Source organism: Cupressus sempervirens, chromosome 11, assembly GCF_028749045.1.
Source record: "Cupressus sempervirens isolate cs-2001-9-10 chromosome 11, ASM2874904v1, whole genome shotgun sequence".
NCBI lineage: Eukaryota > Viridiplantae > Streptophyta > Pinopsida > Cupressales > Cupressaceae > Cupressus > Cupressus sempervirens.
The window spans coordinates 386,768,809-386,840,897 of NC_143128.1; positions in this window are offsets into that span (position 1 = coordinate 386,768,809).

Consider the following 72,089-nt stretch of genomic DNA (forward strand, 5'->3'; position numbering starts at 1 on the left):
TTCTTTTTTAAATTAGTCAACTCAAGTCAACCATGGTTAAATCTGGCCAACTTTTGGTAAAACTTGATCTTTGCGTATGTGAATATGAGCAAATGTGTGTATGAATTTCAGCAACAATTCAATGCAAATTCTCATTCAACCTTTAAAAATGAAGAGATGAAGGTCTCTTAAATAGACTTTCCTGAAATTCATCAACGGTTGAGATCAATTTTAATCAACGGTCAAGATTAAAGGCAAAGTTCAGTCCGAAAGGGAGATTTTCAAATTAAATGGAGTTAACAGATTTAATTGGAGTAAAATAAGGAGTTAACTGATTCAATTTGAGTAGAAATAAGTGTTAACTGATTTAACTCATTTTTTATCAATAGAGAACTGAAAATTTCCCTTTTTGAACTGAAGAGAGATTTTGTTGAGATATTTAATTTAATAAAATGAGATATGCTCTCATAATTACTTTTTCTATTTAATTAAATAATCTTTAATCAATTAGAGACTCTTTTCTTATTTAATTAGATAATTTTATTTAATTAATTAGGAATGGCTCCTTATTTAATTAAATAACTTTATTTAATTAATTCGAAGTAAGTACTCCATTTAATTAAATAATTTTGTTTAATTATTTCAAAAAAAAAAATGAAACTAGTCAACTCAAGTCAACTGTGGTTAAATCTGGTCAACTTTAGGTCAAACTTGATCTTTGTGTATGTGAATATGAGCAAATGTGAGTATGAATTTCAACAACAATTCGATGCAAATTCTCATTCAACTTTTCAAAATGAAAAGATGAGGGTCTCTTAAATAGACTTTCCTAAAATTCATCAACGGTTGAGATCGATTTCAATCAATGGTCAGGATTAAAGGTGAAGTTCAGTCATAAAGGGTGATTTCCAAATTAAAGGGAGTTAACAGATTTAATTTTAGTAAAATAAGGAGTTAGCTGATTCAATTTGAGTAGAAAAAAGTGTTAACTGATTTAACTCATTTTTTATCAATAGTGAACAGAAAATCTCCCTTTTTGAACTGAAGAGAGATTTTGTTGCGATATTTAATTTAATAAAATGAGATATGCTCTCATAATTACTTTTTCTATTTAATTAAATAATCTTTAATTAATTTGAGACACTTTTCTTATTTAATAAAATAACTTCATTTAATTAATTAGAAATGGCTTCTCATTTAATTAAATGACTTTGTTTAATTAATTAGAAGTAAGTACTTCATTTAATTAAATAATTTTGTTTAATTATTTCAAAATTCTTTTCGAAACTAGTCAACTCAAGTCAACTGTGGTTAAATTTAGTCAACTTTTTGACAAACTTGATCTTTGTGTATGTGAAAATGAGCAAATGTGAGTATGAATTCCAACAACAATTTGATGCAAATTTTCATTCAACCTTTCAAAATGACGAGAAGAGCATCTCTTAAATAGACTTTCCCGAAATTCATCAACGGGTGAGATCGATTTCAACCAATGGTCAGGATTAAAGGTGAAGTTTAGTCATAAAGGGAGATTTCCAAATTAGAGGGAGTTAATAGATTTAATTTGAGTAAAATAAGGAGTTAACTGATTCAATTTGAGTAGAAAAAGGACATAACTGATTTAACTTATTTTTTATCAATAGTGAACTAGAAATTTCTCTTTTTGAACTGTAGAGAGATTTTGTTGAGAAATTTATTTTAATAAAATGAGATATGCTCTCATAATTACTTTTTCTATTTAATAAAATAATCTTTAATTAATTAGAGACACTTTTCTTATTTAATTAAATAACTACATTTAAATAATTAGGAATGGCTTCTCAATTAATTAAATAACTTTGTTTAATTAATTAGAAGTAAGTACTCCATTTAATTAAATAATTTTATTTAATTAGTTCAAAATTTATTTCGAAAGTAGTCAACTCAAGTCAACCGTAGTTAAATCTGGTCAACTTTTGGTCAAACTTGATCTTTGTGTATGTGAATATGAGCAAATGTGAGTATGAATTTCTAGCAACAATTCGATGTGAATTCTCATTCAACCTTTCAAAATGAAGAGATGAGGGTCTCTTAAATAGACTTTCGTAGAATTAATCAACAGTCATGATTAAAGGTGAAGTTCATTCATAAAGGGAGATTTCCAAATTAAAGGGAGTTAACAGATTTAATTTGAGTAAAATAAGGAGTTAACTGATTCAATTTGAGTAGAAAAATGAGTTAACTCATTTAACTCATTTTTGATCAATAGTGAATTGGAAATTTCTCTTTTTGAACTGAAGAGAGATTTTGTTGAGATATTTAATTTAATAAAATAAGATATGCTCTCATAAATAATTATGAATGGCTTCTCATTTAATTAAATAACTTTGTTTAATTAATTAGAAGTAAGTACTCCATTTTATTAAATAATTTTGTTTAATTATTTCAAAATTCTTTTCAAAACTAGTCAACTCAAGTCAACCGTGGTTAAATCTGGTCAAGTTTTGGTCAAATTTGATCTCTGCGTATGTGAATATGAGCAAATGTGAGTATGAATTAAAGCAACAATTCAATGCAAATTCTCATTCAACCTTTCAAAATGAAGAGATAAGGGTCTCTTAAATAGACTTTTTTGAAATTCATCAATGGTTGAGATCAATTTCAATCAATGGTTAGGATTAAAGGTGAAGTTCAGTCATAAAGGGAGATTTCTAAATTAAAGGGAGTTCACAGATTTAATTTGAGTAAAATAAGGAGTTAAATGATTTAATTTGAGTAGAAAAAGGAGTTAACTCATTTAACTCATTTTTGATCAATAGTGAACTGGAAATTTCCCTTTTTGAACTGTAAAGAGATTTTGTTGAGATATTTAATTTAATAAAATGAGATATGCTCTCATAATTAATTTTTCTATTTAATTAAATAATCTTTAATTAATTACAGACGCTTTTCTTATTTAATTAAATAACTTCATTTTGTTAATTAAGAATGGCTACTGATTTAATTAAATAACTTCGTTTAATTAATTAGAAGTATGTACTCTATTTAATTAAATAATTTTTTTTAATTATTTCAAAAAAAATTTCGAAGCTAGTCAACTCAAGTCAACTGTGGTTAAATTTGGTCAACTTTTGGTCAAACTTGATCTTTGCATATGTGAGTATGAGCAAATGTGACAATGAATTCCAGCAGCAATTCGATGCAAATTCTCATTAATCCTTTCAAAATGAAGAGATGGGGGTCTCTTAAATAGACTTTAATGGAATTCATCAACGGTTGAGATCGATTTCAATCAACGGTCAGGATTAAAGCTGAAGTTCAGTTATAAAAGAAGATTTCTAAATTAAAGGGAGTTAACAGATTTAATTTGAGTAAAATAAGGAGTTAACTGATTCAGTTTGAGTAGAAAAAGTAGTTAACTAATTTAACTCATTTTTTATCAATAGTGAGCTGGAAATTTTCATTTTTGAACTGAAGAGAGATTTTGTTGAGATATTTAATTTAATAAAATGAAATATGCTCTCATAATTAATTTTCTTATTTATACAAATAATCTTTAATTAATTAGAGAAACTTTTGTTATTTAATTAAATAACTTCATTTAATTAATTAGGAATGGTTTCTCATTTAATTAAATAACTTTGTTTAAATAATTATAAGTAAGTACTCCATTTAATTAAATAATTTCGTTTAATCATTTCAAAATTATTTTTGAAACTAGTCAACTCAAGTCAACCGTGGTTAAATCTGATCAACTTTTGGTCAAACTTGATCTTTGCGTATGTGAATATGAGCAAATGTGAGTATGAATTCCAGCAACAATTCGATGCAAATTCTCATTCAACCTTTCAAAATGAAGAGATGAGGGTCTCTTAAATAGACTTTCCTGAAATTCATCAATAGTTGAGATCAATTTCAATCAATGGTCAGGATTAAAGGTGAAGTTTAGTCATAAAGGGAGATTTCCAAATTAAAGGGAGTTAACATATTTAATTTGAGTAAAATAAGGAGTTAACTGATTCAATTTCAGTAGAAATAAGTGTTAATTGATTTAACTCATTTTTGATCAATAGTGAACTGAAAATTTCCCTTTTTGAACTGAAGAGAGATTTTGTTGAGATATTTAATTTAATAAAATGAGATATGCTCTAATAATTACTTTTTCTATTTAATTAAATAATCTTTAATTAATTAGAGCCGCTTTTCTTATTTAATTAAATAACTTCATTTAATTAATTAGGAATGGCTTCTCATTTAATTAAATAACCTTTTTTAATTAATTAGAAGTAAGTACTCCATTTAATTAAATAATTTCGTTTAATTATTTCAAAATTCTTTTCGAAACTAGTCAACTCAAGTCAACCGTGGTTAAATCTGGTCAACTTTTGGTCAAACTTGATTTTTGCGTATGTGAATATGAGCAAATTTGAGTATGAATTCCAGCAACAATTCGATGCAAATTCTCATTCAACCTTTCAAAATGAAGAGATGAGGGTCTCTTAAATAGACTTTCCTGGAATTCATCAATGGTTGAGATCGATTTCAATCAATAGTCAGGATTAAAGGTGAAGTCCAGTCATAAAGGGAGATTTCCAAATTAAAGGGAGTTAACAGATTTAATTTGAGTAAAATAAAGAGTTAACTGATTCAATTTGAGTAGAAAAAAGAGTTAACTAATTTAACTCATTTTTGTTCAATAGTGAACTGAAAATTTCCTTTTTTGAACTGAAGAGAGATTTTGTTGAGATATTTAATTTAATAAAATGAGATATGCTCTCATAATTACTTTTTCTATAGTGAATTTTCTATTAATTAAGTCTTAATAAAAAGATTTAATTAATAAATTAATTATTTGAGAAAATTAATATAAAATATCATGTTATTTGATATTTTGATTGTAATTATTTAAATGTGAATTATTGAGAAAAAGTCAATTAAATAAAAAAAAATTAGAAATTAAAATTAATAATAATAATAAAATTATAATAAAGTAATAAATAAATAATAATAATAAAAGTTATAAAAGTTAAAATGAAAGTTATAAATATTTAAATAGAAATTATATAAAAAGTGAATTGGAGTTATAAGCTTGCATGGGAGTTAGCGCACTTCTCTATTTCTCAAGTGTCAACAACACGGAGGTTAGTGCATCAATTAAGCACATGGTGTCTACAACCTTATGGCTTATCTTGAAGGTTGGAAAAGACCCATGCTTAGTTGGTGACACCTTCCAGCTATTTCTAGAAGCATTCTAGATGTTTCCTTAAAGCTCTTTATATTCAGGTATTCATAGAAGCTTAGACATGGCGTTGGGAGAGCAATTGGAGCATTGGAGGATTCGAGAATTTTGAAGAAGGGAGGACCTTGCTCTGCGGATTTTCTGAGAAAGAGCGAACTTTTATCTCCAAATTTAATTCTTTTATTTAATTAATTTCTTAATTAATTAAATATAATTAAATATGAAAATGTCATAATAATTTTTCCTTAAATTAAATCATAAATTAATCTTTTTAATTAGACCTAATTAATAAAAAATACACCAAGGACTCATAAAGCAACATACGAAAACCCTTCATAGAAAAACACATACTAAATCAAACTAAAAGGGTTATAATCACAAAATTGCATCATTTAATGCGTTCGGAGGGTACTTGACTAAGATAATTGTCCTAATTTTTTAATTAGGACAATGGCTTAAAGGTTTAGGATCTAGACTTAAGAATTTATCTCCCCTCTCTTACCATTGAGATAATGCGATAGGGTACGCTCATCCTGGCAATTCAAGGAAGTCGATACCCGGTACCTGCAACCTGCATAAAATCCATGCATGTACAGACACAATATTCTAAGCTAAACAAACAATGGCAGGCAGTGGTGCATCGTGTAGATCCCGACTAGCAGGTGACTACGACTCCCTTCCTTAACCACATCAGAAACATCATACATAAAGAAAACAAACACGCACACCATATACATGCAGTATGGGGTAAGTATCCATAAAAAGACACATGTGATAATAAACCATCTAACTAATCATCATTGATAATTGAAAACACTGAATAATCATCATACATACATGAAATATAGAGTACCAAGTAATCTCACTATATAGTAAACTGAATATAAAGCAATATCTGATAATCTAAAAGTAATGCTACTGAACATCAAGTATAAAACTGGCCTAAAAGAGTTTGGCAATAAAAACAAAAAATGTGAACTAGGGGCAGGCACTACATCCACCCCCCCTAGACTTAAGCTTACTCTTGGAAGCGTACATGAACGATAAAACTAAGGGTATCACTATGTGGGCCCCATGGGATCCTTTCCCCTGCAGGAGGATATGTCTCCACTGAGAATACTCTTTCAGATCTACCCATATCACAAACCGCAGGTTCTGAAGCTGCGGGTCTCTTATCCAAGGGTTGAGGTTTCCTTTGAGGACAATGAGACACCTTGTGTCCACGTTGTCCACATATGAAACACTCTCCATCAAAGCTCCTCCAAACTTTAGGTGCATTAGATTGCAAGAAACTACCCCCATTAGGATAAGGTGGGACATTCTAAGACGGTCGATCATACTAGTTTGGCTTGTTGCGATGAACCTTGTGATAGTTCCTAGCATTGGAACCATCGCCACCACTCTGTGCTGGAGGATAAGTTTCTTCCTACCACTGATTACCCTCAAAAGGAGATTTCATATTGCCACTTACACCTTGATTACCCATAGATGGCTGGTAATGCTGGTGGCACTTATTACGCCGTGCATTATGAGCTTGACGAGAGTTCATGCTCTTAGGTCTATGCTCAAGTCCTGCCCGAGGTACTCTATCATGGTCATGAACAGGAGGTAGGCGATCAATGATGGTCTGCAACATTTGCCTCAGATCAACCTCCTCAGAGACAACTTGTTGCTCTCTACAGTACTCTTTGTGATGCTCACTAACATGCTCTCCCCTATTCCCATCTTGGATAGGTTCTTCATGGATAGACTCATGGAAATTGATAGCTCTATCTCATCCATGGCCTTCACCATGGTTTGGGTTATGGCTTATAGCTGAAGATCTCGCCCCAGATATCATCCTACAATAATATCCAAATACAAGATGGTATTATAAACATACACATACTACTTTAAATCACTTAGAGCAATATAATTCTTGTTTAATAGTAAACCGAAAACCATATTGATCCAGCATGCATCCTTCCTAACAATTATTGAAATAGATCACCTAAACTCCCTAAACAAGAATAACATAATACTCCCAAGGACAATCAAAAGCACACTACCTTAAAACATAGATAACAGATACATGTTTTACAAACAAGCTAGTTTCAATTTTTAGTCTGCCTATAATTTTGGTTTAAGTATAATTTTTCAATTTTGAAGTTCTAAGTGTTGAAGTATGAAAAATACACAAATAACAGTTTAAGTTCTTTTTTTTTAGTTCAACTAGTTTAACACTAGTGGCGTTCTAATATACCCAGAGCTCCCAATGTAGAAACTTGGGCTCTGATACCATATGTAATGCCCCGCCAAGAGATCCAAAAGAACTAACCTAAAGTTTTACTAAGTTTGCTAAACATTTTTTTTTTTTGAAGTAAGAACGTATAGCATACACATCAAACACGTAGTAGCGGAAGCAATAACATGTAATCACCAACAAACATACATAACAGGTTACATTTCCTAAGGATCCCAAGACATTGAGTCACATTTAAAATTAATTAATTCTAAGTCTAACAACTACCACATCCACGTGAAAGAATAATAAGAAAGTCCAATGTCCATTTAATATACATTTGTTCCGAATGCCTCTTGGCAAGTTAATTCGGAATGCTTAATCATCCACTGTACATGTCACAGGGTATGAAAGGCTAAAATAATATACATAAGTAGAAATAAAGATACATCATCCTCCAAAAATCCATGATACAAAGTACAGTAAAATAAATGAAACCATATACCATACTTGATACATCCATCCATCATAAAAGATATAAACATCCAACATGAAATACAACTATCCATCTATCATAAAACACAACTAATCTAAGTGTGTGGTTCCTCCCAACCATCAATAGAATCCTTAGACCATTGTGGGCCCTAGCCATCCCCCACACGTAACATCCCAAGCCATCAAAGAGATCATCAGTACTATAGTAATAGGGACATCACTCCTAAAACATACTACATCATATGCATAAAGAAATCCAACATGCTACCACATACGCATAAAAAAATCTAACATACAAGAATAAAGCATAAGATGATCCTCCAAAGTAGATAACATCACCTAAACATTATGAACAAGCATCCCAAAAAGCTCCAGCCATGGTAGGAATGGACGGATCTCAAATGGTAAGAGTGAAAAGCACTACCACCCGACCGTGTGAAACCTAAATGGTCCACTCCCACCGTGCTGAGGAGATAATGTCTAGTCCCAAACAGGATATCAGATCACATAATAGAAATACTCTCTATGTCCAGGAAATCCTAAAAGTATACTAACTCAAAGGGTTTCAACACATAGATCGACATCTAGACCCAGAGGCACCACAAAGACACACGTAGGAAACCTACTATGCAAGCGGAAAAGTGTCATCGCAAAAGTCACGTAGAAGTTACCCGAGCAATCCCTTAGGAATCCTGAGTCCCTATCCCTGCGGCCACTAGTATCCTCTCATATTGATGAGGCATACTACGGAATGCAAGGTCGTAACCAAGAGTTCTCTCTACCCCATCCTAGCCTATACTAGCACTCAAGGCATGGGGGAGAACATACAATTATCTTGTTAGGTTCATTTTCTCTCATTTAGTGTAAATGTTTTCACTTATTAAAACAACTTACAATGAGTTTCTCCATGCAGCCTCTTAGGGCCCTGATCCCCATTGCAAGCCACTTCTTGACTCTACACACAGATAACCTACCCTAGGCTCATGAAATCACAAATCAAAGAATCATAATAAAATCACCTTAGTCCTATACAAGCGACTGGAAAACATCATAAAATATAAGCCACAATAAATACATCAGTTCTTCATGAGCAACTGATAAGCATCAAATAATAATCATATGATCACAACAGTTCTCTATTAGCAATTGAAGGCATCAATGATAAATCACGATATCCAATAGTTCTCCAATGACCAACTAGAAAGTATCCCAATAGTAAATCACAATACTGATTGAAGACTCTAAAATGGTCAAGTCAAAACATGTCACAACATGACATCATCAAGATCAAAACAAACACTTCAGTCCTCTCAAAGTGACTAGAAGGTAATCCAAGTATAACTGATCGAGACTCAAAAATGGTTAAGTCAGGTATCTCAATACATACACCTCAGCTTCACACAAGGAACTGGAAAGCAAAAGAAAATAGTAAAAACATCCATCATAGAGCACTCTGATCACATCACCTTGGTTGGCTTTAGAAAAATTGAGAATATATCATCATAATATCACAATCGCATAACCCCCAAGCCTCTGTTAGCAACCTAAATGGGTCAACACTCTAGGAACACCCACACCCCAGACATAACTAGTACATAGAAGACATCATAGTTTCACGGTAGATTTGATTTGAAAGTATATTATCGAGTTAAAAGTAAAGGTTTTAGTTTGTAGATTAACGTATGTTTCAAATAACTAAGTTTCGTAGTTTACCCCAACAAATTAACCCGTTCTTATAATTTAATCATAGCACAATTTAAAAATCATAATAATAATTTCTTAAATTATTAAAATAATAGCAATAACTGATTATTAAATAAAAATAAATAAATTCAAACTCATTAAAAATCAAATTTCTAAATGATAAATATACTTAACATTATTAATTACTATTTATCATTAGCTCAAATCGGTTCCAATATTCATTTACATTTTCGAATTAATAATTAATAATTATCTAATCAATAATCATTAACAAATTCCTTAATAAATAATATATATATTTATATTGTTAATTAACTTAATTAATTAACAACTAAAAATTTGAGTTTAATCCTTTAATAATTATTATAAAACTTATTATTTAAATAATAATAAAGTTATTATAATAAAATTTATTAATAAAGTTATAATTTATATTAAAATTTATATAAAATAAATATAAAATTTATATTATAAAAAAAAACTTATAACAAAAATCGAATTGAACAATTTTAAGAAGGGCATGATATCTTTAAAGTTTTTTATAAAAAAAATTGCAAGCGATATTAATATATCGCTGCCTACAGACTCTTATTAACTGCAGCGCTCGACTTATAATATACGATGACAGTAATACTGCAAAATCGCAGTACAGTACTGCGGATGCCACCAGATTAAAGGTAAGGGTTTTTTTTCAATTCATTACTTTATTTTTTTTGTTTATAAATTTAGTATATATAAAACTCACACCCCCTATAAACCTATTTTAATAAATTTGGTTTTATTTAAAAATTTATAAAATCTATTCAAACAAATTCTCATTATATATATATAATTTTCAATTATAGTATGATAGAGAAAACACTATCAACTATTCTAATTTTTTTAAATCTAAAATTTTCATTTTCAAAATCAAACTCTTCTCGTTTAAATCCTATGTATATAGAAGTTAATTGATAAGCATCTGATAAATTCTAATATTGAAATGTTTAAACATTCATCATAGAGAATTCAGGTCTACAATCCACAGACACGAAGAAGACAAGAAATAGGAAAATTGTGTAAATAACCAATGATCAAAACACAAGGCCCTACCTGATCTGGATGCTAATACGAAATCCTTGAAAACCTATGAGAGAATTTGCTCCCCTTCAATACTTTCCTCTGAAAAACTTTCTTAAAATTCTCCTTTTGAAATTCTCTATCAAAAGATGTCTCCCAAAATTCTTCCCAAATTCGCTATCCCCTCAAAAATGAACCCCCTAATTGTGATATAGAGTTCTCTCCTTAAATCAAGGCATTGATTGTGGGTTCACCGGGGAGAACTCCTTGCTCACAACCCTTAACTCCATATTAACTTTTTATTAATCTTTGTTTTATCTTTTCATGCACATTAAATGGATTATCAAATGACTTTATTCAATTTTTACTTAACTTCTATTTTTAATTAACTTATTACTTTAATCTCATGCACACTTTATGAAATTAAAATAACATTATTATATTCAATTATGTTATCTTTTAATTAATTTTCTTTTATTTTAAACTTATGCACACATCATGCAATGTAGAATCTTTTTAATAATTTAATATCTTTTCACTTTTTAATTTATTTTAGAAACTTAATTGATAGAATATTTAATTAACTTAAATAACAATAATATTGAGCATTTATTTAAAAATGAACTCTAAATCTATTATTATTAAATTAAATAAATATTATCACGTTCTAAATTTTATTTTTAAACTTTTATCTCCAAATTTAATTCTTTTATTTAATTAATTTCTCAATTAATTAAATATAATTAAATAAGAAAATGTCATAATAATTTTTCCTTCAATTAAATCATTAATTAATCTTTTTAATTAGACTTAATTAATAGAAAATACACCAAGGACTCATAAAGCAACATACAAAAATCCATCATAGAAAAACACATACTAAATCAAACTAAAAGGGTTATAATCATGAAATTACATCATTTGATGTGTTCGGAGGGTACTTGACTAAGATAATTGTCCTAATTTTTTAATTAGGACAATGGCTTAAAGGTTTAGGATCTGGACTTAAGAATTTATCTCCCCTCTCTTACCATTGAGATAATGCGATAGGGTACGCTCATCTTGGCAATTCAGAGAAGTCGATACCTGGTACCTGCAACCTGCATAAAATCCACACATGTGCAGACACAATATTCTAAGCTAAACAAACAATGGCAAGAAGTGGTGCATCGTGTAGATCTCGACTAGCAGGTGACTATGACTCCCTTAACCACATCAGAAACATCATACATAAAGAAAACAAACACGTACACCATACACATGTAGTATGGGATAAGTATCCATAAAAAGACACATGTGATAATAAACCATCTAACTAATCATCATCGATAATTGAAAACACTGAATAATCATCATACATACATGAAATATAGAGTACCAAGTAATCTCACTATATATTAAATTGAATATAAAGAAATATCTGATAATCTGAAAGTAATGCTAGTAAACATCAAGTATAAAATTGGCCTAAAATAGTTTGGCAATAAAAACAAAAACTGTGAACTAGGGGCAGGCACTACATGATACATATATATATACCTATGTATATAATGCACCGAATTGAGCGATTGATAAAATCGTAGCAAAAAATATATTAAATCACATCGCGATTCATATCGCATGAAACAAGTATATATATTATATACCATGGGCACGATTCATACTTACGCATCAGCCACGATGTTTTAATGAATCTCAAAATGATAAGAGTGGAAAATACACTACCACCCTACCACGTGGTACCTAAGTGGTCCACTCCCACCATGCTAAGGAGATAATCTCAAGTCTCAAATAGGCTATCAAAATCACATAGCACATATCTCTATAAGTCAAGTTATCCTAAAAGTATACTAACTCAAAGGTTCCAAACATAAAATCTGACATCTAATCCCAGAGGCACACAATGACATGTAGGAACCTACTATGCAAGCAGAAAAGTGTCATTGCAATTATCACGTACAAGTTACCCTGGCAGTTAGCTAAACTCCACGGGTTCATACTGATTTCACGTGGCCACTAGTATCCTCTCATACTGACAAGGCATACTACAGAATGTAAGGTCGCAACCATGCATCTCACTACTCCCATCCTAGTCTGTACAAGCACTCAAGGCATGGGAGAGAACAAAACACTTATCTTTTTAGGTTCATTCAGTTAGTATTAGGTGTGAATGTTATCGCTTATTAATCCAACTTACAATGAGTTACCCTGACAGCCTCTTAGGGCCCCGGCCCCCATTGCAAGCCACTTCCTGTCACTACATGCAGATATCCTACCCTAATGCTCATGGAATCATAAATCTCAAAATCACAAAAGATAATCTATAAAATCATCAAATATGCATAAAAGCATCAAATCTGCATGAGCTAACATCTATAGAAAATCATGAACACAATAGCTCTCTATTGGCAACTAAAGTATCACTTATAATCAAATATCCAATGGTTCTCAATAACCAAAAAATATATATATCAATCATACTGATCGAAGACTCCAAAAATGGTTTAGTCAAACATGTCACAACATGACATCATCAAAAATAAATCCACATTTCAGTCCCATCATGGCGACTAGAAAATAAACCAATACATAGAGCATTCCATCACATAACCATGGTTGGGTTTATAAAGATTGAGATTAAAACATCACCATGTCTCCACAATCACATAACCCCCAAGCCTCTGGTAGACATCCTATACTGGTCAACACTAGTTAACCCAAAACTCAAAACAATAGCATAAAGAATACACAATGCAAACACATGTTTTGATTTTACAACTTGAGTTTAAATGTAGAGATCTCAGTTTAAGTTTCCAAGTCTGAAGAATGAGAAATCGATTGTTTATAAACATTTTAACATAAACATTTTTTCCTTACATCACATTAACATTAATAAACATTAATAACCCCCAAAACACTTGCTGCAGTGCGCAGTACCTGCAGTCGCAGGCACTATGCCGACAGGGGGTACGTAGTACCCCTATTGCCGCAGACCTGCGACGGCAGGTCTCTGCCTTCCGCCAGTGCAGGGTACGAATCATGCCCACGGCATATAATATATATACTTATTTCATGCGATATGAATCGCGATGCGATTTAATAAATTTTTCACTACGATTTTATCAATCGCTCAATTTGATGCATTATATACATAGGTATATATATATATATATATATATATATATATGTATGTATATATATCTTTGTATGTATATATATATATATGTATGTATGTATGTATGTATGTATGTATGTATGTATGTATGTATGTATGTATAAATTTGAATTTTATAATTGAATCCATAACATAATGTCTGATAGTATCAAAACAATACCACTAATCCATCAACATAACACTAGTCTATCATAGTCTGATAATAATAACAATGTCAAGAAAAGATGTGGACCAGGGTAGGCACTACATTTGCATCGAATTGTTGCTGGAATTCATTCTCACATTTGCTCATATTCACATATGCAAAGATCAAGTTTGACCAAAAGTTGACCAGATTTAACCATGGTTGACTTGAGTTGACTAATTTCGAAAAGAATTTTGAAATAATTAAATAAATTATTTAATTAAATGGAGTACTTACTTCTTATTAATTAAACAAAGTTATTTAATTAAATGAGAAGCCATTCCTAATTAATTAAATGAAGTTATTTAATTAAATAAGAAAAGTGTCTCTAATTAATTAAAAGTTATTTAATTAAATAGAAAAATTAATTATGAGAGCCTATCTCATTTTATTAAATTAAATATCTCGACAAAATCTCTATTTAGTTCAAAAAGAAAAATTTCCAATTCACTATTGATCAAAAATGAGTTAAATGAGTTAACTCCTTTTTCTACTCAAATTGAATTAGTTAACTCCTTATTTTACTCAAATTAAATTTGTTAAATCCCTTTCATTTGGAAATCTCCCTTTATGACTGAACTTCACCTTTAATACTAACCGTTGATTGAAATCGATCTCAACCGTTGATGAATTCCAGGAAAGTCTATTTAAGACACCCTCATCTCTTCATTTTGAAAAGTTGAATGAGAATTTGCATTGAATTGTTGCTGGAATTCATACTCACATTTGCACATATTCACATACGCAAAGATCAAGTTTGAACAAAAGTTGACAAGATTTAACCACGGTTGACTTGAGTTGACTAGTTTCGAAAAGAATTTTGAAATAATTAAACGAAATTATTTAATTAAATGGAGTACTTACTTCTAATTAATTAAACAAATTTATTTAATTAAATGAGAAGCCATTCCTAATTTATTAAATGAAATTATTTAATTAAATAAGAAAAGTGTCTTTAATTAATTAAAGATTATTTAATTACATAGAAAAAGTAATTATCAGAGCATATCTCATTTTATTAAATTAAATATCTCAACAAAATTTCTCTTTTGTTCAAAAAGGGAAATTTCCAATTCCCTATTGATAAAAAATGAGTTAACTCCTTTTTCTACTCAAATTGAATCAATTAACTCCTTATTATACTCAAATTAAATCTGTTAACTCCCTTTAATTTGGAAATCTCCCTTTATGACTGAACTTCACCGTTAATCCTGACCATTGATTAAAATCGATCTCAACCGTTGATGAATTCCAAGAAAGTCTATTTAAGAGACCCTCATCTCTTCATTTTGAAAGGTTGAATGAGAATTTGCATCGAATTGTTGCTAGAATTAATACTCACATTTGCTAATATTCACATACACAAACATCATGTTTGACCAAAAGCTGAACAGATTTAACCACAGTTGACTTGAGCTAACTAGTTTCGAAAATAATTTTGAAATAATTAAACAAAATTATTTAATTAAATGGAGTACTTACTTCTAATTAATTAAGCAAAGTTATTTAAATAAATGAGAAGCCATTCCTAATTAATTAAATAAAGTTATTTAATTAAATAAGAAAAGTTTCTCTAATTAATTAATGATTATTTAATTAAATAGAAAATGTAATTATGAGAGCATATCTCATTTTATTAAATTAAATATATCTCAAAAAAATCTCTCTTTAGTTCAAAAAGAGAAATTTCTAGTTCACTATTGATAAAAAATGAGTTAAATCAGTTAACTCCTTTTTCTACTCAAATTGAATCAGTTAAATCCTTATTTTACTCAAATTAAATCAGTTAACTCTCTTTAATTTTAAAATCTCCCTTTATGATTGGACTTTAGCTTTAATCCTGACCGTTGATTGAAATCAATCTCAACCATTGATGAATTCCAAGAAAGTCTATTTAAGAGACCCTCATCTCTTCATTTTGAAAGGTTGAATGAGAATTTGTATCGAATTGTTGCTTGAATTCATACTCATATTTTCTCATATTCACATATGCAAAGATCAAGTTTGACCAAAAGTTGACCAGATTTAACCACAATTGACTATTTTCGAAATTATTTTTGAAATAATTAAAGAAAATTATTTAATTAAATGGAGTACTTACTTATAATTAATTAAACAAATTTATTTAATTAAATGAGACGCCATTCATAATTAATGAAATGAAGTTATTTAATTAAATAAGAAAAGTGTCTCTAATTAATTAAAAATTATTTAATTAAATAGAAAAAGTAATTATAAGAGCATATCTCATTTTATTAAATTAAATATCTCAACAAAATCTCTTTTCAGTTCAAAAAGGGAAATTTCTAGTTCACTATTGATAAAAAATAAGTTAAATGAGTTAACTCCTTTTTCTACTCAAATTGAATCAGTTAGCTCCTTATTTTACTCAAATTAAATCTGTTAACTCCCTTTAATTGGGAAATCTTCCTTTATGACTGAACTTCACTTTTAATCCTGACCGTTGATTGAAATCGATCTCAACCGTTGATGAATTTTAAGAAAGCCTATTTAAGAGACCCTCATCTCTTCATTTTAAAAAGTTGAATGAGAATTTGCATCGAATTGTTTCTGAAATTCATACTCACATTTGCTCATATTCACATATGCAAAGCTCAATTTTGACCAAAAGTTGACTAGATTTAACCACGGTTGACTTGAGTTGACTAGTTTCGAAAAGAATTTTGAAATAACTAAATAAAATTATTTAATTAAATGGAGTACTTACTTCCAATTAATTAAATAAAGTTATTTAATTAAATGAGAAGCCATTCCTAATTAATTAAATGAAGTTATTTAATTAAATAAAAAAAGTGTCTCTAATTAATTAAAGATTATTTAATTAAATAGACAAAGTAATTTTGAGAGCATATCTCATTTTATTAAATTAAATATCTCAACAAAATCTCTCTTTAGTTCAAAACGGTAAATTTCCAATTCACTATTGATAAAAAATGAGTTAAATCAGTTAACTCCTTTTTCTACTCAAATTGAATCAGTTAACTCCTTATTTTACTCAAATTAAATCTGTTAACTCCCTTTAATTCGGAAATCTCCCTTTATGAGTGAAATTCACCTTTAATCCTGACCGTTGATTGAAATCGATCTCAACCATTGATGAATTCCAGGAAAGTTTATTTAAGAGACCCTCATCTCTTTATTTTGAAAGGTTGAATGAGAATTTGCATCAAATTCTTACTGGAATTCATACTCACATTTGCTCATATTCAAATACGCAAAGATCGAGTTTGACCAAAAGTTGACCAGATTTAACCACGATTGACTTGAGTTGACTAGTTTCGAAAAGAATTTCTAAATAATAAAATAAAATTATTTAATTAAATGGAGTACTTACTTCTAATTAATTAAACAAAGTTATTTAATTAAATGAGAAGCCATTCCTAATTAATTAAATGAAGTTATTTAATTAAATAAGAAAAGTGTCTCTAATTAATTAAAGATTATTTAATTAAATAGAAAAAGTAATTATGATAGCATATCTCATTTTATTAAATTAAATATCTCAACAAAATCTCTCTTCAGTTCAAAAAGAGAAATTTCCAGTTCACTATTGATGAAAAATGAGTTAAATCAGTTAACTCCTTTCTCTACTCAAATTGAATCAGTTAACTCCCTATTTTACTCAAATTAAATCTGTTAACTCCCTTTAATTTGGAAATCTCCATTTATGATTGAACTTCACCTTTAATCTTGACCGTTAATTGAAATCAATCTCAACCATTGATCAATTCCAGGAAAGTCTATTTAAGAAACCCTCATCTCTTCATTTTGAAAGGTTGAATGAGAATTTGCATCGAATTGTTCCTGGAATTCATACTCACATTTACTCATAATCACATTTGCAAAGATCAAGCTTCAGCAAAAGTTGAGTAGATTTAACCACAGTTGACTAGTTTCAAGAAGAATTTTGCAATAATTAAAAGAAATTATTTAATTAAATGGAGTGCTTACTTCTAATTAATTAAACGAATTTATTTAATTAAATGAGAAGCCATTCCTAATTAATTAAATGAAGTTATTTAATTAAATAAGAAAAGTGTCTTTAATTAATTAAAGATTATTTAATTAAATAGAAAAAGAAATTATGAGAGCATATCTCATTTTATTAAATTAAATATCTTAACAAAATCTCTCTTTACTTCAAAACGAGAAATCTTCAGTTCACTATTGATTAAAAATGAGTTAAATCAATTAACTGCTTTTTCTACTCAAATTGAATCAGTTAACTCCTTATTTTACTCAAATTAAATCTGTTAACTCCCTTTAATTTGGAAATCTCTCTTTATGACTGAACTTCACCTTTAATCCTGACCGTTGATGGAAATCGATCTCAACCGTTGATGAATTTCAGGAAAGTCTATTTAAGAGACCCTCATCTCTTCATTTTGAAAGGTTGAATGAGAATTTGCATCAAATTGTTGCTGGAATTTATACTGACATTTGCTCATATTGACATACGCAAAGATTAAGTTTGACCCAAATTTGACCAAATTTAACTACAGTTGACTTGAGTTCACTAGTTTCGAAAAGAATTTCTAAATAATAAAACAAAATTATTTAATTAAATGGAGTACATAATTCTAATTAATTAAACAAATTTATTTAATTAAATGAGAAGCCATTCCTAATTAATTAAATGAAGTTATTTAATTAAATAAGAAAAGTGTCTCTAATTAATTAAAGATTATTTAATTAAATAGAAAAAGTAAATATGAGAGCATATCTCATTTTATTAAATTAAGTATCTCAAAAAAATCTCTCTTCAGTTCAAAAAGTAAAATTTTCAGTTCACTATTGATCAAAAATGAGTTAAATTAGTTAACTCCTTTTTCTACTCAAGTTGAATTAGTTAACTCCTTATTTTACTCAAATTAAATCTGTTAACTCTCTTTAATTTGGAAATCTCCCTTGATGACTGAACTTTACCTTTAATCCTGACCGTTGATTGAAATCGATCTCAACCATTGATGAATTCCAGAAAAGTCTATTTAAGAGACCCTCATCTCTTCATTTTGAAAAGTTGAATAAGAATTTGCATCGAATTGTTGCTGGAATTCATACTCACATTTGCTCATACTCACATACGCAGAGATCAAGTTTGACCAAAAGTTGACAAGATTTAAGCACGGTTGACTTGCGTTAACTAATTTTGGAAAAAAATTTGAAATAAATAAATGAAATTATTTAATTAAATTTAGTACTTAATTTTAATTAATTAAACAAAGTTATTTAATTAAATAAGAAGCCATTCCTAATTAATTATATTAAGTTATTTAATTAAATAAGAAAAGTGTCTCTAATTAATTAAAGATTATTTAATTAAATAGAAAAAGTAATTATGAGAGCATATCTCATTTTATGAAATTAAATATCTCAACAAAATCTCTCTTTAGTACAAAAGGGGAAATTTCCAGTTCACTATTGATGAAAAATGAGTTAACTGAGTTAACTCCTTTTTTCGCTCAAATTGAATCAGTTAACTCCTTAGTTTACTCAAATTAAATCTGTTAACTCCCTTTAATTTGGAAATCTTCCTTTATGACTAAAATTCACCTTTAATCCTGACCGTTGATTGAAATCGATCTCAATTGTTGATGAATTCCAGGAGAGTCTATTTAAGAGACCCTCATCTCTTCATTTTGAAAGGTTGAATGAGAATTTGCATAGAATTGTTGCTGGAATTCATACTCACATTTGCTCATATTAACATATGCAGAGATTAAGTTTGACCAAAAGTTGACTAGATTTAACCATGGTTGATTTTAGTTGACTAGTTTTGAAAAGAATTTTGAAATAATTAAATGAAATTATTTAAATAAATGGAGTACTTACTTCTAATTAATTAAACAAAGTTATTTAATTAAATGAGAAGCCATTCATAATTAATTAAATGAAGTTATTTAATTAAATAAGAAAAGTGTCTATAATTAATTAAAGATTATTTAATTAATTAAAAAAAAGTAATTATTAGAGCATATCTCATTTTATTAAATTAAATATCTCAACAAAATCTCGCTTCAGTTCAAAAAGGAAAATTTTCAGTTAGCTATTGATCAAAAATGAGTTAAATCAGTTAACTCCTTTTTCTACTCAAATTGAATCAGTTAACTCCTTATTTTATTCAAATTAAATATTTTAACTCCCTTTAATTTGGAAATCTCCCTTTATGACTGAACTTCAGCTTTAATACTGACCATTCATTGAAATCGATCTCAACTGTTGATGAATTCCAGGAAAGACTATTTAAGAGACCGACATCTCTTCAGTTTGAAATATTGAATGAGAATTTGCATCAAATTGTTCCTGGAATTCATAGTCACATTTGCTTATATTTACATACGCAAAAATCAAGTTTGACCAAAAGTTGACCAAATTTAACCACAGTTGACTTGAGTTGACTAGTTTCGAAAAGAATTTCTAAATAATTAAACGAAATTATTTAATTAAATGGAGTACTTACTTCTAATTAATTAAACAAAGTTATTTAATTAAATGAGAAGCCATTCCTAATTAATTAAATGAAGTTATTTAATTAAATAAGAATAGTTTCTCTAATTAATTAAAGATTATTTAATTAAATAGAAAAAGTAATTATGAGAGCATATCTAATTTTATTAAATTAAATATCTCAACAAAATCTCTCTTCAGTTCAAAAAGGGAAATTTCTAGTTCACTATAGATCAAAAATGAATTAAATCAGTTGACTACTTTTTCTACTCAAATTAAATTACTTAACTTCTTATTTTACTCAAATTAAATTTGTTAACCCATTTTAATTTGGAAATCTCCCTTTATGACTGAACTTCACCTTTAATCCTGACTGTTGATTGAAATCGATCTCAACCATTGATGAATTCTAGGAAAGTCTATTTAAGAGACCCTCATTTCTTCAGTTTGAAAGGTTGAAAAAGAATTTTCATTGAATTGTTGCTGAAATTCATACTCACATTTGCTCATATTCACATACGCAGAGATCAAGTTTGACCAAAACTTGACCAGATTTAACTACGGTTGACTTGAGTTGACTAGTTTCAAAAAGAATTTTGAAATAATTAAATGGAGTAATTATTTCTAATTAATTAAAAAAATTTATTTAAATAAATGAGAAGCCATTCCTAATTAATTAAATATCTCAACAAAATCTCTCTTCAGTTCAAAAAGAGATATTTTCAGTTCACTATTGATTAAAAATGAATTAAATCAGTTAACTCATTTTTCTACTCAAATTGAATCAGTTGTCTCTTTATTTTACTCAAATTAAATGTGTTAACTCCCTTTAATTTGGAAATCTCCCTTTATGACTGAACTTCACCTTTAATCCTGATCGTTGATTGAAATCAGTCTCAACCGTTGATGAATTCTCATAAAGTCTATTTAAGAGAACCTAATCTCTTTATTTTGAAAGGTTGAATGAGAATTTGCATCGAATTGTTGCTGGAATTCATACTCACATTTGCTCATATTCACATACGCAAAGATCAAGTTTAACCAAAAGTTGACCAGATTTAACCACGTTTGACTTGAGTTGACTAGTTTCGAAAAGAATTTTGAAATAATTAAACGAAATTATTTAATTAAATGGAGTACCTACTTATAATTAATTAAACAATGTTATTTAATTAAATGAGAAGTCATTCCTAATTAAATAAATGAAGTTATTTAATTAAATAAGAAAAGTGCCTCTAATTAATTAAAGATTATTTAATTAAATAGAAAAAGTAATTATAAGAGCATATCTCATTTCATTAAATTAAATATCTCAACAAAATTTCTCTTCAGTTCAAAAAAGGAAATTTTTAGTTCACTATTAATCAAAAATGAGTTAAATCAGTTAACTCTTTTTTTTACTCAAACTGAGTCAGTTAACTCCTTATTTTACTCAAAATAAATCATTTAACTCCCTTTAATTTGGAAATCTCTCTTTATGACTGAACTTCACCTTTAATCCTGTCAGTTGATTGAAATCGATCTCAACCGTTGATGAATTCCAGAAAAGTCTATTTAAGAGACTCTCATCTCTTCATTTTGAAAGGTTGAATGAGAATTTGCATCGAATTGTTGCTTGAATTCATACTCACATTTGCTCATATTCACATACGCAAAGATAAAGTTTGACCAAAAGTTAACCAGATTTAACCACGGTTGACTTGAGTTGACTAGTTTCGAAAAGAATTTTGAAATAATTAAATGAAATTATTTAATTAAATGGAGTGCTTACTTCTAGTTAATTGAAGAAAGTTATTTAATTAAATGAGAAGCCATTCCTAATTAATTAAATGAAGTTATTTAATTAAATAAGAAAAGTGTCTCTAATTAATTAAATATTATTTAATTAAATAGAACAAGTAATTATGAGAGCATATCTCATTTTATTAAATTAAATATTTCAACAAAATCTCGCTTCAGTTCAAAAAGGGAAATTTTCAGTTCACTATTGATAAAAAATGAGTTAAATTAGAACTTAACTCTTTTTTCTACTCAAATTGAATCAGTTAACTCCTTATTTTACTCAAATTAAATTTTTTAACTCCCTTTAATTTGGAAATATCCCTTTATGACTGAACTTCACCTTTAATCCTGACCGTTGATTGAAATCAATCTCAACCGTTGATAAATTCCAAGAAAGTATATTTAAGAGACCCTCATCTCTTCATTTTGAAAGGTTGAATGAGAATTTGCATCGAATTGTTGCTGGAATTCATATTCATGTTTGCTCATATTCACATACACAAAGATCAAGTTCGACCAAAAGTTGACCAAATTTAACCACGGTTGACTTGAGTTGACTAGTTTTGAAAAAAATTTTGAAATAAATAAACAAAATTATTTATTCAAATAGAGTACTTACTTCTAATTAATTAAAAAAATTTATTTAATTAAATGAGAAGCCATTCCTAATTAATTAAATGAAGTTATTTAATTAAATAAGAAAAGTGTCTCTAATTAATTAAAGATTATTTAATTAAATAGAAAAATTAATTAGGAGAGCATATCTCATTTTATTAAATTAAATATCTCAACAAAATCTCGCTTCAGTTCAAAAAAGAAAATTTTCAGTTCACTATTGATAAAAAATGAGTTAATTCAGTTAACTCCTTTTTATACTCAAATTGAATCAGTTAACTCCTTATTTTACTCAAATTAAATCTGTTAACTCCCTTTAATTTGGAAATATCCCTTTATGACTGAACTTCACCTTTAATCCTAACCGTTGATTGAAATTGATCTCAACCGTTGATAAAGTCCAAGAAAGTCTATTTAACAGACCCTCATCTCTTCATTTTGAAAGGTTGAATGAAAATTTGCATCGAATTGTTGCTGGAATTCATACTTACATTTGCTCATATTCACATACGCAGAGATCAAGTTTGACCAAAAGTTGACCAGATTTAACCATGGTTGATTTGAGTTGACTAGTTTCGAAAAGAATTTTGAAATAATTAAACAAAATTATTTAATTAAATGTAGTACTTACTTCTAATTAATTAAAAAAAAGTTATTTAATTAAATGAGAAGCCATTCATAATTAATTAAATGAAGTTATTTAATTAAATAAGAAAAGTGTCTCTAATTAATTAAAGATTATTTAATTAAATAGAAAAAGTAATTATCAGAGCATATCTCATTTTATTAAATTAAATATCTCAACAAAATCTCGCTTTAGTTCAAAAAGGAAAATTTTCAGTTAGCTATTGATCAAAAATGAGTTTAATCAGTTAACTCCTTTTTCTACTCAAATTCAATTAGTTAACTCTTTATTTTATTTAAATTAAATCTGTTAACTCCCTTTAATTTGGAAATCTCCCTTTATGACTGAACTTCACCTTTAATACTGACCGTTGATTGAAATCGATCTCAACCGTTGATGAATTTCAGGAAAGTCTATTTAAGAGACCCTCGTCTCTTCATTTTGAAAGGTTGAATGAGAATTTGCATCGAATTGTTGCTGGAATTCATACTCACATTTGCTTATATTTACATACGCAAAAATTAGGTTTGACTAAAAGTTGACCAAATTTAACCACGGTTGACTTGAGTTGACTAGTTTCGAAAAGAATTTTTAAATAATTACATGATATTATTTAATAAAATGGAGTACTTACTTCTAATTAGTTAAACAAAGTTATTTAATTAAATGAGAAGCTATTCCTAATTAATTAAATGAAGTTATTTAATTAAATAAGAAAAGTGTCTCTAATTAATTAAAGATTATTTAATTAAATAGAAAAAGTAATTATGAGAGCATATCTCATTTTATTAAACTAAATATCTCAACAAAATCTCTATTCAGTTCAAAAAGGAAAATTTCCATTTCACTATTGATCAAAACTGAGTTAAATCAGCCAACTCCTTTTTCTACTCAAATTGAATCAGTTACCTCCTTATTTTACTCAAATTAAATCTATTAACTCCCTTTAATTTGGAAATCTCCCTTTATGACTGAACTTCACCTTTAATCCTGACCGTTGATTGAAATCGATCTCAACTGTTGATGAATTCCAGGAAATTCTTTTTAAGAGACTCTCATCTCTTCATTTTGAAAGGTTGAATGAGAATTTGCATCAAATTGTTGCTAGAATTCATACTCACATTTGCTCATATTCACATACGCAAAGATCAAATTTGACCAAAAGTTGACCAGATTTAAGTACAGTTGACTTGAGTTGACTAATTTTGAAAAGAATTTTGAAATAATTAAAAAAAATTATTTAATTAAATGGAGTACTTCTAATTAATTAAACAAAGTTATTTAATTAAATCCAAAGTCATTCCTAATTAATTAAATGAAGTTATTTAATTAAATGAAGTTATTTAATTAAATAAGAAAAGTGTCTCTAATTAATTAAAGATTACTTAATTAATTAGAAAAAGTAAATATGACAGCATATCTCATTTTATTAAATTAAATATCTCAACAAAATCAATCTTCAGTTGAAAAAGGAAAATTTTTAGTTCACTATTGATCAAAAATGATTTAAATCAGTTAACTCCTTTTTCTACTCGAATTGAATCAGTTAACTCTTTAATTTACTCAAATTAAATCTGTTAACTCCCTTTAATTTGGAAATCTCCCTTTATGGCTAAACTTCAACTTTAATTTTGACCGTTGATTGAAATTGATCTCAACCGTTGATGAATTCTATGAAAGTCTATTTAAGAGACCTTCATCTCTTCATTTTGAAAGGTTGAATGAGAATTTGCATCGAATTGTTGCTAGAATTCATACTCACATTTGCTCATATTCACATACGCAGAGATCAAGTTTGACCAAAATTTGACTAGATTTAACCACAGTTGACTTGAGTTGACTAGTTTTGAATTTTTTTTAAATAATTAAACCAAATTATTTAATTAAATGGAGTACTTACTTCTAATTAATTAAACAAAGTTATTTAATTAAATGAGAAGCCATTCCTAATTAATTAAATGCAGTTATTTAATTAAATAAGAAAAGTGTCTCTAATTAATTAAAGATTATTTAATTAAATAGAAAAAGTAATTATAAGAGCATATCTCATTTTATTAAATTAAATATCTCAACATAATCTCTCTTCAGTTCAAAAAGGGAAATTTCCAGTTCACTATTGATAAAAAATGAGTTAAATCAGTTAACTCCTTTTTCTACTTAAATTGAATCAGTTAACTCCTTATATTATTCAAGTTAAATCTGTTAACTCCCTTTAATTTGGAAATCTTCCTTTATGACTGAATTTCACCTTTAATCCTGACCGTTGATTGAAATCGATCTCAACCGTTGATGAATTTCAGGAAAGTCTATTTAAGAGACTCTCATCTCTTCATTTCGAAAGGTTGAATGAGAATTTGCATCGAATTGTTCTTGAAATTCATACTCACATTTGCTCATATTCACATACGCAAAGCTCAAGTTTGACCAAAAGTTGACCAGATTTAACCACGGTTGAGTTGAGTTGACTAGTTTCGAAATTTTTTTTGAAATAATTAAACCAAATTACTTAATTAAATGGAGTACTTCTAATTAATTAAACAAAGTTATTTAATTAAATGAGAAGCCATTCCTAATTAACTAAATGAAGTTATTTAATTAAATAAAAAAAGTCTCTATAATTAATTAAAGATTACTTAATTAAATAAAAAAAGTAATTATGAGAGCATATCTCATTTTATTAAATTAAATATCTCAACAAAATCTCTCTTCAGTTCAAAAAGGGAAATTTCCAATTCACTATTGATAAAAAATGAGTTAAATCAGTTAACTCCTTTTTCTACTCAAATTGAATCAGTTAACTCCTTATTTTACTCAAATTAAATTAGTTAACTCCCTTTAATTTGGAAATATCCCTTTATGACTGAACTTCACCTTTAATCCTGACCGCTGATTAAAATCGATCTGAACCGTTGATGAATTGCAGGAAAGTCTATTTAAGAGACCCTCATCTCTTCATTTTGAAAGGTTGAATGAGAATTTGCATCGAATTGTTACTGGAATTCATACTCACATTTTCTCATATTCACATACGCAAAGATCATGTTTGACCAAAAGTTGACAAGATTTAACCACGGTTGACTTGAGTTGACTAGTTTCGAAATGAATTTTGATATAATTAAACGAAATTACTTAATTAAATGGAGTACTTACTTCTAATTAATTATACAAAGTTATTTAATTAAATGAGAAGCCATTCCTAATTAACTAAATGAAGTTATTTAATTAAATAAGAAAAGTGTCTCTAATTAATTAAAGATTACTTAATTAAATAGAAAAAGTAATTATGAGAGCATATCTCATTTTATTAAATTAAATATCTCAACAAAATATCTCTTCAGTTCAAAAAGGAAAATTTCCATTTCACTATTGATAAAAAATGAGTTAAATCAGTTAACTCCTTTTTCTACTCAAATTGAATCAGTTAACTCTTTATTTTACTCAAATTAAATCTGTTAACTCCCTTTAATTTGAAAATCTCCTTTTATGACTGAACTTCACCTTTAATCTTGATCGCTGATTGAAATCGATCTCAACCGTTGATGAATTTTAGGAAAGTCTATTTAAGAGACCCTCATTTCTATTAGAATCTGATAATATTAATAACCCAGAAAACTAGTGCAAAGAATAAATATCTAAACTATGAATACAAATGATACAAAATGAAAATAGCATCATAGTGTTAGTCTCCAAGAGAGTAATGCAAATGCTGGAAGAAAAATAGCATTAAGAGGATGCAATAATAGGAGATGCAAATACAAGCCAGGTAGGATGCTTATATAGGCTAGGAAGAGGGAGGAGGTGGCAACACTAACCAATGAGGAGCAACCATCTATCAGACTAAAGATAGCAAAGTATCTTTCCAAGATAGTTAATGGATGCTCACATGTAGGAAGGTGATACCTCACAACCATTCACCTAATAATACATGCTTTATTAACCTAAGCAAGATTATTAAAAGTGTAGCAAAAACCTAGCAAATTAAAAAACTACTCTAACACCCTCCCATAAGAGAAGCTTAGGTGGATGTAGAAATGGGTCCCGACAAGTCAAGCCTGATGAGGTACCCATGTACATAAGATTTCCCAAAAGAGATAAAAGAGACCCCCCCCACACAAAAAATTCAGGACTCTGAGTGAGAGGAGGAGGCCCCCCCAAAAGATGAAGCATCCCTCACTCCCAGCAAAGCTCACAAATGAAGGAACTTGCTCTCAGTGAAGGGTTTGGTGAAGATATCAGCAACTTTCTCAGAAGTCAGAGAATAGCGTAGGTCAATGACATGACCATGGATGAGCTCCCGGATGTAGTGCATGTGGACCTCTATGTGTTTGATCTGTTGATGATGAACTAGATTTCGTGAGATCTGAATGGCACTCTGGTTGTCACAAAATATGACTTATGGCCATCTGATCTGGATACCAAACTCAGTGAGAAGATGTTGAAGCCAAATGGCCTCAGTGGCGACATTTACAGCCCCTCCATACGCAGCCTTAGTAGAAGATAGAGCAATAACAGACTGCTTTTTTCTCGACCAACAAACAGGACCTGACCCAAGTGAGAAGCTATACCGTAAAGTAGACTTGCAATCCTCAGAATCACCTGTCCAATCTGAATCTATGTAGCCCACCAAATCAAGCTCAATACATGATGCATAGTGAATCCCACAACTATGAGAACCCTGAATGTAGTGAAGGATCTACTTGGCTGCTTTCCAGTGTAGAGAAGCCTCAATTTTGACTCCAGAAAGGAAGGGAGTCAGAGCAGGCTTACAGTCAGCCATATGAAACCTCAAGAGTAAATCTAAAGCATACTTGGATTGTGTGATGGTGATCCCAGAAGGAGACTGAAGGGTCTGAATCCTAAGAAAGTAATGCAACAGGTCCAAGTTAGTCATCAAAAAACTGTCTTGAAGGGCCACTTTGACAGCCTTAATGGTGGGTGAAGAACTTCCTGTGATCAGCAAGTCATCAACATACAAAACCAAAAATAGAAGTGAATCACCCTGTTGCAAAATGTAGACATTAGGATCAGAATGGCACCGAGTGAACCCAACTGATAGAAGGAAGGAGTCCATCTTGGCATACCAGGCCCAAGGAGCCTGTTTGAGTCCATAGAGAGACTTTCAAAGATGACACATAAGTGAAGAATCTTGAAGGAAGCCCTGTGGTTGTTCCATGTAGATCTCCTCATGAAGGTCACCATGAAGAAAAGCACTCTTCACATCCATCTGATGTACTTCCCAACGATTAGCTATAGCAATGGCAAGAACAATTCAAATGGAATTCATTCGGGCAACTGGCGCAAAAGTCTTAGAGTAGTCAATCCAAGAAACTTGGGAGAATCCTTTGGCGACCAAGTGAGCCTTGTGTTTGTCAACTGACCCATTTGCTGCAAATTTTTTTCGATAAATCCACTTACATCGAACAAGTTTTCTTCCTTTAGGAAGAGGGACAAGATCCCAAGTGTGGTTCCTCATCAAGGAACTATATTCTTCTTGCATAGCTTTATCCCACTCAGAAATACCAGAAGCCTCATGAAAGGACTGTGGATCCAAGGCAGTAGCAATGAGGACATGTGGAGCATCCTGAAATTGTGAACAAGTTTGCCTGGTGTCTGATGGATCCCCAACCCAATCACCTACAGACTGCAAGGTTTGTCTAGCCCAAAGTGGACAAGAAGATGGAGAATTTTGAGGGGAATCATTAACCTCTGAATGATGACTAGGAGAGGAAGGAGGTGAGTTCTTTGAATCACTTTCTACATCAGAAGTAGAGGTAGAAGACTATTCAGGTGAATTTGACTCATCAGAAGATCTGTCATGTATTCCAAGTGACTCTAATGTCAAGGTAGAAGGAGTTGGAGAAGTGATAGAAAGTGAGCTTGAAGATCCTTCCTCAAACTGAACACTCCTCTCAATGAATAACTCATGTGTAATAGGGTGGAGCAATCGATAACCCTTCACACCATCAGGATAAGCTACAAATATGCAAGGTCTGCTTTGCGGATCCAAGGCCTTACGTTTCTCTGTAGGAATGTGGGCCCATGCAGGGGAGCCAAAAAATTGAATATGCTTAACTGATGATTTCCAACCACTCCAAGCTTCAAAAGGAGTAACTCCCTTCAAGGCTTGCTGAGGAACATGGTTCTGGATATAACAATCATAGTTAATGGCTTCTGCCCAATACTGTGGTGCAAGAGATCTAGAGTGAATCATACAATTTGCCATTTCCTTCAAGGATCTATTCTTCCGTTCTGCAACACCATTTTGCTGAGGATTGTATGGAACTAAATGTTGTAAATCAATCCCCTTTGAAGTGCAAAATCTTTCAAACTGATGGTTGACATACTCACCACCATTGTCTATATGCAAAACCTTGATGGCTTTCCCAGATTGCTTTTCTACAAAATTTTTGAAGTCTTGAAAATGATCAAATACGTCTGACTTCTATTTGAGAAAGTACACCCATGTATATTGAGAAAGGTCATCAATGAATGTGAGGACATATCAGGCCCTGCTGAAAGAAGGATGTTGAAACAGACCAGCTAGATCACTGTGAACTAACTCTAGTATCTGTGAAGCTCTCCATGCCTTACTTTTGTCAAACTTTTCCTTAGGATGCTTACCAAGAATGCAACCTTGGCAAACACCTCCTGAGAATTGAACTGAAGGCAACCTTGTGACCATGCTCTGTTGGTTGAGCTGATGCAAATAGCGGAAGTTAAGATGGACAAACCGCTCATGCCATAATTCACTCACATCATTAGAGTGAGTGAGAAAAATAGATGAAGGAGGATCAGGAAAAAAGTGAGAAAATAGATAGAGCCATGACTGATGATCTGCTCTCCCAACTACAACTACAGAATCACTATGCAACTCACGTATTTGCACTGAATCAGAAGTGAACTCAACCTGCTTGCCTAAACCTGTGTGAGTGATTTGGTATATTGATAGGAGATTAGTTGATAATGAGGGTACACAAAGAACATCATGGAATGTGCCATCCCCCACATCAACAGACCCTCTCCCACACACCTCAATAGGAGTGTCATCACCAATCATAATAGAAGGCATAGTACATGGCTCCAAGGATGCAAGTTCTTCCTTAGATGAAGCCATGTGGTGCGAAGCACCTGAATTAAGAACCCAAGTGGATGGTGAGGAAGCAACTACAACAAGAGCCTTGCCCTTTCCTTTCCCCTTGTTGTTTTCTTTTGCCTTGTTAGACTCTTCATTAGAACTTTGTTTGATAGACTCAGGAACACTAATATTATTCTTCTCAAGAATGTATGTCAAGTGATCAATTTGTTTCTTCAAACATTTATGTTCATCATGACTAGGTCTTTTACAATAGGCACATTTAACCTTTTCTTTCTTAAGCTTATCGCCCTTAGAGGATGAGGTAGCAATAGTTGCTTTTGAATCAATTGGTATCTGATCCTTCTTTTTCTCACTATTATTTTGTTTCTCATCCTTACTATTGTTGTTACTACTTTGTCCTTTCTGTTCTTTTGTGCCTTGGTTGGTTGCTAAGGCATGTGACTTAGAGGACTTAAGAGTGCCCATCTGGATTAGCTTGTCCTATTCTCGAGTGAGATTGATAGCAAAATCATCTAGAGATGGCATGGTGAATTGAGTATCAAGTGCACCCTTAGTAGCATAGAAGGTAGAGACAAACACAGAATATTCTGAACTTAGCTTAGAGAGAATATTGAGAATCAATTGTTCATCTTTCTTTTCAATTCCACATTGTTTTAACTACAGCCTTAGTGATTTCAATTTGGTGAAGAAATCTTGGATTGTGTTGAAATTGCCTGGACTCAAACTAATTAATTCATTTTCCAACATATGACCCCTCATTGAATCTTGTGTGCCAAATAGTGTTTCTAGCTTTGCCCATACTTCATTTAGTGTATCCAAAGACTCAATGTGAAATAGCAAGTTAGGATAAATAGACAAACACAATGTTCCATATGCCTCATCACATTTGTTAAACCACTTAGGCTTGTCTTCATCTTTAGCAGGTTCAGTTTCAAGTCCCATAGTTATCCTATTTAATCCAGCTTTCCTTAAGTGAATTCTCATATGTGATTTCCACTCAAAGTAATTGTATGGAGTTAGGATGGGATTATTTGTTTGATCCATGATGAAGAAATGCAAAGAAATGCTAAAAAGAAGAGAACCTAGACACCACAACCCCCCCCCCCCCCCCCCCTTTTACTCAATCAAAGAACCCTCCCAAAGAAATATGATTTGGCACTTTATTTTAGTGCGTTTACAACTACCACTAGAAAGAAATACTTAGTGGTCTTGATTTCAATGCATTACAAACCCTTAAGAAGAGCATATGCTAAAAGTAAAACTTGGGCATAATAATCAAGGAAAAAAATAACACCACTGCGATCTAATCAAAAAATTATGCACTTTCAAAAAAAGAATCACCTTGATACGAGGTCGTATGAGAAAGTTATGATCTTTCAAAGTTTCCAAAACGAGAACTGTGCACACTCACGGCTGAGAATCTGATTTTTTTGAAGAATTCATGCATGAAAATCAAAAAACAACTCCACTAGTGGATAGAGCACAAAAAAATAGCCAAGTTCATAATAAGAATCATCAAAATCGGAGTCCGTATGAGCAAGAATGAGACATTTGAAAACTGCATTCAAATCTGTGACTGCCAATGGAGAGAGGTATGGTTGTAGCCTTTCATGCTCGATTCTACAAAATATACAGCTTGCATGTAAAATCTAAAAGATACCCAGATGGTTTTTCAGGGCTGCGAACAAAATCCAGAAAGTGTTTTTCTTTTTGATGTATAAAAGATGTTGCTATAGTGTAAATTAGACGCCTTTAACAGTAAATAACAGCTCCAGAAATCAAAAAATGACCCGAACAACCAAAATATGACATGCAAATGCTGGATCAGCTTCCTAAGTCCATCAATGGCATGCTAGAACCTGTAATACTGATTGAAAACTCCAAATATGCAAGTTGGTTGTCAGATTTGAGATTGAAACCCCAGAGAAAAATCATTTTTGTCAAAACTTTTCTGATTCCCAAGATCATCCAACGATGCAAGAGAAGAGCATACTTCATTTTTCAAAAAACTACAATAAAGTTTATTAGTCTCCTCCGAATCTCTCAAATAAGGAAACTAAAATATACTCTTGCACATAGAAAAGCTCTGATACCATGTTAGAATCTGATAAGATTAATAAGCCAGAAAACTAGTGCAAAAAATAAATATCTAAACTATGAATGCAAATGATACAAAATCAAAATAACATCATAGAGTTAGTCTCCAAGAGAGTAATGCAAATGTTGGAAGCAAAATAGCATTAAGAGGATGCAAAAACAAGAGATGCAAATACAAGCCAGGTAGCATGCTTATATACGTTAGGAAGAGGGAGGAGGTGGCAACACCAACCAATGAGGAGCAACCATCTATCGGACTAAAGATAGCAAAGTATCTTCCCAAGAAAGCTAATGGATGCTCACATGTAGGAAGGTGACACCTCACAACCATTCATCTAATAAGACATGCTTTATTAACCTAAGCAAGATTATTAAAAGTGTAGCAAAAACCTATCAAAATAAAAAACTACCGTAACAATTTCTTCATTTTGAAAGGTTGAATGAGAATTTGCATCGAATTGTTGGTGGAATTCATACTCACATTTGCTCATATTCACATATGCAAACACCAAGTTTGATAAAATGTTGACCAGATTTAACCACGGTTGACTTGAGTTGACTAGTTTCAAAAATAATTATGAAATAATTAAACGAAATTACTTAATTAAATGGAGTACTTACTTCTAATTAATTAAACAAAGTTATTTAATTAAATGAGGAGCCATTCCTAATTAATTAAATGAACTTATTTAATTAAATAAGAAAAGTGTCTCTAATTAAATAAAGATTACTTAATTAAATAGAAAAAGTAATTATGAGATCATATCTCATTTTATTAAATTAAATATCTCAACAAAATCTCTCTTCAGTTCAAAAAGGGAAAATTCCAGTTCACTATTGATAAAAAATAAGTTAAATCAGTTAACTCCTTTTTTTAATCAAATTGAATCAGTTAACTCCTTATTTTACTCAAATTAAATCTGTTAACTCTCTTGAATTTCGAAATATCTCTTTATGACTGAACTTAAAATTTAATCCTGACCGCTGATTGAAATCGATCTCAACCGATCATGAATTCTAGGAAAGTCTATTTAAGAGACCCTCATCTCTTCATTTTGAAAGGTTGAATGAGAATTTGCATCGAATTGTTGCTAGAATTCATACTCACATTTGCTCATACTGACATACGTAGAGATGAAGTTTGACCAAAAGTTGACCAAATTTAAGCACGGTTGACTTGAGTTGACTAATTTTGAAAAGAATTTTGAAATAATTAAATGAAATTATTTAATTAAATGGAGTACTTAATTCTAATTAATTAAACAAAGTTATTTAATTAAATGAGAAGTCATTCCTAATTAATTAAATGAAGTTATTTAATTAAATAAGAAAAGTGTCTCTAATTAATTAAAGATTATTTAATTAAATACAAAAAGTAATTATGAGAGCATATCTCATTTTATTAAATTAGATATCTGAACAAAATCTTTCTTCAGTTCAAAAAGAGAAATTTTCAGTTCACTATTGATCAAAAATGAGTTAAATCAGCTAACTCCTTTTTCTATTAAAATTGAATCAGTTAACTCATTATTTTACTCAAATTAAATATGTTAACTCCCTTTAATTTGAAAATCTCCCTTTATGACTGATATTCACCTTTAATCCTGACCATTGATTGAAATCGATCTCGACCGTTGATTGAAATCGATCTCGACCGTTGATGAATTTCAGGAAAGCCTATTTAAGAGACCCTCATCTCTTCATTTTGAAAGATTGAATGAGAATTTGCATCGAATTGTTGCTGGAATTCATACTCACATTTGCTCATATTCACATACGCAGAGATCAAGTTTGACCAAAAGTTGACCAGATTTAACCATAGTTGACTTGAGTTGACTAGTTTTGAATTTTTTTTGAAATAATTAAACAAAATTATTTAATTAAATGGAGTACTTACTTCTAATTAATTAAACAAAGTTATTTAATTAAATGAGAAGCCATTACTAATTAATTAAATAAAGTTATTTAATTAAATAAGAAAAGTGTCTCTAATTAATTAAAGATTATTTAATTATATAGAAAAAGTAATTATGAGAGCATATCTCATTTTATTAAATTAAATATCTCAACAAAATCCCTCTTCAGTTCAAAAAGAGAAATTTCTAATTCACTATTGATCAAAAATGAGTTAAATCAGTTAACTCCTTTTTCTACTTAAATTGAATCAATTTACTCCTTATTTTATTCAAATTAAATCTGTTAACTCCATTTAATTTGGAAATCTCCCTTTATGACTGAACTTCACCTTTAATCCTGACCACTAATTGAAATCGATCTCAAAAGTTGATGAATTCCAGGAAAGTCTATTTAAGAGACCCTCATCTCTTCATTTAAAAAGGTTGAATGAGAATTTGCATCGAATTGTTGCTGGAATTCATACTCACAGTTGCTCATATTCACATACGCAAAGATCAAGTTTGACCAAAAGCTAACCAAATTTAACCACGATTGACTTGAGTTGACTAGTTTCGAAAAAAGAATTGAAATAATTAAACGAAATTACTTAATTAAGTGGAGTACTTACTACTAATTAATTAAACAAAGTTATTTAATTAAATGAGAAGCCATTCCTAATTAACTAAATGAAGTTATTTAACTAAATAAGAAAAGTGTCTCTAATTAATTAAAGATTATTTAATTAAATAGAAAATGTAATTATCAGAGCATATCTCATTTTATTAAATTAAATATCTCAACAAAATCTCTCTTCAGTTCAAAAAGGGAGATTTTCTGTTCACTATTGATAAAAAATGAGTTAAATCAGTTAACACTTTTTTCTACTCAATTTGAATCAGCTAACTCCTTATTTTACTCAAATTAAATCTTTTAACTCCCTTTAATTTGGAAATCACCCTTTATGACTGAACTTCACCTTTAATCCTGACCGTTGATTGAAATCGATCTCAACCGTTGATGAATTCTAGCAATGTCTATTTAAGAGACTCTCATCTCTTCATTTTGAAAGGTTGAATAAGAATTTGCATCGAATTGTTGCTGAAATTCATACTCACATTTGCTTATATTCACATACGCAAAGATCAAGTTTGACCAAAAGTTGACCAAATTTAACCACAGTTGATTTGAGTTGACTAGTTTCGAACATAATTTTGAAATAATTAAACAAAATTATTTAATTAAACGGAGTACTTACTTCTAATTAAATAAACAAAGTTATTTAATTAAATGACAAGCCATTCCTAATTAATTAAATGAAGTTATTTAATTAAATAAGCAAAGTTTCTCTAATTAAATAAAGATTACTTAATTAAATAGGAAAATTAATTATGAGAGCATATCTCATTTTATTAAATTAAATATCTAAACAAAATCTCTCTTCAGTTCAAAAAGGGAAATTTCAAGTTCACTATTGATCAAAAAAGAGTTAAATCAGTTAACTCATTTTCTACTCAAACTGAATCAGTTAACTCCTTATTTTACTCAAATTAAATCTATTAACTCCTTTTAGTTTGGAAATCTCCATTTATGACTAAACTTCACCTTTAACCCTGACCGTTGATGAATTCCAGGAAAGTCTATTTAAGAGACCCTCATCTCTTCATTTTGAAAAGTTGAATGAGAATTTGCATCGAATTGTTGCTGAAATTCATACTCACATTGGCTCATATTCACATACGCAAAGATCAAGTTTGACCAAAAGTTGATCAGATTTAACCACCGTTGACTTGAGTTGAATAGTTTCAAAAAAAAATTGAAATAATTAAACAAAATTATTTAATTAAATGGATTACTTACTTCTAATTAATTAAACAAAGTTATTTAATTAAATGAGAAGCCATTCTTAATTAATTAAATGAAGTTATTTAATTAAATAAGAGAAGTGTCTCTAACTAATTAAAGATTACTTAATTAAATAGAAAAAGCAATTATGAGAGCATATCTCATTTTATTAAATTAAATATCATAACAAAATCTCTCTTCAGTTCGAAAAGGAAAATTTCCAGTTCACTATTGATAAAAAAGGAGTTCAATTAGTTAACTCCTTTTTCTACTCAAATTGAATCAGTTAACTCATTATTTTACTCAAATTAAATCAGTTAACTCCCTTTAATTTGGAAATCTCCCTTTATGACTGAACTTCACCTTTAATCCTGACCACTGATTGAAATCGATCTCAACCGTTGATGAATTCTAGGTAAGTCTATTTAAGAGAACCTCATCTCTTCATTTTGAAAGGTTGGATGAAAATTTGCATCAAATTGTTGCTGAAATTCATACTCACATTGGCTCATATTCTCATACGAAAAGATCAGGATTGACCGAAAGTTGATCAGATTTAACCACGGTTGACTTGAGTGGACTAGTTTCAAATTTTTTTTTGAAATAATTAAACAAAATTATATAAATAAATGCAGTACTTAATTCTAATTAATTAAACAAAGTTATTTAATTAAATCAGAAGCCATTCTTAATTAATTAATAGAAGTTATTTAATTAAATAAGAAAGGTGTCTCTAATTAATTAAATATTACTTAATTAAATAGAAAAAATAATTATGAGAGCATATCTCATTTTATTAAATTAAATATCTCAACAAAATCTCTTTTCAGTTCAAAAAGAGAAATTTCCAGTTCACTATTGATCAAAAATAACTTAAATCAGTTAACTCCTTTTTCTGTTCAAATTGAATCAGTTAACTCTTTATTTTACTAAAATTAAATTTGTTAACTCCATTTAATTTGGAGATCTCCCTTTATGACTGAACTTCACCTTTAATCCTGACCGCTGACTGAAATCAATCTCAACCATTGATGAATTTCAGGAAAGTCTATTTAATAGACCCACATCTCTTCATTTTGAAAAGTTGAATGAGAATTTGCATCGAATTCTTGCTAAAATTCATCCTCACATTTGCTCATATTCACATACGCAAAGATCAATTTAGACCAAAAGTTGACCAGATTTAACCACGGTTGACTTGAGTTGACTAGTTTTGAAAAAAAATTTGAAATAATCAAATGAAATTATTTAATTAAATGGAGTACTTACTTCTAATTAATTAAAAAAATTTATTTAATTAAATGAGAAGCCATTCCTAATTAATTAAATTAAGTTATTTAATTAAATAAGAAAAAGTGTCTCTAATTAATTACAGATTACTTAATTAAATAGGAAAAGTAATAATGAGAGTATATCTCATTTTATTAAATTAAATATCTCATTAAAATCTCTCTTCAGTTCAAAAAGGGAAATTTCCAGTTCACTATTGATAAAAAATGAGTTAAATCTGTTAACTCCCTTTTCTACTCAAATTGAATCAGTTAACTCCTCAATTTACTCAAATTAAATATGTTAACTACCTTTAATTTGGAAATCTCCCTTTATGACTGAACTTCACATTTAATCCTGACTGCTGATTTAAATCGATCTCAATCGTTGATGAATTCCAGGAAAGTCTATTTAAGAGACCCTCATCTCTTCATTTTGAAAGGTTGAATGAGAATTTGCATCGAATTGTTGCTGAAATTCATACTCACACTTGCTCATATTCACATACGTAGATGTCAAGTTTGACCAAAGGTTGACCAGACTTAACCACGGTTGACTTGAGTTGAAGCCATTCCTAATTAACTAAATGAAGTTATTTAATTAAACAAAGTTATTTAATTAAATGAGAAGCCATTCCTAATTAACTAAATGAAGTTATTTAATTAAATAAGAAAAGTGTCTCTAATTAATTAAAAATTACTTAATTAAACAGGAAAATTAATTATGAGACATATTTCCTTTTATTAAATTAAATATCTCAACAAAATCTCTCTTCAGTTCAAAAAAGAAAATTTCCAGTTCACTATTGATCAAGAATGAGTTAAGTCAGTTAACTCTTTTTTCTACTCAAATTGAACCAGTCAACTCCTTATTTTACTCAAATTAAATATGTCAACTCCCTTTAATTTAGAAATCTCCCTTTATGACTGAACTTCACCTTTAATCCTGATCGCTGATTGAAATCGATCTCAACCGTTGATGAATTTCAAGAAAGTCTATTTAGGAGACTCTCATCTCTTCATTTTGAAAGGTTGAATGAGAATTTGCATCGAATTGTTGCTGAAATTCATACTCACATTTGCTCATATTAACATATGCAAAGATCAAATTTGACCAAAAGTTGACCAGATTTAACCATAGTTGACTTGAGTTGACTAGTTTCGAAAAGAATTTTGAAATAATTAACCTAAATTACTTAATTAAATGGAGTACTTACTTCTAATTAATTAAACAAAGTTATTTAATTAAATAAGAAGCCATTCCTAATTAATTAAATGAAGTTATTTAATTAAATAACAAAAGTGTCTCTAATTAATTAAATATTGCTTAATTAAATAGAAAAAGTAATTATGAGAGTATATCTCATTTTATTAAATTAAATATCTCAACAAAATCTCTGTTCAGTTCAAAAAGGGAAATTTCTAGTTCACTAATGATAAAAAATGAGTTAAATCAATTAACTCATTTTTCTACTCAAATTGAATCAGTTAACTCCTTATTTTACTCTAATTAAATTTGTTAAATCCATTTAATTTTGAAATCTCCCTTTAGGACTGAACTTCACCTTTAATCCTAACCGCTGATTGAAATCGATCTCAACCGTTGATGAATTCCAGGAAAGTCTATTTAAGGGACCCTCATCTCTTCATTTTGAAAGGTTGAATGAGAATTTCCATTGAATTGTTGCTAGAATTCATACTCACATTTGCTCATATTCACATACGCAAAGATCAAGTTTGACCTAAAGTTGACCAGATTTAACCATGATTGACTTGAGTTGACTAGTCTGAAATTTTTTTTTGAAATAATTAAACGAAATTATTTAATTAAATGGAGTACTTACTTCTAATTAAGTAAACAAAGTTATTTAATTAAATGAGAAACAATTCCTAATTAATTAAATGAAATTATTTAATTAAATAAGAAAAGTGTCTCAAATTAATTAAAGATTACTTAATTAAATAGAAAAAATAATTATGAGAGCATATCTCATTTTATTAAATTAAATATCTCAACAAAATCTCTCTTCAGTTCAAAAAGGAAAATTTTCAGTTCACTATTGACCAAAAATGAGTTAAATCAGTTAACGCCTTTTTCTACTCAAATTGAATTAGTTAACTCCTTATTTTACTCAAATTAAATCTGTTAACTCCCTTTAATTTGGAAATCTCGCTTTATGACTGAACTTCACCTTTAATCCTGACCGTTGATTGAAATCGATTTCAACCGTTGATGAATTTTAGGAAAGTCTATTTAATAGACCCTCATCTCTTCATTTTGAAAGGTTGAATGAGAATTTGCATTGAATTGTTGCTAGAATTCATACTCACATTTGCTCATATTCACATACGCAAAGATCAAGTTTGACCAAAAGTTGACCAGATTTAACCATAGTTGACTTGAGTTGACTAGTTTCGAATTTTTTTTTAAAATAATTAAATAAAATTATTTAATTAAATGGAGTACTTACTCCTAATTAATTAAACAAAGTTATTTAATTAAATGAGAAGTCATTCCTAATTAATTAAATGAAGTTATTTAATTAAATAAGAAAAGTGTCTCTAATGAATTAAAGATTATTTAATTAAATAGAAAAAGTAATTACGAGAGCATATCTCATTTTATTAAATTAAATATCTCAACAAAATCTCTCTTCAGTTCAAAAAGGGAAATTTCCAGTTCACTATTGATAAAAAATGAGTTAAATCAGTTAACTCTTTTTTCTACTCAAATTGAATTAGTTAACTCCTTATTTTACTCAAATTAAATCTGTTAACTCTCTTTAATTTGGAAATCTCCCTTTATGACTAAACTTCACCTTTAATCTTGACCGTTGATTGAAATCGATCTCAACCGTTGATGAATTCTAGGAAAGTCTATTTAAAAGACATTCACCTCTTCATCTTGAAAGGTTGAATGAGAATTTGCATTGAATTGTTTCTTGAATTCATACTCACATTCGCTCATATTCACATACGCAAAGATCAAGTTTGACCAAAAGTTGACCAGATTTAACCATGGTTGACTTGAGTTGACTAGTTTCGAAAAGAATTTTGAAATAATTAAACGAAATTATTTAATTAAATGGAGTACTTACTTTTAATTAATTAAACAAAGCCGTTTAATTAAATGAGAAGCCATTCCTAATTAATTAAATGAAGTTATTTAATTAAATAACAAAAGTGTCTCTAATTAATTAAAGATTATTTAATTAAATAGAAAAAGTAATTATGAGAGCATATCTCATTTTTTTCAATTAAATATCTCAACAAAATCTCTCTTTAGTTCAAAAAGGGAAATCTCTCTTTTGCTCAAAATTTTTTATCTCCCCCTTTTTGCTATCTCCCCCTTTTATTATACTTATCATTTCATTCCTGTACTTAACTCTCATTACTTATTCTCCCCCTTTTTGACACTTATGTCAAGGGTCTTTACAATGAAATTTCATACTTGGCAAAAAATGTGCTATTTACTTCAAGGAGTACCTTCAGAGCTGCATCCCAATTTGCTAATACGACATCTAATGTCTTATGCTGGATGGCAATCTCTGCTACTTGGTGTACAAGTCCATCAGATGAAGAAAGATTGGGGTCTTTCCTGAGGACTGTCTCTGCATTTATCTACTCCTTGTGAAGTAATTTCAAATGAGGAGTAATTGACAATTGAATTTGTATCAATTTTTCTTTTGTGGTTGCCTCCTCTACGGCTAAAACAGCTAACTCTCTTTGTGTGTAAAGCGATTGGACAAAATGCTTCTCACTCTGAGCTAGATCTGTGGGGAGTTGCATGCTAGAAATTTTCAAATTATTTTCCAAGCTCAGTATTTTCTGGCTAGTGTCTTGTGTGAATGTGGAAAAATCACACAACTTGTTGTACAGGGAAAAGATGTTTCCTATTAAAATTTTAACTGTTATAACTTTCTTTGCTAGTTCTTCTTGTGACAGTGCTATATCATCGAATATTTTACTATTTACTTTACCTTGGAACTTCTTTTCAGACCATTCAAGCAATCTGGCATTTGTTTCCTGGTCTTCATTGGTCACTTGGTCAATTATATCAAATAGTTGTTCTATAATTGGTCTTGACTCATCTGGAGATTGTAAGCAAAAAGCTTCCATGAATATGTCTTTAATTTCATTCAAGGTAAGCTTATGCTTATATTCTTTTCTTAGTGCTTCTTGTCTCCTTCTTTTGTCCAATGCACTCTGAATTTCATTAATCTTTTCTTCAGTAAGAGTGCTAGATTCATAATATGGAATCTTTATTTCTTCATCAAGCTCAGGAACTCCATAGGGAAGTCTCTTGAGTTTCTCTGATGAGCTCGAGCCTGGTGTCCTGATTTGCAACTGTAATCCATCTGTGCTCGGCTGCTGAAGAGTTTGTGTTGGAGTACCAGATTTTGGTAATGCAACTAGTGTTTGTATTGTAGTCTACTCCTTCTTCTTTGTCTCATCTTTTTCTTCTGCTTGAATATCCCTTTTATGAATGCTAGGTGGGGTTGAACTTGTTGGTTGTTCAGATGTTTCTTTTATTTCCCCTGCTGTTGTACTCGGCACTTGGAGTGTATCAGTGACTATACTTGGTGGAGGTGGTGGTGGAAGGAATAGAATACCAGTAGTTTTTATGATCAAAGGTGGCACTTGTGCTTTTACCTTGACTTCTAGATTCTGTAATTCATCAACACTGACCAATATAGGATTTGAGCTTAATTTTTCTACTAGTGATGATTGGTGAAGGATTTCCAAATCCTCTGTAGTTAATGGATTGATGTTTAGATTTGAAGTGTCTGTAACATCCTTTATTTTTATGATATCTGCAGGTGTGATGGTGGCATGAGGAGGACTAGGAGGAGATACCTGTATGTCCTGCATACTTTGATCTTGTGGCTCAGTTGTATCTTTCTCTTCCTCTTTCTCCTCATTGTGTGCCTCTTCTTCATTTTCTTCTTTTCTTTCCTCCACTAGTTTCTTCTCTTTTTCTTTGGTTTCTGTCACCTTCTTTTCCTTTGTCTTGGCAATTGCCTTTGCCTTATATTCTTCATTATATACATCTTCAATTTTCTTATAAACTATTTTCCACAATCTTGTGGATTTAGTAACTACTTCTTCAATTTTATTCTGCAATATGCTGAATGCTCTATACTTGGGAGTGAATCTGTTATTATTCCTTTTTACGGCATTTATTATTTGATCTTTAGTCAAATTAGGAAACAATCTAGCTAACGTTGACTGCCTTATTTCTTTTTCCATTTGTAAACAAAAATGCCATTTATCCTCTACAATTTTATACAATTTTCTTGGCATAGATTCATCTAATTCTAGAGGTGTGTGCTTATACTCAGCCATCATAGCATACACAGATTCCTCTAATTTATTTTTCTCTTCTTTGGTGAGCTTAGAAAAATTTAGATTCTTTAAACCTTTTAAATCGTTATTCCTAATCTTTGAACATAATTTATCAACAGTAGTCTGGGGTTTGTGTCTTACCAATTGAAATTGACTATTGTCTTCTGACTCTATTTTCTCCTCATCTGTTTTAGGCTTGGGAATAAATTTCCTTTTCTTTGACTTAGCAGCAGTCTTCTTTGAGTCTTTCTTCTTTCCTTTTGCCTCCTCTTGGGCCTTTTGTGTTGCAGCCCTTTTGGTTAGTCTCTTAGGTGTAGGGTCAGCTTCTTTCCTCCCCTTGAATTTAGGAGCAGAAGGAGTTGTGTTCTTTCTCTTAACTGGTGCTTCCTTGGCTTCTTCTACCTCAACACTTTCCTCTTTGTCTTCTCCTAACCCTTGAGTCTGACCTTGAAATTTATCTCCTTCTTATATGTCTTCTCCTTCTTCTCCTGTTGTTCCTTCTTCTTCTTCCACGCCAAATTTTCTTTTGATTTGTCTCACCATTTTCTCTTTCTTCTTTATTGCTGAAGCAGTCTTCAAATCTGTTATCACCTTTGTCTTGACAACATCATAGGTTCCAAATTTTTTTGCATTTTTATTAGCTTCTTCTGCAAGTAGAGCTGTTATTGCTGCAAAGGCTTGATCAACATCAAGTTCATAACCTAGTGGCCTAAGCCATCTTATTCTAGGTATAACTGCTTGTATGTAAGTATAATCTATATCTAAAAGAAAACAAATATCTTTTTAATATTTCTCAGTCAATGAGACTGGAATTTTCATTCTTTGTTTCATGGTCTTTTTGAAGTCCTCAAAATAACCTGTCATTTGGGCATCAAAATTTTCACCCATCTGTTCAATGTATCCATTAATTTGTTTAACAATTGTTTTATCTGGATTCCACTTTACTTTACCCTTAGAAGGAAATTCTTTCATCAGATACAAAAACATACACATCAAAACTGATCCAAATTTGCATTGATCTCCCTTGCTCTTCCTTATAGCTCCCAAATTTTCATTGATCTGTTAAAACATGACCTCTGCCAAATCATAAGTGTGATCCCTTTTGATTATCTTGTATGCAACATCAACTGCTATACAAGGTACACTGTTCAACCTACTTGATTGATAGAATTTATGTGAAATGACTCTCACAGCAAAATCTAGTAGGGGATCTATGACTGTGTCAATAGTCATTCCTCTATTGTTCCATTTGGCACCTGTATTTTTCTCTATTATTTCTCTTTTGTCACTTCGCAGGGTCTTTGGCCGATCTAGGGTTGGAATACCAGTAACCCTATGAACAGTTTTCTTGGTGAATTTTATTGGCCCTGACTCTAACCAAAAAGTTTCATCATGTATTTGGCTCAAAACTATCCGTATCGATTCAGTTTTGAAAATAGTCAAAAATGCTAGGGTTTTGGTTTCACATAGTTTATCAGTACTATTGAAAACTCATTTTTCAGTACTTTGTTTTCACATAGTTTATCATATGCATTATAGATTTCTAAGTCTCCTATGGCACCAATTTTGCAATTATAACATCTACGAACATCTTGGACGATAACAACTTTATCCAGAATAACTGATAATGCACCTACAGGATCATTCTTGTATGCTACTTCTAGAATGGGCTTAAATTCAGGTTGTTTAACTTCGTTGCTGACCAAATGAACTTCATGACTCTCTATACCCTTAGTGGTTCCTGACCCAGATGCCATTGTTCACGAATGGCTTCTGAGCTGATCTTGATCTTCTCCGCTCTTTTTCGGCTTTGCTTCTTGTTCGAATGGTGGGAAAATGATCGAAAATTAGATTTATGTACCCTTCAAAATAGAGTAATAAATGCTTAGTACGCTGCCAACTATCTACTCGGCACTTTGAAAACTTTCGTCATGACTCGGCTCTTATTGCGTTTTACTTTACTCAGCTCCTATTGATATTTCATAGCTCGGCATCAACTATCAATTCGGTCATTGTTAGCAACTTGGCTTCTGAAGGAAACTTTGACAAATCTTCAAAAAGGTCTCAATTTTGACTTAGCATCTTTGTTTATGCTGATTTCATTTTTGTAGTTCTTATATGTCTTTGGACTGATTTATGAGATAGCTTGGTTTATCAATCTCACACATTTGTTCTTTGCTTAATTTGATGAAGTGTGATCACTTGACCTATTAGGTGAAGTGATCTTTGTACTTAATGTGCTAGACTCATCTTTCTTCCTCCAAATCTTATTCATTTCACTTCTTATATATCCAACATCTATCTTTGCCTTTCCATTGCTGAACTCAGAACTTGATGCCTTTGACCTTGTTGGGCAATTCCTGCTGTCATGACCAGTTTTTAAGCAACTGAAACATGTAGATTGATTCAACCATATTTTTTAGTTTCCTTTGAAATGTATTGTTATACAATTCTATAGGATATGTCCATATTCTTGACAATAGTGACAATTGTACCTGGTGTTGTAATCCCAAAATTCATGGTTTCTGTTCCCTTTTGTTTTTGCTGGTTGATTTAATGTCCACATAGGTTTTGATCTGCATTCAAAACCTCTATGTCCATACTTCTTGCAATTATAACAATAGCCATCAAATCTTTGAGTCCTTGTGACATTTGATTTGCAATTTTGTGTCATATGTCCTTGCATGTTGCATTTGTGACAAAAACTTTTGGGTATGTTTGATTGATTGAATCTTCTACTCCTGCATACATTAGCTATATGTCCCTTCTTATTACAGAAATGACAAGTAGGTTTTGAATTCTTACATTTATCACTTCTTTGTTTTGTACTCCTTGATGATTCTCCAACTTCAGTGCTGTTATATCCAAGTCCTAATGTATCATGGGCAAATTTTGGTGATTTCAACAACTGTTCAAAATACTTGATTGCTTCACTTGATTTATTGAGATTCTCTACTACCTCTTTTTCTCTGTTCAATTCATTCTACATTTGTTCATTTTGCATCTTCAACATGGAGATCTCAATATCTTTTACATTGAGTTCATGATGAAGGTTCATCATTTGAACAAGTGTATCCATCTGCATATTTGAGATCCTTGTCAGTTAAGTGCATTTTTCTTCAAGTCTATTTGCAAGATTCCTTTTGTCATTTTCCATCATGACCTTATCATCAACTACTCTTTTCTTTTGTTTAGTAATTTCATGTATCATTATAGTCTATGATTCATGTTCCATCTTAACAGATCTTATCTCATATGCTTGAATTTTGTTTTTCTCCATCAGTTCTGCTATTGTTGCATCAAACTCTTTAGTGTCTCCACTGAAAAATATGTTGGTGGTATCAATCTCCTTGTAGTGTATATCATTTTCAGCTATGGCTAGATCTTTCTTCTTTTTTAATGAGTTTCTCAACTTGTTTATGAATTCCTCCAATATATGCAAGGCAAGTTGCACATCTATCACCTAATTTTCAATAATCTTTCCAAGTTTGAAAGCTTCCATCTTTAGATCTTTTCCTCCAAGTTGTTGGCTTTTCCTTAAGAGAACCTGGATTAAGCTCTGATACCAATTGTTGGAATATTCAAATATGGAAAGAGTACTTATGAGGAGGGGGGGTGGGGGTGTGAATCATAAGTATCACACTTTAGTTATTAAAACTTCTATCTTAAAGTAAATTGCATGCTTGTAAATACATCAAATAAACATGTATCAAAACTCATGCATCAATAACTCATAACACTGGAATTTGGTAACCCAGAAACCCTCCAAGAATAAGAAGGAAAAACTGAGGTGGGGATGATACGCGCAAAAATTACTACAACAATAATGTTTAACCACTTCTAATAGTTTTTCCTGTTAAAGGCTTGCCCTGTTAAAGGGTTTACACTGTGTCAATAGTGACCTGGTTAGAGGCTTTCAAACACTTAACATGAAGTGTTACGCTATTAAAGGATTTCATCACCTAGTTAAAGGATTCAACAAAATAGCTGTTAAGCTAACCTATCACCATAGGATTTTCATTCTAATACAATTGCTAGAAAGTATTTGGTAAAATGAACCTGACTGATTACAATCCTTGATTGCTGATTGCAGGCACTTGGTCTGCTTTATCTAATTTGGATCCCTTTTTGATCTAATAGTCCTCGCTTCTGAAAATAAAATTCCTTATGAATCCTTGTATATCTTTTTATACCACTTGTTCCTTACATATCCTTGTATATCTTTTTACACCACTTGTTCCTTACATATGTATTTACAATGAAATTTTGTCTTCCTTATAAAGAAATTTGAAGATTTAGGGTTTGATTTGGATCTACGATCCATATTCAATCTTCATTTTTTGTTCAATACTTATCTTTTGGTGATTGGTTGCATGCCTTTAGCATTTTTCTTATTGGCTGCATGCAAATTTCATAGAAGAAATAAAAAGATTCGATCTTATCATTAAATCCCTCGAAGTTTACCTTCTGTCGGTTGTTTGCATCATAGTTTGTGCAATTCCAAACTCTTATACTGATATACTGAGTTACTTGGCTCCTTAAGTATTCCTGATACTCAGCACATGTTGTTTCCTGGATAGCTCGGCACTTGAAAAAAATTGTATCACTCGGCACATGTTGTGCTCAGCACTTGTTAACACTCGGCACTTGTTATCACTTGACACTTGTTATCACTCGGAACTTTATCTTGATCTTGGTTAAGTGTATTGACACTCAGTTGTCAAATTTATTCTTTAAGCTAACAACTTTACCTTTAATCCTGACCGTTGATTGAAATCGATCTCAACCGTTGATGAATTTCAGCAAAGTCGATTTAAGAGACCCTCATCTCTTCATTTTGAAAGGTTGAATGAGAATTTCCATCGAATTGTTGCTGGAATTCATACCCACATTTGCTCATATTCACATACGCAAAGATCAAGTTTCACCAAAAGTTGACCAGATTTAACCATGGTTGACTTGAGTTGACTAGTTTCGAAAAGAATTTTGAAATAATTAAAAAAAATTATTTAATTAAATGGAGTACTTACTTCTAATTAATTAAACAAAGTTATTTAATTAAATGAGAAGCCATTCCTAGCTAATTAAATGAAGTTATTTAATTAAATAAGAAAAGTGTCTCTAATTAATTAAAGATTATTTAATTAAATAGAAAAAGTAATTACGAGAGCATATCTCATTTTATTAAATTAAATATCTCAATAAAATCTCTCTTCAGTTCAAAAAGGGAAATTTCTAGTTCACTATTGATCAAAAATGAGTTAAATCAGTTAACTTGTTTTTCTACTCAAATTGAATCAGTTAACTCCTTATTTTACTCAAATTAAATCTGTTAACTCCCTTTAATTTGGAAATCTCCCTTTATGACTGAACTTCACCTTTAATCCTGACCATTGATTGAAATCGATCTCAACCGTTGATGAATTCTAGAAAAGTCTATTTAAGAGACCCTCATCTCTTCATTTTGAAAGGTTGAATGAGAATTTGCATCGAATTGTTGCTAGAATTCATACTCACATTTTCTCATATTCACATACGCAAACATCAAGTTTGACCAAAAGTTGACCAGATTTAACCACGATTGACTTGAGTTGACTAGTTTTGAAAAGAATTTTGAAATCATTAAACAAAATTATTTAATTAAATGGAGTACTTACTTCTAATTAATTAAACAAAGTTATTTAATTAAATGAGAAGCCATTCCTAATTAATTAAAATGAAGTTATTTAATTAAATAAGAAAAGTGTCTCTAATTAATTAGAGATTATTTAATTAAATAGAAAAAGTAATTATGACAACATATCTCATTTTATTAAATTAAATATCTCAACAAAATCTCTCTTCAGTTCAAAAAGGGAAATTTCCAGTTCACTATTGATAAAAAATGAGTTAAATCAGTTAACTCTTTTTTCTACTCAAATTGAATCAGTTAACACCTTATTTTACTCAAATTAAATCTGTTAAAGCCCTTTAATTTGGAAATCTCCCTTTATGACTGAACTTACCCTTTAATCCTGACCGTTAGTTGAAATCGATCTCAATCATTGATGAATTCTAGAAAAGTCTATTCAAGAGACCCTCATCTCTTCATTTTGAAAGGTTGAATGAGAATTTGCATCCAATTGTTGCTGGAATTCATACTCACATTTGCTCATATTCACATATGCAAAGATCAAGTTTGACCAAAAGTTGACTAGATTTAACCACGATTGACTTGAGTTGACTAGTTCTGAAAAGAATTTTGAAATAACTAAACAAAATTATTTAATTAAATGGAGTACTTACTTCTAATTAATTAAAAAAAGTTATTTAATTAAATGAGAAGCCATTCCTAATTAATTAAATGAAGTTATTTAATTAAATAAGAAAAGAGTCTCTAATTAATTAAAGATTATTTAATTAAATAGAAAAAGTAATTGTGAGAGCATATCTCATTTTATTAAATTAAATATCTCAAGAAAATCTCTCTTCAATTCGAAAAGGAAAATTTTCAGTTCACTATTTATCAAAAATGAGTTAAATCAGTTAACTCCTTTTTCTACTCAAATTGAATCAGTTAACTCCTTATTTTACTCAAATTAAATCTATTAACTCCCTTTAATTTGGAAATCTCCCTTTATGACTGAACTTCACCTTTAATCCTGACCGTTGATTGAAATCGATCTCAACCGTTGATGAATTCTAGGAAAGTTTATTTAAGAGATCCTCATCTCTTCATTTCGAAAGTGTGAATAAAAATTTGCATCGAATTGTTGCTGGAATTCATACTCACATTTTCTCATATTCACATATGTAAAGATCAAGTTTGACCAAAAGTTGACCAGATTTAACTAAAGTTGACTTGATTTGACTAGTTTTGAAAAGAATTTTTAAATAATTAAACGAAATTATTTAATTAAATGAAGTACTTACTTCTAATTAATTAAACAAAGCTATTTAATTAAATGAGAAGTCATTCCTAATTAATTAAATAAAGTTATTTAATTAAATAAGAAAAGTGTCTCTAATTAATTAAAAATTATTTAATTAAATAGAAAAAGTAATTATGAGAGCATATCTCATTTTATTAAATTAAATATCTTAAAAAAATGTCTCTTCAGTTCAAAAAGGGAAATTTCCAGTTCACTATTGATCAAAAATGAGTTAAATCGGTTAACTCCCTTTTCTACTCAAATTGAATCAGTTAACTACTTATTTTACTCAAATTAAATCTGTTAACTCCTTTTAATTTGGAAATCTCCCTTTATGACTGAACTTCACCTTTAATCCTGACCATTGATTGAAATCGATCTCAACCGTTGATGAATTCTAGGAAAGTCTATTTAAAAGACATTCACCTCTTCATCTTGAAAGGTTGAATGAGAATTTGCATCAAATTGTTTCTTTAATTCATACTCACATTCGCTCATATTCACATACGCAAAGATCAAGTTTGACCAAAAGTTGACCAGATTTAACCATGGTTGACTTGAGTTGACTAGTTTCGAAAAGAATTTTGAAATAATTAAACGAAATTATTTAATTAAATGGAGTACTTACTTTTAATTAATTAAACAAAGCCATTTAATTAAATGAGAAGCCATTCCTAATTAATTAAATGAAGTTATTTAATTAAATAAGAAAAGTGTCTCTAATTAATTAAAGATTATTTAATTAAATAGAAAAAGTAATTATGAGAGCATATCTCATTTTGTTCAATTAAATATGTCAACAAAATCTCTCTTTAGTTCAAAAAGGGAAATTTCCAGTTCACTATTGATAAAAAATGAGTTAAATCAGTTAACTCCCTTTTCTACTCAAATTGAATCAGTTAACTCTTTATTTTACTCAAATTAAATTTGTTAACACCCTTTAATTTGAAAATCTCCCTTTATGACTGAACTTCACCTTTAATCCTGACCGTTGATTGAAATCGATCTCAACTGTTGATGAATTCCAGGAAAGTCTATTTAAGAGACCCTCATCTCTTCATTTTGAAAGGTTGAATGAAAATTTGCATCGAATTGTTGCTGGAATTCATACTCAAATTTTCTCATATTCACATACACAAAGATCAAGTTTGACCAAAAGTTGACCAAATTTAACCACGGTTGACTTGAGTTGACTAGTTTTGAAAAGAATTTTGAAATAATTAAATGAAATTATTTAATTAAATGGAGTACTTACTTCTAATTAATTAAACAAAGTTATTTAATTAAATGAGAATCCATTTCTAATTAATTAAATGAAATTATTTAATTAAATAAGAAAAGAGTCTCTAATTAATTAAAGATTTTTTAATTAAATAAAAAAAGTAATTACGAGAGCATATCTCATTTTATTAAATTAAATATCTCAACAAAATCTCTCTTTAGTTCAAAAAAATAAAATTTCCAGTTCACTATTGATAAAAATGAGTTAAATGAGTTAACTCCTTTTTCTACTCAAATTGAATCAGTTAACTCCTTATTTTACTCAAATTAAATCTGTTAACTCCCTCTAATTTTTAAATCTCCTTTTATGACTGAACTTCACCTTTAATCCTTACCATTGATTGAAATTAATCTCAATCGTTGATGAATTCTAGGAAAGTCTATTTAAGAGACCCTCATCTCTTCATTTTGAAAGGTTGAATGAGAATTTGCATTGAATTGTTGCTGGAATTCATACTCACATTTGCTCATATTCACATACGCAAAGATCAAGTTTGACCAAAAGTTGACCAGATTTAACCACGGTTGACTTGAGTTGATTAATTTTGAAAAAAATTTTGAAATAATTAAACAAAATTATTTAATTAAATAGAGTACTTACTTCTAATTAATTAAACAAAGTTATTTAATTAAATGGGAAGCCATTCCTAATTAATTAACTGAAGTTATTTAATTAAATAAGAAAAGTGTATCTAATTTATTAAAGATTATTTAATTAAATAGAAAAAGTAATTATGAGAGCATATTTCATTTTATTAAATTAAATATCTCAACAAAATCTCACTTGAGTTCAAAACGGGAAATTTTCAGTTCACTATTGATAAAAAATGAGTTAAATCAGTTAACTCCTTTTTCTACTCAAATTGAATTAGTTAACTTCTTATTTTACTTAAATTAAATCTGTTAACTCCCTTTATTTTTGAAATCTGCCTTTATAATTGAACTTCAACTTTAATCCTGATCGTTGATTAAAATCGATCTCAGTCGTTGATGAATTTCAGGAAAGTCTATTTAAGAGACCCTCATCTCTTCATTTTGAAAGGTTGAATGAGAATTTGCATCGAATTGTTGGCATAATTCATGCTCACATTTGCTCATATTCACATACGCAAAGATCAAGTTTGACCAAAAGTTGACTAGATTTAACCACAATTGACTAGTTTCGAAAAGAATTTTGAAATAATTAAACAAAATTATTTAATTAAATGGAGTACTTACTTCTACTTAATTAATCAAAGCTATTTAATTTAATGAGAAGCCATTCCTAATTAATTAAATAAAGTTATTTAATTAAATAAGAAAAGTCTCTCTAATTAATTAAATATTATTTAATTATATAGCAAAAGTAATTATGAGTGCATATCTCATTTTATTAAATTAAATATTTCAACAAAATCTCTCCTTAGTTCAAAAAGGAAAATTTCCAGTTCACTATTGATAAAAAATGGGTTAAATTAGCTAACTCCTTTTTCTACCCAAATTGAATAAGTTAACTCCTTATTTTACTCAAAATAAATCTGTTAACTTCTAATTAATTAAACAAAGTTATTTAATTAAATGAGAAGCCATTACTAATTAATTAAATGAGGTTATTTAATTAAATAAGAAAAGGGTCCCTAATTAATTAAAGATTATTTAATTAAATAGAAAAAGTAATTACGAAAGCATATCTCATTTTATTAAATTAAATATCTTAACAAAATCTCTCTTCAGTTGAAAAAAGAAAATTTCTAGTTCACAATTGATAAAAAATGAGTTAAATCAGTTAACTCTTTTTTCTACTCAAATTGAATCAGTTAACTCCTTATTTTACTCAAATTAAATCCGTTAACTCCCTTTAATTTGAAAATCTCCTTTTATGACTAAACTTCACCTTTAATCCTGACCATTTATTGAAATCGATCTCAACCGTTGATAAATTCTAAGAAAGTCTATTTAAGAGACTCTCATCTCTTCATTTTGAAAAGTTGAATGAGAATTTGCATTGTATTGTTACTGGAATTCATACTCACATTTGGTCATATTCACATATGGAAAGATCAAGTTTGACCAAAAGTTGACCAGATTTAACTACGGTTGACTTGAGTTGACTACTTTCGAAATGAATTTTGAAATAATTAAATGAAATTATTTAATTAAATGGAGTACTTACTTCTAATTAATTAAAAAAAGTTATTTAATTAAATGAGAAGCCATTCCTAATTAGTTAAATGAAGTTATTTAATTAAATAAGAAAAGTGTCTCTAATTAATTAAAGATTATTTAATTAAATAGAAAAATTAATTACGAGAGCATATCTCATTTTATTAAATTAGATATCTCAACAAAATCTCTCTTGAGTTCAAAAAGGGAAATTTCCAGTTCACTATTGATTAAAAATGAGTTAAATCAGTTAACTCATTTTTCTACTCAAATTGAATCAGTTAACTCCTTATTTTACTCAAATTAAATTTGTTAACTCCCTTTAATTTAGAAATCTCCCTTTATGACTGAACTTCACCTTTAATCCTGACCGTTGATGAATTCCAAGAAAGTCTATTTAAGAAACCCTCATCTCTTCATTATGAAAGGTTGAATGAGAATTTGCATCAAATTGTTGCTGGAATTCATATTCACATTTGCTCATATTCACATATGCAAAGATCAAGTTTGACGAAAAGTTGACCAGATTTAACCATGGTTGACTTGAGTTGACTAGTTTTGAAAAGAATTTTGAAATAATTAAACGAAATTATTTAATTAAATGGAGTACTTCCAATTAATTACATAGAGTTATTTAATTAAATGAGAAGCCATCCCTAATTAATTAAATGAAGTTATTTAATTAAATAAGAAACGTGTCGCTAATTAATTAAAGATTATTTAATTAAATAAATATAATAATTACGAGAGCATATCTCATTTTATTAAATTAAATATTTCAAAAAAATCTCTCTTTAGTTCAAAAAGGAAATTTTTTAGTTCACTATTGATAAAAAATTAGTTAAATGAGTTAACTCCTTTTTCTACTCAAATTGAATCAGTTAACTCCTTATTTTACTCAAATTGAATCTGTTAACTCCCTTTAATTTGGAAATCTCCATTTATGACTAAACTTTACCTTTAATACTAACCATTTATTAAAATTGATCTCAACCATTGATGAATTCTAAGAAAGTCTATTTAAGAGACCCTCATCTCTTCATTTTGAAAAGTTGAATGAGAAATTGCATTGAATTGTTGCTGGAATTCATAGTCACATTTGCTCATATTCACATACAGAAAGATCAAGTTTGACTAAAAGTTGACCAGATTTAACTATGGCTGACTTGAGTTGACTACTTTCGAAATGAATTTTGAAATAATTAAATGAAATTAATTAATTAAATGGAGTACTTACTTCTAATTAATTAAAAAAAGTTATTTAATTAAATGAGAAGCCATTCCTAATTAATTAAATGAAGTTATTTAATTAAATAAGAAAAGTGTCTCTAATTAATTAAAGATTATTTAATTAAATAGAAAAATTAATTATGAGAGCATATCTCATTTTATTAAATTAGATATCTCAACAAAATCTCTCTTCAGTTCAAAAAGGGAAATTTCCAGTTCACTATTGATAAAAAATGAGTTAAATCAATTAACTCCTTTTTCTACTCAAATTGAATCAGTTAACTCCTTATTTTACTCAAATTAAATCTGTTAATTGTATTTAACTTGGAAATCTCTCTTTATGACTAAACTTCACCTTTAATCCTGACCGTTGATTGAAATCGATCTCAACCGTTAATGAATTCGAAAAAAGTCTATTTAAGAGACCCTCATCTCTTCATTTTGAAAGGTTGAATGATAATTTGCATCGAATTGTTGCTGGAAGTCATACTCACATTTGCTCATATTCACATACGCAAAGATCAAGTTTGAGCAAAAGTTGACCAAATTTAACCACGGTTGATTTGAGTTGACTAGTTTCAAAAAAAAATGAAATAATTAAATGAAATTATTTAACTAAATGGAGTACGTAATTCTAATTAATTAAACAAAGTTATTTAATTAATTGAGAAGCCATTCCTAATTAATTAAATGAAGTTATTTAATTAAATAAGAAAAGTGTCTCTAATTAACTAAAGATTATTTAATTAAATAGACAAGGTAATTACGAGAGCATATCTCATATTATTAAATGAAATATCTAACAAAATCTCTCTTCAATTCAAAAAGGAAAATTTCCAGTTCACTATTGATCAAAAATGAGTTAAATCAGTTAACTCCTTTTTCTAGTCAAATTGAATCAGTTAACTCCTTATTTTACTCAACTTAAATCCGTTAACTCCCTTTTATTTGAAAATCTCCTTTTATGACTGAACTTCACCTTTAATCCTGCCCGTTGATTGAAATCGATCTCAACCGTTGATGAATTTTAGGAAAGTCTATTTAAGAGACCCTCATCTCTTCATTTTGAAAGGTTGAATGAGAATTTGCATTGAATTGTTGCTGGAATTCATACTCACATTTGCTCAGATTCACATACGCAAAGATGAAGTTTGACCAAAAGTTAACTAGATTTAACCACGATTGACTTGAGTTGACTAGTTTCGAAAAGAATTTTGAAATAATTAACCAAAATTATTTAATTAAATGGAGTACTTACTTCTAATTAATCAAACAAAGTTATTTAATTAAATAAAAAAAGAGTCTCTAATTAATTAAAAATTATTTAATTAAATAAAAAAAGTAATTATGAGAGCATATCTCATTTTATTAAATTAAATATCTCAACAAAATCTCTTTTCAGTTCAAAAAGGAAAATTTTCAGTTCACCATTGATCAAAAATGAGTTAAATCTGTTAACTCCTTTTTCTACTCAAATTGAATCAGTTAACTCCTTATTTTACTCAAATTAAACCTGTTAACTCCTTTTAATTTGGAAATCTCCCTTTATGACTGAACTTCACTTTTAATCCTGACTGTTGATTGAAATCAATCTCAACCGTTGATGAATTTCAAGAAAGTCTATTTAAGAGACCCTCATCTCTTCATTTTGAAAGGTTGAATGAGAATTTGCATCGAATTGTTGCTGGAATTCATACTCACATTTGCTCATATTCACATACACAAAGATCAAGTTTGACCAAAAGTTGACCAGATTTAACCACGGTTGACTTGAGTTGACTAGTTTCGAAAAAAAATTTGAAATAATTAAACAAAATTATTTAATTAAATGGAGTATTTCTAATTAATTAAACAAAGTTATTTAATTAAATGAGAAGCCATTCCTAATTAATTAAATGAAGTTATTTAATTAAATAAGATGTAATATCTTGCCAAGGGATCTAAAGAATTTTACTAAGTTTGCCAAACAATTTTTTTTTTAAACATGAAAGATAAAATCATTTATAACATATGCGGAAGCAATAGCAACAATTCAAATGAAAATAAACATAACATATATACATAACAGACTACATTCTTTAAAGATCCCTTAACTTTTAATCACATCTAAATTAACTACTCATCTAACATCCCATCCTTATGAAATAACAATGATACATCCAATGTACTTAAATAATATACAAGTGTCCTTTTGTAATTATATTTTAATTTAGCTCAATCGTCCAATATACATATCATAGGGTATGAAAAGCTTAAAAGAATAAACATCCAAGTAAATAAAGTACATCATCATCATCTAATATTAATCCATGACGCAATGACATAAATGAACCCACATATCATACATGATACATCATCACAAAAGATATAAACATCCATCACAAAAAATAACCATATATCACAAACATAAATAATTAAGTGCACGGTTCCTCCCTATCGTAAATAGCATCATTAGACCATCGTGAATCCTAGCCATCCCTCCATGCGTAAAATTCCAAAGCATCGAAGAGATCATCGGTATTAACATAGTAGGATTGTCACTCCTAAAACATCCTACTAACATGCAAAGTAAAGCATAATAAATCATCAACTAACATATGCAAAGTAAAGCAAATCATCAATATAAGAAACATACCAGTAAATACATCCATCATAAGGTATATTATCTATCATAATGCTCCAAGAAGATAATGAATAATAAATACCAACAAAGGATACTCCAACCACGGTGTCTCAGACGGATCTCAAATGATAAGAGTGAAAATACACTAGCACCCAACCGCATGGAACCTAAGTGGTCCACTCCCACCGTGCTGAGGAGATAATCTCAAGTCCCAAATAGGATATCAATACACATAGCATAAAAAGTTCTGGAATCCTAAAAGTATACTAATTCAAAAGTTTCAACACACACAAAATTGACATCTAATTCCTAGAGGCACACAAAGACATGTAGGAAACCTACTTTGTAAATGGGAAAGTGTCATCGCAATTATCATGTACAAGTTACCCTGGCAGTTAGCTAAACTCCACGGGTCCATACTGATCTCATGCGGCCACTAGTATCCTCTCATACTAACGAGGCATACTATGGAATGCACGGTCGCAACCATGCATTCTCACTACTCCCATCCTAGCCTGTACAAGCACTCAAGGCATGGGCGAGAACATCAAAAATTATCTTTTTAGGTTCATTTAATTCTCATTTAGTGTGTAAATGTTATCACTTATTAACCAAACTTACAATGAGTTACCCTGGCAGGCACTTAGGGCTCCGACCCCCATTGCAAGCCACTTTCCGACACTACAAGTAGATTACCTACCCTAAGCTCATGGAATCATAAATCTCAAAATCATAAAAGATAATCCATAATAAAATCATCAAATATGCATAAAAGCATCAAATATCCATAATAAGAATCATCAAATCTCCAAGATAAGAATCATCAAATCTCCATGAGCATCTGAAAAAACATCCATAGAAAATTATGACCACAACAGTTCTCTATTGGCAACTGAAGGCATCACTGATAATCATAAGTATCAATTGGTTCTCAATAACCAAAATATATCTCAAGATAAATGGTTTTTAATAAGCAACCAAGAATATCTCAAAATCATACTGATCGAAGACTCCAAAATGGTTGAGTCAAACATGTCACAATATGACATCATCAAGAAATAAATCAACTTTTCAGTCCCATCATGGCGACCAAAAAATAATCTAAAGATAACTGATCGATTACTCAAAAATGATTAGCTCAAGTGTCTCATATACATCTCAACTTCACACATGAAGGCTGATGAACAATAACAATCAGTAAATACACACATTTTATAGAGCATACGATCACATTACCATGGTTGGGTTTATAAAGATCGAGACCAAATAAGATCAACATGCCAACACATCTTATAACCTCCAAGCCTCTGGTAACAACCTAAGACTGGTCAACACTAGTCAACCCAAAACCCAAAACAAGAAGCATATAGAATACACGATGCAAACATATGTTTTGGTTTACTAAATTCACATAGTTAAATAATGTGTAGGAGTTTCCAGTTTTCTGTTTGCAAGTATACTTCAAGTGTTTTAAGATTCATCATTTGACCTACAAGTCAACCCAATTGTTCCCCGATAGCATTAGCCTTCCATTATTAAGAATTACATTCTAAGAATAACTTAAGGATAAATATTCACTAAATTGATCATCATTGACCTTTAATTAAATTGTTTTTCTTTATTTAACTAAGATCCATATTTTAATTGATTAACTCTCTTTCATAAATCAAAGATCATTATTCATTTATAAAAGAACCAATTATCAAACTAAGAAGAATTATAACTTTATTAAAATGATCAATTAAATCAAACAATTAACATAGGTACACCATCCATGACCTATTAACATCTAATAGTTTCCAATTCAATAATGCTAAGTCTCACCATTAAAACATCTAAAGTCATTATTCAAGTCATGAGAATACGACTTATCAACTTCGATGTAAATATTTCACAACTTTGCTAAAGGAATCGATATTAGCATATCAATTAAAACACTATTACATAACTTGATTATTAATTAAATCTAATTAACTCTAATTAATTTAATTAATAATTACATATCCAAGGCAACATTTCAATTAATATCAGTTGACTAATAACTAACTATAATTTTGTAAGTTAAAAGTCATCTATAATTTAGTACACAAATATTCATATTCATAGTTCAATAATAATAACTTGTTAATATTTAATAACAAGCTATATTGAAAATCTTATTAATAAATTTATAATGACCACATTCGTCATTCTTTCAACAATGTTCCCATTTTATTTCAATAATAACAAGTTATAATAAATCCCCAATACCAAGTATTATTATCTCAAATAAGTTTCTTCTATGTACGATAATTCAATTAATTAATACTCCAAATTATTAACCAATTTAATTTGATTAATATCTTTTACAATACTTCAATCATTAACTAATTTCCTCTAGATTAACTCTGATCGTATTAATTGATAACTATTTAAACTATTTACACTATTATTTATTAATAGTTTGTTAGTCTCAACAAACATTAATAAATAATAAACTCATCAAAACTAATATTAATCGATCTAGAGAACTTTACATAAGCTTCATTAGTTAACTCTTAATACCATTAAGGTATATCAATAATTTAGTTAATAATATATAACGTATTAATAATACCATAGTAATTCAAATTATAATAATGTTATAATAGTGACTTCATGTCAATTAAATCTTAATACATTATCATTAAAGTCTCTTCATTTAAAAATGTAATATAAAATTACCATCTCTAAATTATTTAATATATATTAAATAGTATGTAATATACATTACAAAAAATCCATTATATAAACTATATTAAAATCTCTTTTTTTTTAATTTTCTCTCATCCATTTACTTAGATTGACTAATAATTAATTACACTTCTACTATTAATTAATCTTAATTAAATTTTGATTAAATTAGATTAGATAATAAATCATATAAACCTAATGCATATTAATAAGATTCTAATAAGGGAAGATTTCAATAATATCTTTAATACATTCCATGCTTTGATATATTATTTTTGTGAAGTTTAAGCATAAAGAACTCTTGGTCATGGAGAAATATCTATCTCCGAATAAAACAGTCTCAGTACGACGGTCATATCTCCCTAATAAACCGTTGGATCATACTGAAATTGAAATATGTTGGAGAGGACCAAGTTGTACCACTTCTGACTGGAGCGATCGAATAAATTCAATCTCGATAAAAAGTTATGAATGACTGAGTTCGGATCTATCCAAGGGGCAGCGACAGTACAATTTGTGATGAATTAAGAATTTTTTCTTAAAATAATTGTTCTCTAAATTTATCCAATAATTTCACTAATGGGTTTGGCCATAAATCTTGAAACCATTTTCAAATCTATTTCAATTGATTCTAATTCAAACCCAAACCCATTTTCTCATTTTTTTAAATCCATGCATATAAAATTCTCAAATAAATTTAATTGCCCAAATTGAAAATGGATACAATAAAAATATGAAATTCCTAAAAAGACATATGGAAGACACGAAGAAGACAGGAATGCATGATGCGGAAATACCATAAGAAAAATCACAAGAATCTATCCCAATTCTGATGCTAATTCGCTCTTCCTTAGAAAACCCACAGAGCAAGCTCCCTTCTTCAGAGTTCTTGAGTCCTCTCCTGTTCCAATTGCTCTCCACCCCCACCTTAAGCTTCTATGAATGCCTACATATAAAGAGCTCTCAAGAAACTTTTGGATTGCTTCTTGAAACCGCCGAAAGGTGTCACCAACTAAGCATGGGTCTTTTCCAACCTTTTTGATGAGTCATAGAGTTGTAGACACTTTGTGCTTAAATTGATGCACTAACCTCTGTGTTGTTGACACATGTTAATTTCCACGCAAGCTTATAACTCCAATTTACTTTTTAAATAATCTCTATTTAAATTTTATAACTTTTATTATTATTATTATTTTATTTATTAATTTATTATTATTTTATAATTATTATTAATTTTAATTTCTAGTTTTCTTTTATTTAATTCATTTTTCTCAATAATTCACATTTAATTAATTACAATCAAAATATCAAAGATCATGATATTTTATTAATTTTTTCAAATAAATAATTTATTAATTAAATCTATTTATTAAGACTTAACTAATGAAAAATTCACCATAGACCTCTTATCATTGAGATAATGTGATAGGGTACGCTCATCCTGACAATTCAGAGAAGTCGATACCCGATACTTGCAACCTGGATAAAAACTATGCATGTACAAGCACAATATATATACTAAACTAACTAGGCAATGGCAGGAAGTAGTGCATCATGTAGATCCCGACTAGCAGGTGACTATGACTCCCTTCCTTAACCACATCAAACACACCATACAAAAGCAAACACGCACACCATACACATGCAAGTATGCGGTAAGTATCCATAAGAAAACACATATGATAATAAATCTTCTTACTAATCATCATTAATAATTGTGAACACTAAAAATAATCATCATACATACATGAAATATAGAGTCTAAGTAATCTCATCACATAATAAACTGAATCCATAGCACAATATCTGATAATCTCAAAAGAATGCTGCTAACCAACAACATAAAACTAGTTCTAAAAGAGTTCAGCAACGATAACAAAATGCGAACTAGGGGCAGGCACTACATAAGAAAAGTGTCTCTAATTAATTAAAGATTATTTAATTAAATAGAAAAAGTAATTAAGAGAGCATATCTCATTTTGATAAAATAAAATATCTCAGCAAAATCTCTCTTCAGTTCAAAAAGGAAAATTTTCAGTTCACCATTGATCAAAAATGAGTTAAATCAGTTACTTATTTTTTCTACTCAATTTGAATCAGTTAACTCCTAATTTTACTCAAATTAAATCTGTTAAGTCCCTTTAATTTGAAAATTTCTCTTTATGACTGAACTTCAACTTTAATCCTGATCATTGATGAATTCCAAGAAAGTCTATTTAAGAGAGCCCCATCTCTTCATTTTGAAAGGTTTAATGAGAATTTGCATCGAATTGTTGCTGGAATTCATACTCACATTTGCTCATATTCACATACGCAAAGATCAAGTTTGACAAAAAGTTGACTAGATTTAACCACGATTGACTTGAGTTGACTAGTTTTCAAAAAAAATTTGAAATAATTAAAAAAAATTATTTAATTAAATGGAGTACTTACTTCTAATTAATTTTAAAAAGTTATTTAATTAAATAAGAAGCCATTCCTAATTAATTAAATGAAGTTATTTAATTAAATAAGAAAAGTGTCTCTAATTAATTAAAAATTATTTAATTAAATAAAAAAAAGTAATTATGAGAGCATATCTCATTTTATTAAATTAAATATCTCAACAAAATCTCTCTTCAGTTCAAAAAGGAAAATTTCCAGTTCACTATTGATCAAAAATAAGTTAAACCAGTTAACTCCTTTTTCTACTCAAATTGAATCAGTTAACTCCTTATTTCACTAAAATTAAATCTGTTAACTCCCTTTAATTTGGAAATCTCCCTTTATGACTGAACTTCACCTTTAATCCTGACCATTGATTGAAATCGATCTCAACCATTGATGAATTCTAGGAAAGTCTATTTAAGAGACCCTCATCTCTTCATTTGGAAAGGTTGAATGAGAATTTACATCGAATTGTTGTTGGAATTCATACTCACATTTGCTCATATTCACATACGCAAAGATTAAGTTTGATCAAAAGTTGACTGGATTTAACCACGGTTGACTTGAGTTGACTAATTTTGAAAAGAATTTTAAAATAATTAAATGAAATTTTTTAATTAAATTGAGTACTTACTTCTAATTAATTAAACAAATTTATTTAATTAAATGAGAAGCCATTTCTAATTAATTAAATGAAGTTATTTAATTAAATAAGAAAAGTTTTTTTAATTAATTAAAGATTATTTAATTAAATAGAAAAAGTAATTATAAGACCATATCTCATTTTATTAAATTAAATATCTCAACAAAATCTCTCTTCAGTTTAAAAATGGAAATTTCCAGTTCACTATTGATAAAAAATGAGTTAAATTAGTTAACTCTTTTTTCTACTCAAATTGAATCAGTTAACTCTTTATTTTACTCAATTTAAATCTGTTAACTCCCTTTAATTTGAAAATCTTCCTTTATGACTGAACTTCACCTTTAATTTTGATCGTTGACTGAAATTGATCTGAACCATTGATGAGTTTCAAGAAAGTTTATTTAAGAGACCCTCATCTCTTCATTTTGAAAGCTTGAATGAGAATTTGCATCTAATTGTTGCTGGAATTCATACTCACATTTTTTCATATTCACATACGCAAAGATAAAGTTTGACCAAAAGTTGACCAGATTTAACCACGGTTGACTTGAGTTGACTAGTTTCGAAATAAATTTTGAAATTATTAAACGAAATTATTTAATTAAATGGAGTACTTACTTCTAAATAATTTTAAAAAGTTATTTAATTAAATGAGAAGTCATTCCTAATTAATTAAATGAAGTTATTTAATTAAATAAGAAAAGTGTCTCTAATTAATTAAAGATTATTTAATTAAATAGAAAAAGTAATTATGAGAGCATATCTCATTTTATTAAATTAAATATCTCAACAAAATCTCTCTTCAATTCAAAAAGGCAAATTTTCAGTTCACTATTGATAAAAAATGAGTTAAATCAGTTAACTCCTTTTTCTGCTCAAATTGAATCAGTTAACTCCTTTTTTTACTCAAATTAAATTTGTTAACACCCTTTAATTTGGAAATCTCCCTTTATGACTAAACTTCACCTTTAATCTTGACCGTTGATATAAATCGATCTCAACCATTGATGAATTCCAGGAAAGTCTATTTAAGAGACCCTCATCTCTTTATTTTGAAAGGTTGAATGAGAATTTGCATCGAATTGTTGCTAAAATTCATAGTCACATTTGCTCATATTCACATACACAAAGATCAAGTTTGACCAAAAGTTGACCAGATTTAACCACGGTTGACTTGAGCTGACTAGTTTCAAAAAAAAAATTGAAATAATTAAATGAAATTATTTAATTAAATGAGAAGTTATTCCTAATTAATTAAATGAAGTTATTTAATTAAATAAAAAAAGTGTCTCTAATTAATTAAAGATTATTTAATTAAATAGAAAACATAATTATGAGACCATATCTCATTTTATTAAATTAAATATTTGAACAAAATCTCTCTTCCGTTCAAAAAGGAAAATTTTCAGTTCACTATTGATCAAAAATGAGTTAAATCAGTTAACTCATTTTTCTACTCAAATTGAATCAGCTAACTACTTATTTTACTCAAATTAAATCTATTAACTCTCTTTAATTTTTAAATCTTCCTTTATAACTGAAGTTCACCTTTAATCCTGACCGTTGATTGAAATCGATCTCAACCGTTGATGAATTGCAAGAAAGTCTATCTAAGAGAGCCTCATCCCTTCATTTTGAAAGGTTGAATGAGAATTTGCATCGAATTGTTGCTGGAATTCATACTCACATTTGCTCATATTCACATACGCAAAGATCAATTTTGACAAAAAGTTGACCAGATTTAACCGCGGTAGACTTGAGTTGACTAGTTTCAAAAAAATTAAACGAAATTATTTAATTAAATGGAGTACTTACTTCTAATTAATTAAACAAATTTATTTAATTAAATGAGAAGCCATTCTTAATTAATTAAATGAAGTTATTTAATTAAATAGGAAAAGTGTCTCTAATTAATTAAAGATTATTTAATTAAATAAAAAAAGTAATTATGAGAGCATATCTCATTTTATTAAATTAAATATCTCAACAAAATCTCTCTTCAGTTCAGAAAGAGAAATTTTCAGTTTGATATTGATAAAAAATGAGTTAAATCAGTTAAACCCTCTTTCTACTCAAATTGAATAAGTTAACTCCTCATTTTACTCAAATTAAATCTGTTAACTCCTTTTAATTTGGAAATCTCCCTTTATGATTGAACTTCACCTTTAATCCTGACCGTTGATTGAAATCGATCTCAACCGTTGATGAATTTGAGGAAAGTCTATTTAGGAGACCCTCATCTCTTCATTTTGAAAGGTTGAATGAGAATTTGCATCGAATTATTGCTAGAATTCATACTCACATTTGCTTATATTCACATACACAAACATTAAGTTTGACCAAAAGTTGACTACATTTAACCATGGTTGACTTGAGTTGACTAGTTTCGAAAAGGGTTATGAAATAATTAAATGAAATTATTTAATTAAATGGAGTACTTAATTATAATTAATTAAACAAAGTTATTTAATTAAATGAGAAGCCATTCCTAATTAATTAAATGAAGTTATTTAATTAAATAAGAAAAGTGTCTATAATTAGTTAAAGATTATTTAATTAAATGAAAAAAGTAATTATGAGAGCATATCTGATTTTATTAAATTAAATATCTCAACAAAATCTCTCTTCAATTCAAAACGGAAAATTTTCAGTTCACTCATTTTTCTACTCAAATTGAATTAGTTATCTCCTTATTTTACTCAAATTAAATCTGTTAACTCCCTTTAATTTAGAAATCTCCCTTTATGACTGAACTTCACCTTTAATCCTAACTGCTGATTGAAATCGATCTCAACCATTGATGAATTCCAGGAAAGTCTATTTAAGAGACCCTCATCTCTTCATTTTGAAAGGTTGAATGAGAATTTGAATCAATTTGTTGCCGGAATTCATACTTACATTTGCTCATATTCACATACGCAAAGATCAAGTTTGACTAAAAGTTGACCAGATTTAACCACGGTTGACTTGAGTTGACTAGTTTCGAAAAGAATTTTGAAATAATTAAATAAAATTATTTAATTAAATGCAGTACTTACTTCTAATTAATTAAACAAAGTTATTTAATTAAATGAGAAGCCATTCCTAATTAATTAAATGAAGTTATTTAATTAAATAAGAAAAGTGTCACTAATTAATTAAAGATTATTTAATGAAATAGAAAAAGTAATTATGAGAGCATATCTTATTTTATTAAATTAAATATCTCAACAAAATCTCTCTTTAGTTCAAAAATTGAAATTTTCTGTTCACTATTGATAAAAAATGAGTTAAATCAGTTAACTCCTTTTTCTACTCAAATTGAATTAGTTAACTCCTTATTTTACTCAAATTAAATCTGTTAACTCCCTTTAATTTGAAAATCTCCCTTTATAACTAAACTTCACCTTTAATCCTGAGCGCTGATTGAAATCGATCTCAACCATTGATGAATTCCAGGGAAGTCTATTTAACAGACCCTAATCTCTTCATTTTGAAAGGTTGAATGAGAATTTGCATCAAATTTTTGCTGAAATTCATACTCACATTTGCTCATATTCACATACACAAAGATCAAGTTAGATCAAAAGTTGACCAGATTTAACCACGGTTGAATTCAGTTGACTAGTTTCGAAAAGAATTTTGAAATAATTAAACGAAATTATTTAATTAAATGAAGTACTTACTTCTAATTAATTAAACAAAGTTATTTAATTAAATGAGAAGCCATTCCTAATTAATTAAATGAAGTTATTTAATTAAATAAGAAAAGTGTCTCTAATTAATTAAAGATTATTTAATTAAATAGAAAAAGTAATTATTAGAGCATATCTCATTTTATTGAATTAAATATGTAAACAAAATCTCTCTTTAGTTAAAAAAGGGAAATTTTCAGTTCACTATTGAAAAAAATGAGTTAAATGAGTTAACTCTTTTTTTTACTCAAATTGACTCAGTTAACTCCTTATTTTACTCAAATTAAATCTGTTAACTCTCTTTAATTTGGAAATCTCCCTTTATGACTGAGCTTCACCTTTAATCCTTACCGTTGATTGAAATCGATCTCAACTCTTGATGAATTCTAGGAAAGTCTTTTTAAGAGACCCTCATCTCTTTATTTTGAATGGTTGAATTAGAATTTGCATCGAATTGTTGCTGAAATTTATACGAACATTTGTTCATATTCACATACGAAAAGATCAAGTTTGACCAAAAGTTGAACAGATTTAACCACGGTTGACTTGAGTTGACTAGTTTTGAAAAGAATTTTGAAATATTTAGAGAAAATTATTTAATTAAATGGAGTATTTACTTCTAATTAATTAAACAAAGTTATTTAATTAAATGAGAAATCTTTCCTAATTAATTAAACGAAGTTATTTAATTAAATAAGAAAAGTGTCTCTAATTAATTAAAGATTACTTAATTAAATATAAAAAGTAATTATGAGAGTATATCTCATTTTATTAAATTAATTATCTCACTAAAATCTCTCTTCAGTTCAAAAAGGGAAATTTCTAATTCACTATTGATAAAAAATGAGTTAAATCAGTTAACTCCTTTTTCTACTCAAATTGAATCAGTTAACTCCTTACTTTATTGAAATTAAATCTGTTTACTCGCTTTAATTTGGAAATCTCCTTTTATGACTAAAATTCACCTTTAATCCTGACCGTTGATTGAAATTGATCTCAACCGTTGATGAATTCCACGAAAGTCTATTTAAGAAATCCTCATCTCTTCATTTTGAAAGGTTGAATGAGAATTTGCATCAAATAGTTGTTGGAATTCATACTCACATTTGCTCATATTTTTTCAAATTTTTTTTTAAATAATTAGACAAAATTATTTAATTAAATGGAGTACTTAATTCTAATAGATTAAACAAAGTAATTTATTTAAATCAAAAGCCATTCCTAACTAATTAAATGAAGTTATTTAATTAAATAAGAAAAGTGTCTCTAATTAATTAAAGATTATTTAATTAAATAGAAAAAGTAATTATGAGAGCATATCTCATTTTATTAAATTAAATATCTCGACAAAATCTCTCTTTAATTCAAAAATGAAAATTTTCAGGTCATTATTGATCCAAAATGAGTTAAATCAGTTAACTCCTTTTTCTACTCAAATTGAATCAGTTAACTCCTTATTTTACTCAAATTAAATATGTTAACTCCCTTAAATTTGGAAATCTTCCTTTATGACTGAACGTCACTTTTAATTTTGACCATTGATTGAAATCGATCTCAACCGTTGATGAATTTCAGGAAAGTCTATTTAAGAGACCCTCATCTCTTCATTTTGAAAGGTTGAATGAGAATTTGCATCGAATTGTTACTCAAATTCATACTCATATTTGCACATATTCACATATGCAAATATCAAGTTTGACCAAAAGTTGACCAAATTTATCCATGGTTTACTTGAGTTGACTAGTTTCAAAAATAATTTTGAAATAATTAGAGGAAATTATTTAATTAGATGGAGTACTTACTTCTAATTAATTAAACAAAGATATTTAATTAAATGAGAAGCCATTCCTAACTAATTAAATGAAGTTATTTAATTAAATAAGAAAAGTGTCTCGAATTAATTAAAGATTATTTAATTAAATAGAAAAAGTAATTATGCGAGCATATCTCATTTTATTAAATTAAATATTTCAACAAAATCTCTCTTCAGTTCAAAAAGGGAACTTTTCAGTTCACTATTGATCAAAAATGATTTAAATTAGTTAGCTGCTTTTTCTACTCAAATTGAATCAGTTAACTCCTTATTTTACTCAAATTAAATCTGTTAACTCCCTTTAATTTTGCAAATCTCACTTTATGACTGAACTTCACGTTTAATTAAATAGAAAAAGTAAATATGAGAGCATATCTCATTTTATTAAATTAAATATCTCAACAAAATCTCTCCTTTATGACTGAACTTCAACTTTAATCCTGACCGTTGATTGAAATTGACCTCTAGCATTGATGAATTCCAGGAAAGTCTATTTAAGAGACCCTCATCACTTCATTTTGGAAAGTTGAATGAGAATTTGCATCGAATTGTTGTTGGAATTCATAATCACATTTGCTTGTATTCACATACGCAGAGATCAACTTTGACCAAAAGTTTACAAAATTTATCCACAGTTGACTTGAGTTGACTAATTTCGAAAAAAAATTTGAAATAATTAAATGAAATTATTTAGTTAAATGGAGTACTTACTTCTAATTAATTAAACCAAGTTATTTAATTAAATGAGAAGCCATTCCTAATTAATTAAATGAAGTTATTTAATTAAATAAGAAAAGTGTCTCTAATTAATTAAAGATTATTTAATTAAATAGAAAAAGTAATTATGAGAGCATATCTTATTTTATTACATTAAATATCTCATCAAAATCTCTCTTTAGTTCAAAAAGGGAAATTTCCAGTTCACTATTGATCAGAAATGAGTTAAATCGGTTAACTCCTTTTTCTACTCAAATTGAATTAGTTAACTCCTTATTTTACTCAAATTATATCAGTTAACTCCTTATTTTACTCAAATTAAATCTGTTAACTCCCTTTAATTTGGAAATCTCCCTTTATGACTGAACTTCACCTTTAATCTTGACCGCTGATTAAAATCGATCTCAACCGTTGACGAATTCCAAGAAAGTCTATTTAAGAGACCCTCATCTCTTCATTTTGAAAGCTTGAATGAGAATTTGCATCAAATTGTTGCTGAAATTCATACTCACATTTGCTCATATTCACATATGCAAAGATCAAGTTTGATCAAAAGTTGACCAGATTTAACCACGGTTGACTTGAGTTGAGTAGCTTCGAAAAGAATTTTGAAATAATTAAATAAAATTATTTAATTAAATAGAGTACTTACTTCTAATTAATTAAACAAAGTTATTTAATTAAATGAAAAACCATTCCTAATTAATTAAATGAAGTTATTTAGTTAAATAAGAAATGTGTCTCTAATTAATTAAAGATTATTTAATTAAGTAAAAAAAGTAATTGTGAGAGCATATCTCATTTTATTAAATTAAATATCTCAACAAAATCTCCCTTTAGTTCAAAAAAGGAAATTTCCAGTTCACTATTGATCAAAAATGAGTTAAATCGGTTAACTCCTTTTTCTGCTCAAATTGAATCAGGTAACTCCTTATTTTACTCAACTTAAATCTGTTAACTTCCTTTAATTTTGAAATCTTTCTTTATGACTGAACTTCACCTTTAATCCTGAATGTTGATTGAAATTGATCTTAACCAATGATGAATTCAAGGAAAGTCTATTTAAGAGACCCGCATCTCTTCATTTTGAAAGGTTGAATGAGAATTTGCATCGAATTGTTGCTAGAATTCATACTCACATTTGCTCATATTCACATTCGCAGAGATCAAGTTTGACCAAAATTTGATCAGATTTAACCACGATTGAATTGAGTTGACTAGTTTCAAAAAGAATTTTGAAATAATTAAACGAAATTATTTAATTAAATAGAGTACTTACTTCTAATTAATTAAACAAAGTTATTTAATTAAATGAGAAGCCATTCCTAATTAATTAAATGAAGTTATTTAATTAAATAATAAAATTGTCTCTAATTAATTAAAGATTATTTAATTAAATAGAAAAAGTAATTATGAGAGCATATGTCATTTTATTAAATTAAATATCTCAACAAAATCTCTCTTCAGTTGAAAAAGGGAAATTTCCAGTTCACTATTGATAAAAAATGTGTTAAATCAGTTAACTCCTTTTTCTACTCAAATTGAATCAGTTAACTCCTTATTTTACTCAAATTAAATCTGTTAACTCCCTTTAATTTGGAAATCTTTCTTTCTGACTGAACTTCACCTTTAATGCTGACTGCTGATTGAAATTGATCTCAACCATTGATGAATTCAAGGAAAGTCTATTTAAGAGACCCTCATCTCTTCATTTTTAAAGGTTAAATGAGAATTTGCATCGAATTGTTGCTGAAATTTATACTCACATTTCTTCATATTCACATTAGCAGAGATCAAGTTTGACCAAAAGTTGACTAGATTTAACCACGATTGACTTGAGTTGACTAGTTACGAAAAGATTTTTGAAATAATTAAACAAAATTATTTAATTAAATGGAGTAATTACTTCTAATTAATTAAAAAAATTTATTTAATTAAATGAGAAGTCATTCTTAATTAATTAAATGAAGTTATTTAATTAAATAATAAAATTGTCTCTAATTAATCAAAGATTATTTAATTAAACAGAAAAAGTAATTATGAGAGCATATCTCATTTTATTAAATTAAATATCTCAACAAAATCTCTCTTCAGTTCAAAAAGGGAAATTTCCAGTTCACTATTAATAAAAAATGAGTTAAATCAGTTAACTCTTTTTTCTACTCAAAATGTTAACTCTTTTTTCTACTCAAAATGAATAAGTTAACTCCTTATTTTACTCAAATTAAATCTGTTAATTCCCTTTAATTTCGAAATCTCCCTTTATGACTGAACTTCACCTTTAGTCCTTACCGTTAATTGAAATCGATCTCTACCGTTGATGAATTCTAGGAAAGTCTATTTAAGAGACCCATCATCTATTCATTTTGAAAAGTTGAATGAGAATTTGCATCGAATTGTTGCTGGAATTCATACTCACATTTGCTTATATTCACATATGCAGAGATCAAGTTTGACCAAAAGTTGACCAGATTTAACCACGGTTGACTTGAGTTGACTAGTTTCGAAAAGAATTTAGAAATAATTAAACGAAATTATTTAATTAAATGGAGTACTTATTTCAAATTAATTAAACAAAATTATTTAATTAAATGAGAAGCCATTCTTAATTAATTAAATGAAGTTATTTAATTAAATAAGAAAAGTGTCTCTAATTAATTAAACATTATTTAATTAAATAGAAAACATAATTATGAGAGCATATCTAGTTTTATTAAATTAAATATCTCAACAAAATCTCTCTTTGAACAGTTCAAAAAGAGAAATTTTTAGTTCACTATTGATAAAAAATGAGTTAAATTAGTTAACACTTTTTTCTACTCAAATTGAATCAGTTTACTCCTTAT